Source organism: Hyperoodon ampullatus (genome assembly GCF_949752795.1).
Source record: "Hyperoodon ampullatus genome assembly, chromosome: 18".
NCBI lineage: Eukaryota > Metazoa > Chordata > Mammalia > Artiodactyla > Ziphiidae > Hyperoodon > Hyperoodon ampullatus.
In genome coordinates this window covers 59,208,942-59,280,572 of record NC_136931.1, presented here as the reverse complement: position 1 = coordinate 59,280,572, position 71,631 = coordinate 59,208,942, and the positions used below count along the sequence as shown (strand labels likewise).

Here is a 71,631-nt window from a genome sequence, read left to right as displayed (position 1 = left end):
CGTTGGGTCTTTGTTGCTGTGTGTGGGCTTTCTCTAGTTGTGGCGAGTGGGGGCTACTCTCTGTTGCAGTGCGCGGGCTTCTCGTTGCGGTGGCTTCTCTTGTTGTGGCGCACGGGCTTAGTTGCTCCGTGGCACGTGGGATCTTCCCAGACCAGGGCTTGAACCCATGTCCCTTGCATTGGCAGGTGGATTCTTAACCACTGCTCCACCAGGGAAGTCTGTTACTTGTCTTTTCGATGATAGTCATTCTTACAGGTGTGAGGTGGTATCTCACTGTGGTTTTGATTTGTGTTTCCATGGTGATTAGTGATGTTGAATATTTTTCATGTCCCTGTTGTCCATTTGTATGTCATCTTTGGAAAAATGTCTATTCAGGTCCTCGGCCCACTTGTTACAATAGTTTTTCTTTTCTGTTGAGTTGAGTTGTATGAGTTCTTTATATATTTGAGATACTAACCCCTTATCAGACATACAGTATGCAGACATTTTCTCCCATTTAGTAGGTTCATGTTTATTTTGCTGGTGCTTTCCTTTGCTGTGCAGCCTACCAATTCTTGTTGCTTTTCCTGTACGTGCTTTTCATAGGTGCTCTTGTCGATGCCTTCCTCCTAGGTCACAGCACGACCATCACTCTCTTCATCTCTGGGCAGATCTCTGCTCTGTGTTCAGTTCAAACAAGAACCTGAACTTTCTGGATGTGAGGGAAAGCTTTCTGAGTCACTCCTCAGTGAGGATTCTTTGTGAGCAGATAACCCATGTCACCTGTCATCTCCAGAAAGTCGTGTAAGTAGCAGCTGATCTTGCAGTGGTGATCCCCAGGTGTTTTAAATGTGGGAGCAGTATTGGAATGCCCAACCAGGCTCTGACCACCCAGGTGCTCAGAATGCAAAGAAATGAAATGGTTGCTATCCTTAAATGTGTCGAGTTGGAGAATCATATTATGTTGAGTCATTTTTATGAAATTTGGCCAGGAATTTGGATGTTCCCATACATCTGCTGTGGGGCATATTCAAAACTCAGCCTATAGAAAATTTAGCCACATGCATGTTAGGAGAACTGGGTAGGAATTGGGGAAATATTCCAGAGAGGAAAGTTTCAAATATGTGAGTAAGAATGTGTTGATGAAGCAATGGTGCACTTATGACTAATGTGTGGGATGGGATTGAGAAATTAGTCTGAGTACAGTAGGTTGTGGCAGAAGCAACTTTAAGACATGGGTCACCTGGGCAGGTGATTATTAGCACATCCTTTTAAACCAACACATGTTCTTTTTGATGGTAGCCATTCTGTCAGGTGAAGTGATAGCTCATTGTGGTTTTGATGGGCATTTCCCCAATTAGTGATGCTGAGCATAATTTTCATGTGATTATCTGTTGGCTATCTGTATGTTTCCTTCTGAACGATGCCTATTTAGATCCTCCACCCATTTTTAATTGGATTGTTTATTTTTTGATATTAATCTGTATGAGTTCTCTATTTGGGATATATCTCTCTTTGGGATATATTGTTTTGCAAATATCTTCTCCTACTCAGTAGATTGCCTTTTTGTTTTGTTGGTTTCCTTCACTTTGCAAAAGCTTTTCAGTTTGTAGTCCCATTTGTTTTCTGTTCTGGTTTCCTTGTCTGAATATACAGATACAAAGAAATATTTCTAAGAGCAACGTCAAAGAGTACTGCGCGTTTTCTTCTTGGAGTTTTATGGTTTCAGATCTTCAGTTTAAATCTTTAATCCATTTTGAGTTTATTTTTGTATATGGTGTGAGGAAATGGTCTGGTTTCATTCTTTTACATGTAGTAAAAGTCCCCAAAGGAAAAAAAAAAAACAAAAGGAAAACACAGCACATATTCAGGGGATAAACTTTATAAGTTATGTTTAAAATTACACAGATACATTGAAACTTCCCCCAAACCAACATACCTTAGAAGGCTTAATTAAGCCACTGAAAAGGGTGTGTTATTTACTTGGACAAATTGCTATGCCAAACGTCAGCTGACTGTACCTGCTGATGTCAGGTGATGTGTATCTGGTTCATCTCAGAATGCCATAGGACTTGTGTGTACAAGGCCACAAAAATCTAACATAGGTTGGTGCCAGCAAAGGTGGCAGTTTCTTCTGTATGACTGAAAAGTTTACATTGTTCTGGTTTTATAAGGTGTGCATGAAAGAATAAAAAAAACTAGGAGGTACATTTAATTTTTTCCACTAAGAGTTTAGGACCCTTTAGGCAGGAGCTTTGAACAGTAGCATCTCCCTTATTCTGGCTCTCTCTGTGCTGAAATTTAATTTTGAACTTCTTCTGAATGAGCCACAGGGAATGTTCATTATCTAAAAGTGAAGCATTGAGGGTTATAAGACCAAATGCCTGTTTATGGAGAGAAGTATTTCATAGTGTGTGTGTGGGGGTGAATTGCCAGGTTTGGAGGTACTAGATAAAAACAGATTAAGAGGACTTTTCTGGTGCCGCAGTGGTTAAGAATCTTCCTGCCAACGCAGGCGACATGGCTTCGATCCCTGGTCCAGGAAGATCCCACATGCCACAGAGCAACTAAGCCTGTGAGCCACAACTACTGAGCCCGCGGGCCTAGAGCCCATGCTCTGCAGCAAGAGAAGCCACCGCAGTGAGAAGCCCGCACACCTCAATGAAGAGGAGCCCCGCTTGCCGCAACTAGAGAAAACCTGTGCGCAGCAATGAAGACCCAACATAGCCATAAATAAATTAATTAATAATAAATAAATAATAAATAAATAAATAAGTAAATTTATATTAAAAACCAGGTTAAGAAGCTCTAAAAACAAAAGCAAAAATGAAGATCTGAAATAAGATTGTAGCGGAAGAGGCAGTAATCCAGGTGTTGATTTTTTTTCCCCTCAAATTAGGGTGGATTAAGCATGCTTTAAAAAGAGGCCCTGACAAAAGGCCTTTCCCCAGTTATTTCCTACTATCTACACAGGAAAACTTATGAGCTAGCTTCATTATTGTATAACATGAGGTTGACAGAGTCTTATTCTCAAGAAGGTGGCACAGTTAGGTGCTGGGAAAATCTTTTTTAAACCCTGAAATGTTTCTTGAAGCCCAGAGTTTGATTAGAGAAAATTATATTCCACTTAAGATTTATTCAAATCCCATTTAAAATCCTACAGTCATGCTAGATGACAGGAAAATAAAAAACAACGCTTTTAAAAAATTTTTTATTGTATAGTTGATTTACAATATTGTGTTAATTTCTTATGTACAACCAAGTGATTCAGTTATACATATATATTCTTTTTCATATTCTTGTCCATTATGGTTTATCACAGGATATTGAATATGGTTTCCTGTGCTGTACAGTAGGACCTTGTTGTTTATCTATCCTACATATAAATAGTTTGCATCTGCTCATCCCAAACTCCCAGTTCTTTCCTCTCCCACTGCCCCTCCTCCTTGACAACCACCAGTCTGTTCTCTATGTCTCTAAGTCTGTTTCTGTTTCGTAGATATGTTCATTTGTGTCATATTTTAGATTCCACATAGAAGTGTCATCATATGGTATTTGTCTTTCTCTGCTTGGCTTACTTCACTTAGTTTAATAATCTCTAGGTCCATCCATGCGGCTGCAAATGGCATTATTTCATTCTTTTTTATAGCTGAGTAGTATTCCATTGTATATATACCACAAGTTCTTTACCCATTCATCTGTCAATGGATATTTAGGTTGTTTCCATGTCTTGGCTATTGTAAATAGTGCTGCTATGAACATAAGGGTGCATGTATCTTTTTGAACTATAGTTTTGACTGGATATATGCCCAGGAGTGGGATTGCTGCATCATGTGGTAACTCCATTTTTAGTTTTTTAAGGACCTTCCATACTGTTTTCCATAGTGGCTGCACCAATTTACATTCCCACCAACAGTGTAGGAGTGTTCCCTTTTCTCCACACCTCCTCCAGCATTTGTTATTTGTAAACTTTTTAATGATGGCCATTCTGACCGGTGTGAAGTGGTACCTCATTATAGCTTTGATGTGCATTTCTCTAATAATTAGCGATGATGAGCATCTTTTCATGTGCCTATTGGCCATCTGTATGTCTTTGCACAAATGTCTATTTAGGTTTTCTGTCCATTTTTCAATTGGGTTGTTTTTGATGTTGTTGTTCATTGAGTTGTTTGAGTTGTTTGTGTACTTTGGAAATTAAGCCTTTGTTGGTCGCATTGTTTGCAAATATTTTCTCCCATTCTGTAGGTTGTCTTTTCATTTTGTTTACGGTTTCCTTTGCTGTGCAAAAGCTTGTAAGTTTGATTAGGTCTCATTTGCTTATTTTTGCTTTAATTTCTATTGCCTTGGGAGACTGACCTAAGAAAATGTTGGTATGATTTATGTCAGTATGTTTTGCCTATGTTTTCTTCTAGGAGTTTTATGGTGTCATGTCTTATGTTCATGTCTGTAACCCATTTTGAGTTTTTTTTTGTGTATGGTGTGTGGGTGTGTTCTAAGTTCATTGGTTTGCACTTAGCTGTCGAATTTTTCCAACACCATTTGCTGAAGAGACTTTTTCCCATTGTATAATTCTTGCCTCCTTTGTTGAAGATTGACCATAGGTATATGGGTTTATTTCTGGGCTCTCTATTCTGTTCCAATGATCTATATGTCTGGCTTTTTTTTAAAACATCTTTATTGGAGTCTAATTGCTTTACAATGGTGTGTTGGTTTCTGCTTTACAACAAAGTGAATCAGTTATACATATACATATGTCCCCATATCTCTTCCCTCTTGCATCTCCCTCCTTCCCACCCTCCCTATCCCACCCCCCTAAGGTGGTAACAAACCACCTAGCTGATCTCCCTGTGCCATGTGGCTGCTTCCCACTAGCTATCCACCCTACATTTGGTAGTGTATATATGTCCATGCCACTCTCTCACTTTTCACAGCTTACCCTTCCCCGTCCCCATATCCATGCTCTAGTAGATCTGTGTCTTTATTCCCGTCCTACCCCTAGGCTCTTCATGACTTTTTTTTTCTTAGATTCCATATATATGTGTTAGCATACGGTATTTGTTTTTCTCTTTCTGACTTACTTCACTCTGTATGACAGACTCCAGGTCCATCCACCTCACTACAAATAACTCAATTTCATTTCTTTTTATGGCTGAGTAATATTCCATTGTATATATGTGCCACATCTTCTTTATCCATTCGTCTGTCGATGGACACTTAAGTTGCTTCCATGTCCTGGCTATTGTAAACAGAGCTTCAGTGAACATTTTGGTACATGACTCTTTTTGAATTATGGTTTTCTCAGGGTATATGCCCAGTAGTGGGTTTGCTGGGGTCGTATGGTAGTTCTATTTGTAGTTTTTTAAGGAACCTCCAGGCGGTTCTCCATAGTGGCTGTATCAATTTACATTCCCACCAGCAGTGCAAGAGTGTTCCCTTTTCTCCACACCCTCTCCAGAATTTATTGTTTCTAGATTTTTTGATGATGGCCATTCTGACTGGTGTGAGATGATATCTCATTGTAGTTTTGATTTGCATTTCTCTAATGATTAATGATGTTGAGCATTCTTCCATGTGTTTGTTGGCAGTCTGTATATCTTCTTTGGAGGAATATCTATTTAGGTCTTCTGCCCATGTTTGGATTGGGTTGCTTGTTTTTTTGTTATTGAGCTGCATGAGCTGCTTGTAAATTTTTGAGATTAATCCTTTGTCAGTTGCTTCATTTGCAAATATTTTCTCCCATTCTGAGGTTTGTCTTTTGGTCTTGTTTATGGTTTCCTTTGCTATGCAAAAGCTTTTATGTTTCATTAGGTCCCATTTGTTTTTTTTTTGTTTTTATTTCCATTTCTCTAGGAGGTGGGTCAAAAAGGATCTTGCTGTGATTTATGTCATAGAGTTGTTCTGCCTATGTTTTCCTCTAAGAGTTTTATAGTGTCTGGCCTTACATTTAGGTGTTTAATCCATTTTGAGTTTATTTTTGTGTATGGTGTTAGGGAGTGTTCTAATTTCATACTTTTACATGTACCTGTCCAGTTTTCCCAGTACCCCTTATTGAAGAGGCTGTCTTTTCTCCACTGTATATTCTTGCCTCCTTTATCAAAGATAAGGTGACCATATGTGTGTGGGTTTATCTCTGGGCTTTCTATCCTGTTCCATTGATCTATCTTTCTGTTTTTGTGCCAGTAGCATACTGTCTTGATTACTGTAGCTTTGTAGTGTAGTCTGAAGTCAGGGAGCCTGATTCCTCCAGCTCCATTTTTCATTCTCAAGATTGCTTTGGCTATTCGGGGTCTTTTGTGTTTCCATACAAATTGTGAAATTTTTTGTTCTAGTTCTGTGAAAAATGCCAGTGGTAGTTTGATAGGGATTGCATTGAATCTGTAGATTGCTTTGGGTAGTAGAGTCATTTTCACAATGTTGATTCTTCCAATCCAAGAACATGGTATATCTCTCCATCTGTTTGTATCATCTTTAATTTCTTTCATCAGTGTCTTATAATTTTCTGCATACAGGTCTTTTGTCTCCTTAGGTAGGTTTATTCCTAGATATTTTATTCTTTTTGTTGCAGTGGTAAATGGGAGTGTTTTCTTAATTTCACTTTCAGATTTTTCATCATTAGTGTATAAGAATGCCAGAGATTTCTGTGCATTAATTTTGTATCCTGCTACTTTACCAAATTCATTGATTAGCTCTAGTAGTTTTCTGGTAGTATCTTTAGGATTCTGTATGTATAGTATCATGTCATCTGCAAACAGTGACAGCTTTACTTCTTCTTTTCCAATTTGGATTCCTTTTATTTCTTTTTCTTCTCTGATTGCTGTTGCTAGAACTTCCAAGACTATGTTGAATAAGAGTGGTGAGAGTGGGCAACCTTGTCTTGTTCCTGATCTTAGTGGAAATGGTTTCAGTTTTTCACCATTGAGGATGATGTTGGCTGTGGGTTTGTCATATATGGCCTTTATTATGTTGAGGAAAGTTCCCTCTCTGCCTACTTTCTGGAAGGTTTTTATCATAAATGGGTGTTGAATTTTGTTGAAAGCTTTCTCTGCATCTATTGAGATGATCATATGGTTTTTCTCCTTCAATTTGTTAATATGGTGTATCACGTTGATTGATTTGCATATATTGAAGAATCCTTGCATTCCTGGAATAAACCCCACTTGATCATGGTGTATGATCCTTTTAATGTGCTGTTGGATTCTGTTTGCTAGTATTTTGTTGAGGATTTTTGCATCTATGTTCATCAGTGATATTGGCCTGTAGTTTTCTTTCTTTGTGTGTATGTCTGTTTTTTGTGCCCCGTACCATGCTATTTTGATTACTGTAGCTTTGTAGTATTGTCTGAAGTCTGGGAGGGTTATGCCTCCTGATTTTTCTTTTTCCTCAGGATTGCTCTGGCAATTCTGGGTCTTTTGTGGTTCTGCATAAATTTTAGGATTATTTGTTCTAATTCTGTGAAAAATGTCATGGATAATTTGATAGTGATCACATTGAATCTGTAGATTGCTTTGGGTAGTATGGCCAATTTAGCTATATTAATTCTTCAAATCCAAGAGCATGGGGTATCTTTCCATTTCTTTGAATCATCTTCAGTTTCCTTTATTAATGTTTTGTAGATCTCAGCATATACGTCTTTCACCTCCTTGGTGAGGTTTATTTCTAAGTATTTTACTTTTTAAATGTGATTTAAAAAGGGATTGTTTGTTTACACTTGTTTACATTTCATTGTTAGTGTAAAAAAATGCAACCGATTTCTGTATGTTAATCTTGTATCATGTTACCTTGCTGAATTTGTTGATCAGTTCTAGTAGTTTTTGTGTGGAGTCTTTAGGGTTTTTTTTATATATAGTATGTCATCCCCATGTAATGACAATTTTACCTCTTCCCTTCCAATTTGGATTCCTTTTATTTCTTTTTCTTGTCTGATTTCTGTGGCTAGGACTCCCCATACTATGTTGAATAGAAATGAGAGTGGGCATCCTATTCTTGTTTCAGATTTTAGTGGAAAGGCTTTCAGCTTTTCACCGTTGAGTATTATATTGACTGTGGGTTTGTCATAAAGAGCTTTTATAATGTTGAGATGTTCCCTCTATACTCACTTCTGTAAGTTTTTATCATGAATGGGTGTTGAATTTTATCAAATGCTTTTTCTGCATCTATTGAGATGATCATGTGTTTTTTGTCTTTTCTTTTGTTGATGTGGTGTATCACATTGATTTTGCATATGTTGAATGATCCTTGTGACCCTGGGATGAATTTAACTTGGTTGTGGTGTATGACCTTTTTTATGTGTTGTTGGATTTGGTTTGCTAATATTTTGAGAATGTTTGTATCCATATTCATCAAAGATAATTGGCCTGTAATTTTCTTTTTTTTGGTGGTGTCTTTGTCTGGTTTCGGTATCAGGGTGTGGCTTCATAGAATGTCTTTGGGAGTGTTCCTTCCTCTTCATTCTTTTGGAAGAGTTTGAGAAGGATTGGTATAAGTTCTTCTTCATTAGTTTGGTAGAATTCACCTGTGGAGCCATCTGGTCATGGATGTGTGTTTGTAGGGAGTTTTAAAAATTACAGATTCTATTTCACTTCTAGTGATCAGTTTCTTCAAATTATCTATTTCTTTTTGATTCAATTTTGGTGGGCTGTATGTTTCTAGAAACTTGTCCATTTCTTCTAGGTTATGAAATTTGTTGGCATATAATTGTTCATAGCATTCTCTTATGTTTTTTTGTATTTCTGCAGTATCACTTGTGATTCCTCATCTTTCATTTCTTTTGTTTATTTGGGTCTTCTCTTTTCTTCTTGGTAAGCCTGGCCAGAGGTTTGTCAATGTTGTTTAGTCCTTCAGAGAACCAGCTCTTGGTTTTATTGATTTTTTTTTTTCTATTTTTTAATCTCTATTTTATTTATTTCCTTTCTGATCTTTATTTCCTTCCTTCTGCTGATTTTAGGTTAGGTTTTGTTCTTTTTTCTAATTCTTTTAGGTGGTGGGTTAGGTTCTTTATTTTAGATTTTGCTTGTTTCTTGAAGGCCTGTATCACTATGAACTTCCCTCTAAGAACTGCTTTTGCTGCATCCCATAGATTTTGCAGGGTTGTTTTCATTGTCATTTGTCTCAGGCATTTTAAAATTTCTTCTTTGATTTCATCATTGACCAGTTGGTTTTTTTAGTAGCAACTTGTTTATTCTCCATGTAATTGTTTTTTCTTGTTTCTCTTTCTGTTGTTGATTTCTACTTTCATGCCGTTGTGGTCAGAAAAGATGCTTGAAATAATTTCTATACTCTTAAATATGTTGGCTTCTTTTGTGCCCTAGTATGTGGTCAATCCTAGAGACTGTTCCATGTGCACCTGAAAAGAATGTGTATTCTGTTTTGTTGGGGAGGGGGATGTAATGTCCTGAAAATATCAATTAAGTCTAACTCTTCTATTGTATCATTTAGGATCTCTGTTGCTTTATTGATTCTCTGTCTAGAAAATCTGTCCATTGATGTCACTGTGGTGTTAAAGTCTCCTACTGTTATTGTATTCCCGTCAGTTTCTCCCTTTATGTCTGTTACTATTTGTTTTATGTATTTGGGCACTTCTATGTTGGGTACATATATGTTGATGAGTATAATATCTTTTTCTTGTAATGATCCTTTTATCATTATATAGTATCCTTTATCTTTCTTTATAGCCTTTGTTTTAAAGTCTATTTTGTCTAAGTATTGATACTCTTGCTTTCTTGTCATTTCTGTTTGCATGAAATATCTTTTTCCATCCCCTCACTTTGAATCAATGTATGTCCTTTGCCCTTACGTGGGTCTCTTATAGGCAGCATATTGTAGGCTCTTGTTTTCATCCAATCTGCCACTCTGTGTTTTTTTTTTTTAAAGGATAGTTATCTTTTTTTTTTTTTTTTTTTTTTTTTGCAGTACGCGGGCCTCTCACTGTTGTGGCCTCTCCCGTTGCGGAGCACAGGCTCTGGACGCGCAAGCTCAGCGGCCATGGCTCACGGGCCTAGCCGCTCCACAGCATGTGGGATCTTCCCGGACCGGGGCACGAACCCATGTCCCCTGCATCGGCAGGCAGACTCTCAACCACTGCGCCACCAGGGAAGCCCTAGTTATCTTTTTTTAAAAAATTTATTTTTGGCTGCGTTGGGTCTTTGTTGCTGCGTGCGGGCTTTGTCTGGTTGTGGCGAGTGTGGGCTGCTCTTCCTTGCAGTGCGCGGGCTTCTCATTGCGATGGCTTCTCTTGTTGCAGAGTGTGGGCTCTAGGCATGTGGGCTTCAGTAGTTGTGGCACGTGGGCTCAATAGTTGTGGCTCACGGGCTCTAGAGCACAGGCTCAGTAGTTGTGGTGCGTGGGCTTAGTTGCTCCACGGCATGTGGGATGCCCCCAAACCAGGGCTTGAACCCATGTCCCCTGTATTGGCAGGCGAATTCTTAACCGCTGAGCCACGAGGGAAGCCCCCACTCTGTGTTTTTGATTGGAACATTTAGTCTCTTGACAGTGAAGGTAATTATCGACAGATTTGTATTTATTGCCATTTTAAACCTTGTTTTCCCGTTGATTTTGTTTTTCTTCTTTGTCCCTTCCTTTTTCTTTTTGTCTTTCCTTTTGTGGTTTGATTTTCTTTTGTATTATACTTGTGTTCTCTGTTTGGTTTTTATGAAAAATATGGAATGCTTCACAAATTTGCTTGTCATCCTTGCACCAGGGTTATGCTAATCTTCTCTGTATCATTCTAATTTTAGTATATGTACTACTGAAGTGAACACCAAACAACTCTTTTTTTTTTTTTTTTTTTGGCGGTACACGGTCCTGTCACTGTTGTGGCCTCTCCCGTTGCAGAGCACAGGCTCTGGACGCGCAGGCCCAGCGGCCATGGCTCACGGGCCCAGTCGCTCCACAGCGTGTGGGATCTTCCCGGAGCGGGGCACGAACCCGTATCCCCACATCGGCAGGTGGACTCTCAACCACTGTGCCACCAGGGAAGCCCAACAACTCTTAATGGTACTTACTTTTATGGAGTCTGTAATTTATTTGCTAACTTATAAACCACAACTTACGGTAGCCTAAATGAAAACTGCTTTGTGGAAATGCAAATGACTACATGGGGATAAAGTAGGAAGTGATTTATTCTTACTGGAAAAAGTCAGGCATTGAGAGGAGGGAAAGTTGTATGTGAACTGAATGTTGAAAGAAATAAAGGTTAAAATACTGTCTGAGAGGAAGAAAATTTTCTCTATACTTCTAGGTCTGGCTGGTGTAAAAGTGAATTTGACATGAGACAGATTAACAGGAGAAAATCAAACATTTATTAGCATGTATACATGGGAGAGACCCAGAAAAATTGAGTAACTACCCCAATGGCTGAAATCTTCACATTAAATGCTACCTTCAACTAAAGATGATAGAGGATGTTGGGGGTAGTTGTTTGAGACTTCACAGGGGAGGAAGGCAATTCACACGGGGATGGAAAAGCAAATGTTTGCTAAACAAATGTTTTCTGGGTCTTGTAGAGACAATGGGACACAGAGTGCACTCTGATCTCTAAGAGTTGACCCTACCACACCTAGCCCATATTCTTTGCAGAGATCTATGGTGATAGCTCTATTCTTGTAACAGTCCCTCTATCTAAATTATTCATGAAGTTAGGGGAAAGGTCAAAGTCTCTTCCTGAGTATTTTCAGCCTTGATTGCTTTCAGTGTGAAATAATATTCACATCAAAGAGACATTTTGTAGGGGAGCAAAATGTGTCACCCCAATACAAAAAATAAAGATGGGGATATTTTCTCTGAAGATCAGCGTGAACAAAGACAAGGGTGTATCAAGCCCTTTGCCACCCGGTTCCATCTTCCTTCCCATCACCATATGCTACACCTGTTAGTAGTGTGTCCTCCTCCATCCAGCTATCGCTCGGTGGACTCGTCCTTCGATTCAGCTTACCAGACCAGCTCCCCATCCCTGTCTTGACTTGTGACTTCTCATCCCACTATGTGTTCTCAGCACCAACCATCTACAGCACTCAAGATGGAATGAATCCCTTCTTTTTATTTTCCCTAGGATTAAGAATGTCTCCCCTGCCGATGCTTATCGGGACTTCTGTCTGGCTTTCATTGGTAAGAAGACTCTGACACACCTGGTTCTGGAAGGCAGTGTACACAGTGATGAGATGCTGTTGCTGCTGTTGTGTGAGATCCTGAAACATCCAAGATGTAATCTGCAGTATCTGAGGTAGGTCTCCTGTCATTGCTGTTCTCAGCATGGAAAGGATGCTGTGAGCTCTGTAAACAAGAAAGAAGAGGGTGGCCACTCTGATTGGGTACTATGTTAAACAGGGGAACATATGCTCACATAGAATATGGATGGCATGTCAGCCTATAGTCTTTCCCCAGCCAGCTAGCCTTCTGCATTGAATAATGAGTCCTGAATGCAAGGAAACACTCAGAATTTTGTGTCATCTTCTAGCTTAGGGACATGGCATCTCAGGTTGCATGTTACCTACCTGTTGTAATTCAGAGTAGCCATCAGCCTTAATTGGTCACTCAGTGATGCTGTAGAAACATCGAGTGTTCTGGTTCCTGGTAGCTCACTGGTTTGACAGATTCCCTTATCCTCAATGAGATCTCGTAATGAGTGCTCTGATTATCATCACCCATTGTTAGGGTACCATTCCACCCTCCTCTACTTAGTTGATTGGCAACGTGAGGTACTGGCTAGTGACACAGGTTTTTGGATTTGGGAGCCTTGCTTTGACATTTATGACCTATATGATGTTGAGCTGTTCCCTCATCCATGAGATGGGGTTTTGAGGATTGAATGAAACATGGGATGAGAACTGCTTTGCATAGGCACCAGGCACCGATGGCAGCTCTTACCATGATGGATGATTTCCAATGGTGCTGTCTTTCATTAACTTAGAAAAAGCATCTATTACTCTGAAATGTGTTTTTGTTTGTTTGTTTCTTTAGATTTTTATTCAAACAAGTAGAGTTGATGCAAAAGAGTCTTGAGAAATGTGGGTAGTGAAATAACAATTGAAAGTACATGTTTTAAGCATATTAAAAAAATCAGATTACAGACTTAGATTTAGTGTTTGTGTGTTTTATAAAATCTCAAATTTGTAGAAAACATTCGTTTTGAAATTCTTGAGGAAATTATACTTCATAATTTATGGCAAAGATGTTTACTAGTTGACATAGTATAAAAGTAAATGTTTACTCTGAAGTTGTGATAAATGACATTTCTAAGTGGATATACCGAAGCTCCAGAATGACAAATGGCTGGTGCAGAATCTCCTGTTTTTTGCTTATTAATTTGAGACACTTTACATTCTACCTTGTATTCAAATTACATAAATTTATAATGTCCTTATTATAGGTTAAGCTTTGAGAGAAGAAAGGTACTGATTTTAAGAACTCCAGCTTTGCTTATGACATACATTCTAATAGGTAGAGTATATGGATTGATTATATCCTTTATTTGCATGGCAAAGTATCATCTGTCTCCAAAGAACAGATGAAGGGAAAAAAGAATATTAAAAAGTTTAACAGGGCTTCCCTGGTGGCGCAGTGGTTGAGAATCTGCCTGCCAATGCAGGGGACACGGGTTCGAGCCCTGGTCTGGGAAGACCCCACATGCCGCGGAGCAACTAGGCCCGTGAGCCACAATTACTGAGCCTACGCGTCTGGAGCCTGTGCTCCGCAACAAGAGAGGCTGCGATAGTGAGAGGCCTGCGCACTGCGATGAAGAGTGCCCCCCCACTTGCCGCAACTAGAGAAAGCCCTCACACAGAAACGAAGACCCAACACAGCCATAAATAAATAAAAATTAAATAAAAAATTTTTAAAAAGTTTAACTAACTTGTGAATATTTTGAACATTAGGGGCAGAGCCATTATTCAAACAAGGTTGTCCTGGAGTCCTGCACTCTGATTTGTGTCTACAAGAGCAGCTGAGTTTCCGACCCAGGATAATGGATTGCCTCAATGTTCTCTAAAATAGCTGCACCACATTCATATTTCCATCAACAGGAGTTTGTAGTTATTCTTGTTCTTGCAACACAAACTCAAACTTTGGACATGGCTGCCTAAGTGTCAAATTGTATCTCCTTGTTTTAATTAGCATATTCCCTAATAACTTATGAAATTGAACTTTTTGAGTTTCAGGCATCGATTTTTTTTTGATGTGGACTGTTTTAAAAGTCTTTATTGAATTTGTTACAGTATTGCTTCTGTTTTATGTTTTGGTTTTTTGGCCCTGAGGCATGTGGGATCTTAGCTCCCCGACCAGGAATCGAACCCGCACCATCTGCATTGGAAGGCAAAGTCTTAACCAGTGGACCACCAGGGAAGTCCCCAGGCATCAACATTTTTTTTCAATAGAATCACATTTAAATTTAAGTGGGATTGGGATTGACTCAGTCAGGGAAAGTGATATAAAAAGTGGGGTTTGAGAAATAGCAGGCCATGTTGGTGAAACTTTACACAGAATTGTATTACTGATTTTTTTTCTCCTCTTAGAGATGAGGCTGGATGATGATCAGATGGCCACAGAGATACTTGAAGAAGCAAAGGAGATCAGTTCTCTAGTAGTTCAGGCCAGGGTTTGACGCAGGTTGGAGTAGAATGACATGAGAATCCAGGATACGGTCTCCAAGCATAATTAGCTGACAGGGTCTCTTTGTCCTCCCAGAAGAATGACTTTCCCCCATTTATCCCGCAGGTTGGGTTCTTGTTCTGACACCCCTCAGCGGTGGGCTGATTTCTCCTCGGCCCTCAAAATCAACAAGTCCCTGAAGTGCCTGGATCTCACAGCCAGTGAGTTTCCAGATGAGAGTGTCAAGTTGCTGTGTTCGACTCTGAGACACCCACTGTGTTTCCTGCAGAAATTGTCGTAAGTCTCTCCTCTCTTCCCATGGGACATCTTCATTTTAGGTCTGGGGCCACATAGAGAAGAGCAATGGTAAGACCACACTTACAGGGCAAACCCTATGGGACCTCTTACAGATGGAGACCCTGGTACCCATTTTGGTCCCAGGTGGACGATGCATGCATTTTTGCTTGCCCTTCTCTCATTTCTGGTCCTTCAGGCTTTGATCACTAGCACAGGATAGAGAGGGTGGGGACTTGCATTAAGGGCTGTCAGCTGGGAAGTTTGGACTTTGGAAATGTCTTACCACTTACGTGGTGCTTTTGCAGGTTGGAAAACTGTCACCTTACAGAAGCCTGTTGCAAGGAGCTGTCTTCTGCTTTGATTGTCAACCAGAGGCTGACCCACCTGTGCTTGGCCAAAAACAGCCTTGGCGTTGGCGGGGTGAAAATTCTGTGTGAGGGCTTGAGTTACCCCGAATGTCAACTACAGACCTTGGTGTAAGTCCCTGCTGGCGTGTGTGTGTGTGTGGGTGTGTGTGTTGTGTGTGCATGTGTGTGTATTGTATGTACATTCACACACCTGGATTCAAGTAGGACAGAAACAAGAGTACTTAATAATTCCACTTGAATGAAACCAGCAAGATCCTGGTGGAAATTAGGGAAAGAACAGTTAGAAACAGATTTTCATGTTTGCATGTCTTTTAAGAGTAAGGTTGACCTTCCAGCCTCTTCCTATTCTGAGAATTTGAGGTAAGCAGCTGGTTCTCAGGTCCGATATTCTGTGTATATTCTGAAAATTCACATGACATCTTTCAGCAAATGGGAGTGGATTGAATTATATAGTAGGTTTCAAGACTGGAAAGGAAACCAGGTATTCAATTTATAGTGGCAGAGAGAGAAAAGGAGAAGGTCATATTTCTACTTCAACGGTATTCATTAGAAGAATATAAAATTTTCCATATGATGTCACTACATAGACGGCTCTGTTTTACAGAGTTGATTTAGGCATCTAAACAACAACAAACATCTGATGCTTATAAGCACTTATTGTGTATCAGGTACTCTACTAAATTTTGAGACTTTTTAGTCCTTACAACCACAAGCAATAGTTACCTTTGTTTCAATTTTGCCAATTAGCTAATTAGAAAACCAGAGTTTAGCCACTTAGTTTGCCTATGGTCACATCTGTGTAGTGGGTATGAATCCCCCTCTATAAACTGAGGTATCAGTGATCATTACCTTAAATACATAAAGGCAATGTTTGACCAAACCTCCAGTTTGTAGGCTGTCAAACCTTAATTTTAGATTTTGTTTTAGCTCCTCTCCCCAAGCGCCCTAGATTCAATTTTTTTTTTTTTTTTTTTTTTTTTTTTTTGCGGTACGCAGGCCTCTCACTGTTGCGGCCTCTCCTGTTGTGGAGCACAGGCTCCGGACACGCAGGCTCAGTGGCCATGGCTCACGGGCCCAGCTGCTCCACAGCATGTGGGATATTCCCGGACCGGGGCATGAACCCGTGTCCCCTGCATTGGCAGGCGGACTCTCAACCACTGCGCCACCAGGGACGCCCTCAAGTATGGTTTTAAGGTGTCACATCATACAAAGCATGGCATCTTTTGGTCCAGTTATCATCCACCCGCCCTTTGTCATGTCACTTCAGGCTCTACAGCCTCTGTCGCTGTTATGCCATACTTGGGGCACAAGGCTTTTTAGGGATGATTGCAGATCCACCTGCCTAACTGTACCATGGGAATATCCTTCTCTGTGGTCAGGAGGATTTGTAGGAGTCTAAGCTTGGAGGAGTCTTCAGTGGTTAAATTAGAGACATAGCCACTCATATCAGGAATGTTGTACTTTTGATGTATAACCACAGTTATGCTGGGACAATTAAATACAGGACTTGAAATAAAACATAAGACAGGGAGAATGGAATCCCAGTGACCTAACCGTGCAGAAAATAAGTGAGGCCTCAGATTCAGTCTCAGGTCTGTCTGAATCCAGAGCCCTTCACCTGTGTGATATGCTATCGTGCTAGGAAAACCTGTATCTTAGGAGATGCGTGTCTCTTTCTCCATAATAAAAGGTGGCAAACAGAGGCCAGTTTAACACTCTACCATCTAGGCAGGGTAGACATAATGTAATCATCATTCCATGTGTTTTATGTTTTTATGTAGCCTACCTGAAAGCATATGGCTCAAGGTAGCATATAAGTGATGCTGGAAGTAACAGCCATTTCACAGGATGTGTGTCACAGGGATAATAGACTTCTCTTCATATGACTATAATTGTAGGTTGTGTCATTGCAACATAAACAGACATGGCTGCAAATACATCTCAAAGCTTCTCCAAGGAGACTCCAGCCTAACAGACTTGGACCTGGGTTTCAACCCCATAGCCACTGGATTGTGCTTTCTCTCTGAAGCTTTGAAGAAACCAAATTGTAACCTGAAATGTCTAGGGTAAGTTGCTTTCTTCATTTTAAAGATGTTTTGGAAATATTTAATCTTTCAGAGATTTTGGAATACAAACTGCAATAGTATCACTCTTTGTCCAAACCCCGGCAGAAATTGAATACAGGTAACTGGGTGTTTACAAAGTTGGTCAGAGGGCCAGAGGGAGTGGTTTTAAGTGGGAATAGCCTCCAGTGAAGTAGACTTCAGGATCACACTGCTTCTGGTGGGATCCAGTGATCAGGACACAGTGGACCTACCCTAGTTCAATACCCAGGGAACTGTAGATGGATACTACCCTCAGGATATGCAATGTCCCCAACAGGATGGCGAGCTTTGAATCACTTCTCTCTTCCAAGTCTGTCAAAGGTATCTCATTGATGCAACCTACTTTGCAACCAGAAGCCTAGTGGAAAGAGAATCTGGGTTATATAAATGTAAAGACTTCCTCAGCCTTGAACAGAGAGCACACTAGGATATACTGTGGTTTTGTTTACTGTCCTGGCATCTTGGCTGTACCTGGGGAACTTAAAATTCTTGATGGTCATGCTTCCCCCAGATGAACTCAATCTTGGAGGAGGTGGAGCCAGGTATCAGAATTTTTAAGGATATTCTGGTTGATTCTAATACTCAGTCAAGTCTGAGCTCCTCTGAAGTAGAAGTTGGAGAGGAAAATCCACGGTATCCACAGATGGGAATTCATCTCTCTGGATCACTGAACACGAGCCCAGCACTGTAGCGAAGGCATTGAACAGGGGCTTTGACATCAGAAGTTGGTTCATATCCCATCTGATATTAATTAGCTGTGACTTAGGACACTTAACTCTTCCCTTACAGAATGGACAAGTCTTCTCTATGACCCATCCTGGTAACAGCACAATTAATGCATTTGGTGAATTACTTTGTAAACTCATCAGCCTCATTGTACACATTTTTTTTTTTTTTTGCGGTACACGGACCTCTCACCGTTGTGGCCTCTCCCGTTGCGGAGCACAGGCTCTGGACGCGCAGGCTCAGCGGACATGGCTCACGGGCCCAGCCGCTCTGCAGCATGTGGGATATTCCCGGACCGGGGCACGAACCCGTGTCCCCTGTATCGGCAGGCGGACTCTCAACCACTGCGCCACCAGGGAAGCCCTCATTGTACACATTTTTATATAACAAGCATGTGAATCCATATTTGCTACCAAGTCTCAGACCATTGTGCATGAGGGACCCCCTTCCTGTCTGTCGAACTTCATCTCATGCTCGTCTCTCCACCTTGGTGTACATCACTCAACTAGCTTCTCGGTTCCCAGAACCCACCCAGTTCTTTCTCCCACCGCAAGGTTTTTGTCCTTAGTGTTTTAAAAAAAATTTTATTGAATATAGTTGACTTACAATCTTGTGTTTCAGGTGTACAGCAAAGTGATTCAGTTTTTTATATATATTCTTTTTTGGATTCTTTTCCATTGTAGGTTATTATAAGATGCTGAGTATACTTCCCTGTGCTATACAGTAGATCCTTGTGTGTTATCTATATTATACATAGTACCATGTATATTTTCATCCTCAACTCGTAATTTATCCCTCCACCCACCTTTCCCCTTTGGTAACCATAAATTTGTTTTCTATGTGTGAGTCTATTTCTGTTTTGTAAATAAGTTCATTTGTATTTCGTGGGGTTTTCTTTTTCTTTTTCTTTTTTTTTTTGACTAGAGCGTACAGACCCTGGAGTTTGCAGGGCTGTCTGCCAATACTCCTCACCTTAGTTATTTTGGGGGAGAACAAACTAGTTTTGATAGTTCAGAGGTCTTCTGACTATCCTATTGCAGCATGATCTGTTCTCTATAACAAATAATAAATTGACTCTAGTATTGTCCTGCCCAATCACCAGAACTATACTTTTTTTTTTTTCTTTGTGGTACGCGGGCCTCTCACTGTTGTGGCCTCTCCCGTTGTGGAGCACAGGCTCTGGATGCACAGGCTCAGCAGCCATGGCTCATGGGCCCAGCCGCTCTGCGGCATGTGGGATCTTCCCAGACCGGGGCACGAACCCGTGTTCCCTGCATCAGCAGGCAGACTCTCAACCACTGCGCCATCAGGGAAGCCCTACATTTTTTAAACACTTATTTTTATGGAGGGGGAAATTCACACGATGTAAATGAACCACTGTACACTCAGTAAACAACTCAGTGGCACTGAATATACTTGTGTAACCATGCCACTGTCCAGTTCTAGAACTTTCTCATCATCCCCAGTGGAGAACTCTATTCCCACGAAGCAGTCACTCTCCATTCCCTTCCACTCCTGGCAACCACAAATGTGTTTTCTGTTCTAAAGATTGACTTATTCTGTATATTTCATATGTGGCTTTTTGTGTCGGGCTTCTTTCAGCTAGCATAATATTTTCAAGGTTTATCCACATTGTAGCAGGTGTAAGCATGTCATTCCTTATATGGCTAAATAATATCCCCTTGTATGGATATACCATATTTTGTTCATCCGTTTACTTGTTACTTTTATTTAGAGAGAAATTGAATCTATTTTCTGTATCTCCAGTGGCTACCATAGTGCCTGGGGCAGCACAAGGATGGTTAGAGACTCCGCATATAGATAGATATGCAGGTGGTGCAGTGGTCAAGGGCATGTGGCTGAGGGGTCATTCTGGCTTGAGTTGGCTAACTAGGGTATATATAAGCTGGCATGAGCTGTATCTCCCCCAAAGAGTGTCCCCCTCTGTCCTCCACTGGCAAAGACATATTTTAGTCTAGAAGGAGCTCTGGGAAAAGGAAATAAGGAATGGAGGCTGTGGTAACATAATGCATTACTAGCTTAAATAACTCAACTTGCTGTAACGTCTAAGAGAATACAATCCTATTCTGTTCACTGACTCTCAGGCTTCTGCTCTTTTGTTCCTTTCATCATTTCACACCTCACATTCAAACTATCTTGAGGCACCTCTTTCCAGATACCTACAAGATGACCATCTACCACCCCACCACCTATACCACTAATGCTTCATCTGGGTTACCAGCTGTCATAAGGATTTTTAAATTATTTATTGGAGTATAGTTGATTTACAATGTTGTGTTAGTGTCAGGTGTACAGCAAAGTGAGTCAGTTACACATATACCTGTATCGACTCCTTCTTAGATTCTCTTCCCATATAGGTCATTACAGAGTATTGAATAGAGTTCCCTGTGCTATTCAGTAGGTTCTTATTAGTTATCTGTTTTATATATAGTGGGGCGTATGTGTCAATCCCAATCTCCCAATTTATCCCTCCCCGACACCTTTCCCCTCTGGTAACCACAAGTTTATTTTCTACATCTGTGACTCAATTTCTGTTTTGTAAATAGGTTCATTTGTACCGTTTCTTTAGAGTCCACATATAAGCGATATCATATAAAGATATTTGTCTCTGTCTGACTGACTTCACTCAGTATGTCATCTGGATTTATTGCATTATCTCTGAATGTAGTCTGCACGTTTCAGTTCTTGATTTCCCAGCATTGGTTCTCAACGCATCACCCCCGAGGTGTCTTTCAACTTGCAAGGCAGGCCATAGCACTTGACTTTCAAAAGACTCAAAAGCTCCTCATATCACTGTGGATAAAATCTGAAGGTTTTATAATAGCCTACAAGGTTCTCCGGGATTCCATAAATAGTTAGGAGCCACTCTTTCTACTTTCCTGCTAGCTTGGCGTTTCAGCTACCCTGGCTTCCTTCCCCCAGATATCATAATGGTTCACTGTGTATTTTACTTTTTCCCCCTCACATCATCTTTGCAATGTGGAATTCACTGACCATCACAAATCTCCTTAATCCTTCTCTGTCCTATTCATCCTAATCCTGTTTATTTTGTTCTGATACTGTTATCCCGTCTTCAATACAGCATGTCCTGATGTCACTAAAATAAGCTCCATGAAGAAAATAATTTTCATTTCGTGGCTGCTAGGTCCTCAGCAAGTAAGCGTATGCCTGGCAACATGGTAGATTCTCCATAAGAACTCGCTTAAATGAGTGGGTTTCTGTACTTTCTCAACAGGCTCTGGGGCTGTTCCATCAGCCCTTTCAGTTGCCAGGATCTTGCCTCTGCTCTTATTAGCAACCAGAGCCTGGAAACTCTGGACCTGGGCCAGAACATCTTGGGGCAGAGTGGAATAATGGTGCTCCTTGAGGCTTTAAAACAGAAGAATGGCCCCCTAAAGACACTCAGGTTGAAGATAGAGAAATCTACCATGGAAATCCAGAAGCTGTTGAAGGATGTGAAAGAAAGCAATCCACAATTGACGATTGAATGCAATAATGCCAGAACAACCAGGTCCTTATGTTGTAACTTCCTTTCCTGAAGGAAGATAACTGTCTTGCATGTCCCCAAAGGGGGCCGTCTGATATCTCTAAGACATCTCATTAATGAAGATCAGAACGTCCAATGTTAATTACTGGATCAAAATGTAGAATTGAGCACTGGTTTTTCACTCTCTGGTTTCTGGTAAATTCCGCACAAGTCACATACCCACTTGATGTTAAAATGTTTTCTCTCACAAGGATAATAAAAAGCAAAGCACCTTGTTTGATGCTGTACTTATTAATATGCCCAACAGCTAACTTAGGGTAAGCTTTATACTTGGCTTACTGAGTCTAGGAAAAAATATTACAACGTTCATAGACGATTACGTGGGTTTCTTCTGTTTTTCTGCCCTCGTGCAGGTATTTCGTGGCCTAATATAATAGTTGCCCAGTGAGCCTACATGATCAGTGTGGCTTGTGGTTTTCTTAATCAGTTTTATGATATTCTAATCCAGGAGTTGGTAAGCTTTCTCTGTAAAGGGCCAGGTAGCTAATACTGGGTTGGCCAAAAAGTTCATGTGGGTCTTTCCATAAGATGTTATGGAAAAACCCAAACAAACTTTCTGGACTAACCCAATATTTTGGGTTTTGCAGGCTCTATGGTCTGTCGTAACTACTTATCTCTGCCATTATAGTGTGAAACAGCCAAAGACAACACGTAAGTGAGTGGACGGGGCTGCATTCCAATGAAACTACAAAAACAGGCAACAGGCCAAATTTGGCCCATGTGTTATGGTTTGCCAATTCCTGTTCTGAACTGTCCTGTTACTGAGAAGCATACATCTGACCACATCACTCTTCTCTTTAAATGTTCAGTGATTCTGTGTGTATGTAATCCATACCTGTTGCTGGTAACTCGTAGAAAAGGCTGGAAAGCCAGTTCAGAACTTTAAAAAATAAAGTCACCGTTTGGTGCTAATTTCTAGGCGCTGACAAAAGTGAGTAATTGCTCCTTCCTTAATTTTTCCACCAAACTTAAGAGGTAGGTGATAAGACTACCTTAAGTAGTCTTATACTGATACGGGAGTCTTTATCGATAGGGGACATTATCATAAAGTCCCAGTTACAGAAACAGTGGCCTATAGTTAGTGATTTAGGTTGAAAGCTTAAACACAATTTGTTTTGGATTTAGGATAACGTTTTCAGTGAACTTTTCTCCCCGACAGTTTTCACCTAATAACTATAACAACCCCAGATTTCACATTTTTAGGTGAGATGAAATGTATTTTTAAAACTGTATTCTTGGGACTTCCCTGGTGGCGCAGTGGTTAAGACCGCCTGCCAATGCAGGGGACACGGGTTCGAGCCTTGATGCCATGGAGCAGCTAAGCCATGTGCCACAACTACTGAGCCTTTGCTCTACAGCTGGTGAGCCACAACTACGGAGTCGGCATGCCACAACTACTGAAGCCCATGCACCTAGAGCCCGTGCTCCACAGTAAAAGAAGCTACTGCAGTGAGAAGCCCACACACTGCAACAAAGGGTAGCCCCTGCTCGCCGCAACTAGAGAAAGCCTGTGCGCAGCAACGAAGACCAAACGCAGCTGGGGGGAAAAAAAAACTTGAATAATTTAGCTGGTATACACTTGAAAGCTAACAGGTGTTATCCCTCAACATTTTGAAGATATTATTGCATAGGTTTTAGCCTTCGTTGTTGCTGTTGGAATATCTGCTCTTGGTCAAATTGGCATTTCTTTGTAGCATTTCTCTGTAGTCAGTCACCCCTTTATTCTGGCTGTGAGATGTTCTCTTCGATTTGTCTTTGAGTACTGACATGTTTAAGTATGGATATTCTTTTTATTTCCAATTTTTTATTTTCTTTTATGCTAGGGATTCAGAACTCTGGGAAAAATTTGGCTTTTATCCCTTTATATATTGTCTCCCATTTCCTATGTCTCATTTTACCTTTCATATCCCTTTCACATTATTCCTTCTGTGCCATATTTTTTGTGGGTTAAACATCACATTAGTTCTTTCAACCCATCAACTAGAAGATAAAGACCACGAGTTAACATAGATCTATGAACTCAAGTATGGAGGTAGTGTGGCTTACCTTAGTTGCTCGTTGATCCCAGGAAGGACCCAATTTCATTCTCTGTTTTACATTGCCATCCTTAGCAGGCCCTTATTAAGATAAATCTGCTCAAACACTCAAGGCTGCTGTGGTATTTGGGGTGACACTCAGCTGATACTAACTTAAATCAGGCTTTTGGATACCAGTGTTTAGTGGGACATGGTTAGGCAAGGATTTCAAAGGAATAGATGATGGAGGAATTGAGTATGGGTCAGAAGGAGTGATCACGGTGTTAGAGGTGAGGCTGAGGGAGTCAAAATTCAGCGTTCTCCTTGAGTACAAAGCTCTTGGGTAGGATTTCTGTTTTTTAAAAAAGATACAGGGACTTCCCTGGTGGTGAAGCAGTTAAGACTTTGCGCTCCCAATGCGGGGGGTCGGGGTTCAATCCCTGGTCAGGGAACTAGATCCTGCAACTAAGAAATCCGCATGCTGCAACTAAGGAACGGGCGAGCCGCAACTAAGGAACGGGCGAGCTGCAACTAAGGAGCCCGCCTGCTGCAATGAAGACCCAGCACAACCAAAATAAATAAATAAATATTAAACAAAAGATACAAATATAGTCGAGAGAGGTTGTGATCGACAGTGTCTGGGCCAGACCCTCCCAGAATTTTAAATACATTCTGATTGACACTCTGCAGCAGTTCATTCCCCCCTGCCCCCCAAAGATCATGTTATTTTATCTATTTATAAAGAAGGAAACAGGGAGAGGACTTGCTGCCCCTATGTGACATGGCCTCTAAGAAGCAGACTAAGACTTGAAAACAAAACTCTTCAGATTGTAAAGCCTGTGGCTTGTCTTATAGCTCACTTTGTGCAGAATTTCTTTTTCTTTTTTTTGCGGTACGCAGGCCTCTCACTGCTGTAGCCTCTCCCGTTGCGGAGCACAGGCTCCGGACGTGCAGGCTCAGTGGCCATGGCTCACGGGCCCAGCCGCTCCGCGGCATGTGGGATCTTCCCGGACCTGGGCACGAACCCGCGTCCCCTGCATCGGCAGGTGGACTCTCAACCACTGCGCCACCAGGGAAGCCCTGCAGGTATTTTTATTGATACCACTAGGGGGGGCGCTCCTGGCATTCAATGGGTAGAGACCAGGGATGCTGCTAAACATCCTGCAATGCACAGGACAGCCCCGGCCACAACAAAACATGACCCCACCCACAGTTTCAATAGTGCTGAAATCGAGAAGGTCTACAGTCTGCCCAGTCATTGCTATGGAATAAGACAGTGGTCTTCCACTGAGCATGATTTTGCCCCCAATCTGGCAATGTCTGGAGACTTTTAAAAAATCATGGCATGATACACATCACATCAATGTTACAGGATTTTCATCGTCTTCAAGTATACAATTCAGCAGCATTCAGTATATTCACAACATTGTGCCACCATCACCACCATCTAGTTCCAGCGCTTTTTCATCACCCCAAAAGAAAACCCTGTATCCGTTCATCTACTTTGTCTCTACGGATTTGACTATTCTGGATTTTTCTGGGTCACAACCGGCTGTGCTACTGGCTTCTAGTGGGCAGAGGCCAAGGGTGCTGCTAAACAGCCTGCAGTGCACACACAGCACTCATCACCCTGAGGATGAAAACCCACTGCAGATGGACAGCATGTGATGTCTTCAGGATATTGCACCCTGCCACGGGTCCCCAGCTGGGTAAAGTAAAGACCTAGGGGGGGTAGTGTCTCTTCCTTCGAGAGAGCAGGTGTTAGAAACCTCAGCCTTGTGGTGTCAGGAGGGCCTCCTTCAGCATCCCAGCCTCCGTCCCTTCATGGCTCAGCTCTGCTGGGGCCAGAGGGCTTGAATGGTTGCAGAATCATGGCTTGTGCGCTCACCATCCTGCTGAGCCTTGGTGAGTCCCAGAGAGAAGGTGGGGGACACCTATTACTAGATGTGGAGACGAACTCTTGGCTTTGGCGTTGGTCTCACCAGGGCTCTCTTCCGGGACGTGCGTATGAGCCAGGAGACCCAGGCATGGGAAGGCGAGTCCTTCCCCCAGGGGGATACTTATCTAACCTCTTGTGGATTTTTTTAGCAGTCAGAACACACACAACATTTATCATTTTCTCTCTTACATAGGTGTAGTTTTTGGTACCCCAAAATCATTACAATAGTAACATCAAGTATCACTGATCACGGATAATAATAATAAGACTAAAGCATAATAATTAAAAAGTTTGAATTAAGGCAAATATGACCAAAATGTGACACAGAGAAAGTGAGCAAATACTGTTGTAAAAATGGCACTGGTAGACCTGCTCGACCGAGTTGCCACAAACCTTTAATTTGTAAAAAAAAAAAAGAAAAAAGAAAACCTGCAAAGCATAATCAAACAAGGTATGCCTGTATTTCAGTAGTTCATTCTTTTTTATTGCTGAGTTCACTCTGTTTACTCTTTTTTTTTAAGATTTTTTTTTTTGTTTTGGTGTGGGCCATTTTTAAAGTCTTTATTGCATTTGGTATAATATTGCTTTTGTTTATGTTTTGGTTTTTTGGCTGCAAGGCATGTGGGATCTTAGCTCCCTTACCAGGGATCGAACCCACACCCCCTGCAATGGAAGGCAAAGTCTTAACCACTGGACCGCCAGAGACGTCCCACACTCTCTCTGTTTATTCTTTCACATTATGCCGTAGAGACAAGCAAAACTCATTCTCCTGCTGATGGACTTTGGGCCGTTTCCATTACCTGTTGATTTAGAGCTGTGTTGTGAGGCACCTCGGAGGTATGCAAGGTCCACTTGGGATTAGCTGCTAAAGTAGAGGTCAAAACCGCCGTGTTACACCTCACTGGGGAAAAGTTGCTTAGCTTTCCAGGGGCTGGGATTCCCTTGGCATTTTTGCCCTTGGTGCAGCATCAGCGTTAAAGGAGAGGCAACCAAGGTTAAGTCAGAAACCAGTAAACCAGAGGCAGTCACAGCTGCCTGATGACTGGCTAATGGGAACCTCAGCTTCCTCTGGAGTTCAGGTAACGCTAAACGCTAAACAAGTAATGCTCTTGTTTTGCACGAGGCGGTTGTGAAAGACAGATTTGGGGTTATAACGTCACTTCTATAAAAGACTCAGTAAGAAGGACGGCACGGAGAGCTGAATCCAGGGAGACTCGGGGCTTAATCCTTCTCTCCACGATTACTTGCCAGACCTTCTCTTTCAGCAGTTCCGACTCCTGGATTCCGAACAAGAGGTCTGCGATCGCCAAGTGTCTGGGTCCTCCAGAAGTGGAACATTCCATCATGGTCCGGGGGCGAGGGGTGGGGAAACCTTCACACTTAAGGTAGAGAGAAACCTCCAGTGTCCAGAGCACAGACCCAACGCACTTCTAAGAGATGGATCCAGATAGAGCAGGGAAATACCATTCTTTCTATGGAGGCAGAGGACCCTGATCAGAGCTCAGTGACCCAATGGAACAGTTGATGACGGGTGAGTGAAACTCACACGGACGTTTAGGTCAGGGCTGGGCTGGGATCTGTTGTCTCCAGCAGATCCACTGCCTGACATCCCATCCTAAATCTCAGTCCATTTGGGTTGCATTCAGACTTTTCACTCAGAGCACGCCCAGCTCCTGTTCTGGGACCCAGGCTAGACTCCGGGATCTCTCTCCAGCCCAGTAGTTCTCAAATGGGGGTGATTCTTCTCTCTCCTCACCCCCACGTCAAGAGACATTTGGGGCTGTTACAACTCGGGGAGGTGGTGCTACTGGTGGGTAGAGTCCAGAGATGCTACTAAACATTCTGCGGTGCACGCTACGGCACCCTCCCCCACTCCGTACAGCAAAGAATTATCTAGCCCCGAAAGTCAACAGTGCCAAGGTTGAGAAACCCTGGTTTACAAGATTCTTGCCCCCCAAATAACCACCATCTTTGACCACTCAATTTGGGAAAAAAGGCAGGGTTCCAAGTCTGGGGCAATTCTGCAAACTCCGCTTAGGGTAAGACACCCCTCTTTTTAGAGGACTGGCAGTAGGTCCCATGTCAGTGAGAAGAGAGGAAGCAAAGCTGGAGAAGATAAATAGACTGAGATATTTTACAAAGAAAAAAATTAACCAAAAAGTCCTTTATTTGGCCCTGCTGACCTCTTTGCTCACCTTTCAGTCGGGTTTCCCCTTGCTGGCTCTGTTGCAGTCGTGCTGGGTGTCTTGCTACTTCCCTGCCTTGGGCCCTCCACCTGCTGTTCTTTCTGTCTGCTGGGTGAGCGTTTTTGAGGCATTTCAGTATTTGATGTGCCCGCCCTTCTCAGCACGGTCAACACGTCCTCACCCAGCTGACCACCAGATGTCATGGATGTCCGTCCCCCATCACACCCACCTTTTTCCATCACCCTATTTATGTCCTTACAAGCCAGGGATTCTTATCTGGGTGGCTCTTAATTTTGTCCTCAAGGAGACATTTGGCACTGTCCAGAGAGACTTTTGGTTGTCACACATTGGGTGGGTGGGTGGTCCTGGCATCTAGTGGGCAGAGGCCAGGGATGCTGCTGACACCAAGCAATGCTTAGGACAGTCCCTGCTATGCACTGGATTGTGTCCAAATGCACATGCTGAAGCCCTAACCCACCAATGTGACTGTATTTAGAAGAGAAACAGGGCTTCCCTGATGGCACAGTGGTTAAGATCCTGCCTGCCAATGCAGGGGACACGGGTTCAAGCCCTGGTCTGGGAAGATCCCACATGCCGCGGAGCAACTAAGCCCGTGCGCCACAACTACTGAGCCTGCGCTCTAGAGCCCACAAGCCACAGCTCTTGAAGCCTGGGCGCCTAGAGCCCGTGCTCTGCAACAAGAGAAGCCACCACGATGAGTAGCCCGCCCATCGCGACGAAGAGTAGTCCCCGCTCACCGCAACTAGAGAAAACCCGTGCACAGCAACAAAGACCCAATGCAGCCAAAGACAAAGAAATAAATAAAAAATTAAAAAATATTTTTAAAAGAAACAGATTTGGGCATGTATCAGAGAGAAATTGAAACCATGGCATTAAATGAAGTCAGCCAGGCTTGCGTTCAGAGAAACGTGGGTCCACCATAGAACCTTAAAGCTCTGGCATTGGAGAGCCCGAAAACTCGGTGGTGGATGGCCAGTCAGAAGTGAGTAGGGAGAGGTGTCAGAAAAAGCCATTGAAGTGACTATTTCAAGGAGGAAGTGGTCGTGTACAAGTGTCAGAAGAAAAAAATAAGATGAGGGCTGAGGCGCGTCCACTGAGAGTTCCAGGAAGCTCATTAGTGTTTGTGACCAAAGCAGCTTCTGAGGAAGTGTGGGGCGAGAAGCCAGTGTCTGGTGGTTGAGGAACAAGTGTGAAGGGGCAAAGCAGAGACCGCCCACGTGGGGAGTATCTCAGGGCACCTGGTCGCCCCGTCCATGGGCCAGGAAGAGTAGAAGGGGATGGACATTCTTTGAATAATCGTATCCATGTTCTGAAGCTTTAGTTCCTGTTCCTAACTCAGAGTTAGGAAACTTTGGTGCCAGTGGTGGTGGTGGTGTAACAACTGTGGAGCACTGAGAAATGCCTAGGATGGGGGACTTCCCTGGCGGTCCAGTGGTTAAGCCTTCGCCTTCCAATGCAGGGGGTGCAGGTTCGATCCCTGGTCTGGGAGCTAAGATCCCACATGCCTCGCAGCCGAGAAACCAAACCATAAAACAGAAGCAGTAGTGTAACATATTCAATAAAGACTTAAAAAATGGTCCACATCCAAAAACCAAAATCTTAATAAACCCGTAGGATGACATCATGAGCTCATATATTACTAAGAAGAGCTATTGTTCCCTCCTTTCGGCAAATGTACGGTGAAAATAGAAAGGACGTGTCTTGCCTCAGGAACACAGGTGTTAACGGAGGTCGAATTTGACCCCTCCCCACCTGACTCTGCCGCGCACCTGGTGTGTGAAACGGGATGACGGAAGCAGGCAGGGAGGGCAGACTGGAGGTCCAGTCTTAATGTTGTAATGGGGAAGATGGAGGACCTTGGGGGTAAACAGAGGGAAGAGAGGCAGGGCTGGGGTAGGGGAAGGAGAAGCCATCTCAGCCTTCAAACCTCACCTTTTCTACTATCCATGAGACCAGGATACAGTAGCATCAACCTGCAGAAACAGATCACCAAACGTGAGGGCACCTTGAGAAAGAGAGGTTAGACCAGTGCTGTGATGGAGTGATGAGTGTGCCTGCTTAAAAAAAAAAAATATATATATATATATATATATATATATATATATATATATATATATATATATATATATATGATTCAGCCATGAGAAAGAAGGAAGGAAATTTTGCCATTTATGACAAAAAGAATGGGGGCTTCCCTGGTGGCGCAGTGGTTGGGAGTCCGCCTGCCGATGCAGGGGACACGGGTTCGTGCCCCAGTCCGGGAAGATCCCACATGCCGCGGAGCGGCTGGGCCCGTGAGCCATGGCCACTGAGCCTGCGCGTCTGGAGCCTGTGCCCCACAATGGGAGAGGCCACAGCAGTGAGAGGCCTGCGTACCGGAAAAAAAAAAAAAAAAAAAAAGAATGGACCTTGAGGGCATTATGCTAAGTGAAATAAGTCAGAGAAAGACAAATACTGTATGATATTACTTAAATGTGGAACCTAAAAAACCAAACTCGTAGAAACAGAGAGCAAAATGGTGGTGCGTAAAGGCTGGTGGGTGGAGGAAATGGGGAGCTGATGTTTAAGGGTACAAGCCTGCAACTAGTAGACAAATAAGTCCTGGAGACCTAATGCACAGCATAGTGATTACAGACAACAGTATCCTATGATCATCATCAAACTTGGTAAGAGAGCAGGTCTTAATTATTCCAATTATTCCAATCACAAAAAGGAAGTGGCAGTTATGTGACGTGATAGAGATGTTAGCTAATGCTACAGTGGCAATCCTTTTACAATAGGTAAACGTATCAAAGCAACACATTGTATACCTTAAACCTACACAGTGTTCTATGTCAATTATATTTCAATTAAAAGAAAAACACTTCAGTTTGCGACAACAGAGCCTCTGATGTCTCTTGATGTCACCCCAAATGTATCCTTTTCTTACCACACCTATCACGGTTCATCTACAATATCAACACCAGTGGGTGGGGTTGAGAGCAAAAAAGGTCCCCTTTGTCCACCCAGGTGCCCAATTTACAAACTTCAGAGTTTTTTTTTAATTGGAGTACAGTTGATTTACAATGTTGTGTTAGTTTCAGGTGTACAGCAAAGTGAATCTGTTATACATTTATCCACTCTTTTTAGATTCTTTTCCCGTATAGGTCATGAGAGAGTACTGAGTAGAGTTCCCTGTGCTGTACAGTAGGTCCTTATTAGTTATCTGTTTTATGTACAGTAGTGTGTGTGTGTCAGTCCCAGTCTCCCAATTCATCCGTCTCCCCCTTACCTTCTGGTAACCATAACAAACGCAGACTTCTTGTTGACCCTGCCACTTGCCTGCCCATCAAGTCTAAACAATACAATGAAGTATGGCTTCTGTGCCTGAAATACGTCAAAGGTGTCTACCTTCTCAGAGTGGTTATCGACTTTCACCTGGAATAATGTAGGAGCCTCCTAACTGATCTCACTGGATATGTTCCTTCTTATTTTTGAATGGAAACAAACTTAGCAAAAGAAGAATACAAAGGAATTTTCTAACTGGGACAATGAGTATCTACAAAAGATTATAGCAATTAGCTTACTCAATGGTAAGATATTAAAAATATTCCCCATAATATTGGTACTAAGAACAGGGCACCTGCTATCACCACTCCTACTGATTAATGTACTGGAGGTTCTAGCCAGGTAATAAGACAGTAAAAAAAAAAAAAAGAAGAAATTAATTTTGGAAAAAAATCCTAAAAATGTTTGAATCTAAAAATAGTCTAAAACTGTTAAGATTAAGTGAGCTTTGCAAGACACATTCCATATAAAAAATCAATTTTATTTTTATACTACCAGCAACCAACAGAAGCAATAAAATTATTTAAAGAATGATACCACTTACAAAATAAAAGCCATGTAAGTAGGGATCTCTCTGGAGGTGATGTAACTAGTGGGTATTTCTGGTGGGTATCTAACAAAAGATACGCACATTCTCTACATAGAATACTACAAGATATTATTTAGAGAAGTTACTGAACATGAAGTTAAATGGTGAAATATACCACATTTAAGGTTTGAAACTTCCAAGGATGGAAAGATTGAAGAGATGATGATTCTCTGTAAATTGATCCGTAGCTTGGATACAATCTCATGTGAAATCCAGGTGGGTATTTTGTGAAAACTGATACCCGAAAGTTAGTATTGAAATCCAAAGCATGCAGAATAATCAAGGCAATCTTGAAAAATAAGGACAGAGCTAGAGACTATGTTACCAAGTGTCAGGACCTACGTGTACCTGTCACTCACAGCTGGACCTCCATCTGGGTTACCAGTATTACTTATGGAACCTGTATCATCCTGGGTGTCAGCACTAGAAATAGGTGAGCCATTCTCAACTCTTCTGTCTCCCCCACCTACCATGCTTTTGTTTTCTTTGCATATGTCCTTCTTCTCACTGCAACCAGAAGGGTCTTCATACAGTGTAGAAATCATCATATTACATCCATGATCAAAATGCTTAGTGAGCTCCCTTTGCCTTAAGGATAAAATGTGCATTTATTTATGTGGCTTCCATGGCCATGCTTGATCTGTCTTCTGCATTTGCCCAGCATCATCCACAGCTACTCTTTTCTGTCACAATCAGAGCTCTAGTTATACTGAATGTTTTCACCCTCTGTCTTACATCTGAGCCTTTGGATACATTGGTACAGACAGCTGCCATCTTCCCCTTTCTTCACCCCTGCATCCCCCTCAGTGTCTCTATATAATGGAATCTTTCACAGGAAGGGGCTCCAAGGGCATCCTCTAGTTCCTCTCTCACAAGACATTTATTTTCTCACTTCTTTAAGATCTCTACTCCTGGACAATAAATCCTGTTATGGTGGGGACAGTGTTTGCCTTGGTGTGTTGTCCTCTCACCAGTGCCTGACACATAGTAGGCTCTTATAACAAGGACTGGAATTGCTTATTACAGCTCTATTACCTTTCACTTCATTGGTAATGGAAGTACCAATATTCAGCTTGCCACAGAGCTATTTGGAATAAAGGCCACATCCTCCACCTCCCTTGCATGTAGGTGCAGAGAGTTTCCAGTAATTCGTCATCACAAACAATCGGCCAGTACTTTACCCCCACCCTCCTCCCCTCCCCTCCTCTCTCCTTCCTTTCTTTCTCCCCATGCTTCATTTTGCGGTCTGAAATACAAGCCACGTTCAGTATTTCAGAAAGAGCATTGCAATACTTAACCATCTGGCATTGACCCAGTGACCAGTTTTGGAAGATTTTAACTTGGACTGCTAAGGACAACAGTAGGGCCATGGTGGTAAAGACCCCTCATCCCCTTTAGGAGGCTCCTTCGCCGAGGTCAAGCCCTGCCTTTATATCTTGACCCCTAAAATACTTCTGCCTGACCCATTTTTTTCCTTGAGACTCTAGGTTTCTTGCCATAAACTAGAATATGGAAAGTTTGGCATGTCCTGAACCCACCCCAAACAAGTCCATCTCATCTTGAGATGAAGAAGACTATAAATGGGTATTAACTAGAAAGTCTTGGACCTTAGAACACCTGGTAGATGAAGACCAGAAAGAAGAAAATTCTGTATTGGGGCCACTAGTAATGAGGTAATAATTGGTATGAGTTTTTTTTTTTTTTTTTAAAGTAGGTGTTTTTAAATTTATTTATTTATTTATTTAGGGCTGTGTTGGGTCTTCATTTCTGTGTGAGGGCTTTCTCTAGTTGTGGCAAGTGGGGGCCACTCTTTTTTTTTTTTTTTTTTTTGCGGTACGCGGGCCTCTCACTGTTGTGGCCTCTCCCATTGCGGAGCACAGGCTCCGGACGCGCAGGCTCAGCGGCCATGGCTCACGGGCCCAGCCGCTCCGCGGCATGTGGGATCCTCCCAGACCGGGGCACGAACCCGTGTCCCCTGCATTGGCAGGCGGACTCTCAACCACTGCGCCACCAGGGAAGCCCGGGGGGCACTCTTCATCGCAGTGCGCGGGCCTCTCACTATTGTGGCCTCTCTTGTTGCGGAGCACAGGCTCCAGACGCGCAGGCTCAGTAGTTGTGGCTCACAGGCTTAGTTGCTCCGCGGCATGTGGGATCCTCCCAGACCAGGGCTCGAACCCGTGTCCCCTGCATTAGCAGGCAGATTCTCAACCACTGCGCCACCAGGGAAGTTCTGGTATGAGTTTTAATTGCCCTTAGTATAAGGAATAATAATGGTTACCATGCATTGAGTAACTTATACATGTCAGAGCTTATGCTGGTTTCTGGATATTCTTTTTTTTTTTTTTTTTTTTGCGGTACGCCGGCCTCTCACTGCTGTGGCCTCTCCCGTTGCGGAGCACAGGCTCCGGACGCGCAGGCTCAGCGGCCATGGCTCACGGGCCCAGCCGCTCCGTGGCATGTGGGATCCTCCCGGACCGGGGCACGAATCCGTGTCCCCTGCATTGGCAGGTGGACTCTCAACCACTGCGCCACCAGGGAAGCCCTCTGGATATTCTTGATCTCCAAATCTTCATGTTATCCCTTTGAAGTTGGAATTAATATTCGCTGATATTTAACAGAAAATGCAGATTTAAGAATGAATTTGACCTGTGTAAGGTGTCACAATATTGAGAGGAGGCAGGGACCCACATAATGGGTATATTAATGGGTTGACCAAGTAGAAACTCTCAAAAGGAGAGCGTTTGTGATGCCCAGACAACATTTCAAGGACCATACTCAGGAGTCTCAAGTTCCAAGTGGCACTCTGACCCCATTTATGTAGCCATTTGCTCAACATATATTTCCTGAGAACTCTCTGAGTAGTGAACTACGAACACAGCCATTACACCTGACATCAATTTAATTCCCATGAGTTCACAGTCGATACAGGACAATGGATACGTAGGCAGTATTAGGATTCAAATGCTGTTGTAGAGAATTACAGGTGCTTTGGGACTATGAAAGTAGTATCTTAAGTCAAGCTGGAGGATTTGGGAAATCATCTTGGAGGAGATGATATCTACTAGAAGACCCAAAGTACAAGGCAAGGTATGGATAAAGAAGTGGAGAAGAAGAAATCCTGCAAGGGCATAAGATAGAGGGAATTGGGGCATGGCTGCCATCCAGCCAGGACACATTGTTATCGATGTGCTGTTTGTTTATAAGCCTGCATCTCCATTGACTGGTTGTTGCCTCTCCAGCTCTTGTTCCGTTTGATAAGTGCACCTATTCTGTACTGGTGGTTAAATATTTTGGATGACGTGCAGGAGACAGCAAAGAAGAAAGAGGGATAAAGACAAAAGTAGGGAGGAGATATTCCCACGGCCGTGCCGTTAAAGATGTTTTCAGGAAAGACCAGAGTGGTTAAAAATTTGGTTCGCAGGAAGCAAGTGCAACAGTACTTAGAACCTAGAAGAGACAATGGGTTTTGCCTACAGAAGAAATTTAGCGCTTTCATCCCCAACCCTCTGCCAAACTCCATGCCGTTCTCCCGTAGTTTTCCGCGATGACTCTCCTCCATGGGCTCAACTCGGAGCTCCCACAGCCCAAGGTCAGGGTCAGCTTGCAGCTTTACCTGTGGCCACTGCATCTCTTGGTCATTTCTCCAGGGCTCTTTGTGCTCTGAACCTTCTGCACTCCTGACTTGAAGCCCTGCTGGCTCTCTCTTGAGGCTTCTTCCTGTGAAGCCAGTCTTTAACCAGGAGCCACACGAGGGCCACCAGGACCAGGAAAACTAGGCCGATCCGAAGGAGATTCTGGGCATTGTGATCCCGGAGGACAGGATCTGGGGTCAGAAGAACAAGAGTGATCACTCACAGGAACCTACCAAGACCACTTCACCCCATCTCTCTTCCTCTCTCCTTTCCCGATCTTATGTCCTTTAGTGCCTACAGCCCCCGCTGCTGGCTTACCTTCCTGGAATTGGGTCTCTGTGGTTAACATGTAGGCGTCCCAGTGGTCTGCAGAGGATAAGGAAAGAGGAGACGTGAGGAAAAGAGATGATGTGGCCTCTTCCATCCCAGGCTCTCCTACCCTTGGATATACTCCCTGACGTTCTATAGCTTTTCTAGGTCCACCCCTCGCACTCCAGGTCCCAGTGGCTTCATCTGGCAGGTGGAGTGGAAGAGGGAAAAGACATACTGTATAGCACAGGGAGCTCTACTTAATGCACTGTAGTGTCCTCAGTGGAGGGGATATATGTATATGTACGGCTGATTCATTTTGCTGTGCAGTAGAAGCTAACGCAACATTGTAAGGCAACTATGGTCCGATAAAAATTAATTAAAAACCAAACAAAAGAAAACAAAAGACAGACAAACCAGAGGAAGAATTCAGCTCTAGGACTAATAAGCGTGTGTCTCCAGGCATATCTTCTGTGTGAGCCTCCGTTTCCTCATTAAGTCAATCGCCATCCTTTCTTCTTCGTTCCACTAGTCACGTCATTCAGTCTTTTTTTTTTTTATGATTCTATATATACGGCATTCTTTTTTTTCACACACACACACACACACACACACACTGTATTTTATTTTTACAAGAGATAAATAAACTGACACCAAGCATTGCAAATGGATGACCACAACAAAAGCAACAATGATTGCAATTTCCAAACACGAAACACACTCACACTATGTCATGATATTGACATTCAGTCCAGTAATCCTCCACTGTACATCATTCAGTCTTAACCAAACTTCTTCAAGGTCCTAAATGAGCTGCCCCAGCCCACCACACCCCTGCCATCCCCCCTCTGACATCATTTCCTGTCCACTGGGCTCCTGGCTGTTCTTTTATCACCCTGCCCATCTTTCTGCCTTAGGGCGTAGGCCTAAGGACTAATGCCCTCAACTCTTTCAGCTCTTCCCCCCCCGCCACCCCAGTACACAGGCCTCTCACTGCTGTGGCCTCTCCCATTGCGGAGCACAGGCTCCGGACGCGCAGGCTCAGCGGCCATGGCTCACGGGCCCAGCCGCTCCGCGGCATGTGGGATCTTCCCAGACCGGGGCACGAACCCATGTCCCCTGCATCGGCAGGCGGACTCTCAACCACTGCGCCACCAGGGAAGCCCTTTTTTTTTTTTTTAAAGTCATTATTGAATTTGTTACAATATTGCTTCTGTTTTATGTTTTGGTTTTTTGGCCACGAGGCAGGTGGGATCTTAGCTCCCCGGCCAGGGATCGCACCCGCATCCCTGCATTAGAAGGCGACGTTTTAACCACTGGACCACCAGGGAAGTCCCTCAGCTGTTTGCTTGGAGCCTCCTTCTCTGTGAGGCCAGTGTGGACGACTCTGCTAAGTGCCGCTACCTGCCCTCTTCCCCACGCCTTAATGCCGTGCGTTCTACGTTGTCTTTTTCCACACCGTCGTTTCCTCCTTGTGTGCTATGTCATTGGTTGATGTATCCTGACTTTGACTCATGGCCTGCCTTCTCCCGCTAGAATACGAGTGCCACACAAGCAAGGATCTTTGGTTGACTGATAGAACTGTAGTTCACGGCATACACTGTACACTCAAGGGATATTTTGAACGAATGCCAGGTTTTTAGTGTCACTGGGAGGCTCTGAGTCCTTCCCCAAGTTTAGAAGTACGTGTTACTCACCAGAAGAGGTGTGCTCTGTGGGCGCAAAGGTGGTGTCCCCGGCATCTCCTGGCAATGGAGACAAGGAGAAAAATCAAGGGATCTGGTCTTCCCACTTATTCTCTGCACTCCGCCCCCCGCCCGCCATCTCTCTGGCGATATTCCTCATGCGCTATCAACTGGGCCTCTGGGAAATCAACGTGGATGAGGGCATTGGTGAAAAGTACCCTCTGTGCGTCTTCCCACCTGCCTCTTTGCTGCCTCTCTCATCATTGTTTGGGGGTCAGTTAGGGATCCAGAAAGGACATGGGGTAAAATTGGGGGGGGTGTCCTCACCTTTGACCAGGAGCTTCACGGGCTCACTGGGGAAAGACCATGCATGTTTGTTATAGGAGCCAAAACATCTGTACGTGCCTCTGTGAGCTGTGCTCACAGGGCCCATGGGGAACTCCGCCTGCATATTCCCATATCTGTGCTGTGGGCGGCTGGATCTTCCCTCCTTGAGCAGAAAGAAGGTGCTTGTTGCTGTTTCTAGGCGGCAAAGGAAGGTCACTTTCTCTCCTGAGGTCACCTCAGGTCTGGGTTGAACTGAGAGGGTGGGTGTGTCATACAGTCCTGCGAGAGAAGGTGGCTGGTAGGTAAAGAACATAATTTTTTTTTTTGGCCAGGGGGCATATGGGATCTTAGTTCCCCAACCAGGGATTGAACTCACGCCCCCTGCATTGGAAGTGCGGAGTCTTAACCACTGGACCGCCAGGGAAGTCCCAGTAAAGAGCATCTGTATCCTGCTTCCTATATCCCCCATCCCTCTTCTCCTTAGGACCGGGATATCACTCCCCAGAATCTTGGCCTCTTCTTCTGTCTCCTAGATTTGTCTCGGTCATGGACCTACCCTCCCCGATCTCTCCCTTCACGAGTGAGACAGTTGCTCCCCTAGCTTCCAGGAGTGTTAAGATAAATCTCTTTCTAATGATACAGGTGAACTTATTTGCAAAGCAGAAATAGAGGCACAGATGTAGAGAACAAATGTATGGATACCAAGGTGGCTGGGATGAACTGGGAGATTGGGACTGACATATACACAGTACTATGTATAAAACAGAGAACTGATGAGAACCGACTGCAGAGCACAGGGGACTCTACTCAGTGCTCTGTGGTGACCTAAATGGGAAGGAAATCCAAAGAAGAGGGGATATGTGTATACGTATAGCTGATTCACTTTGCTGTACAGCAGAAACTAACACAACATTGTAAAGCAACTATACTCCAATAAAAATTAATTAAAAAAAGATGAATCTCTGGGAATTGCCCTACATCATTGGTCCTCAGCGTTTGGTCCTTGGGAACAGCTACATCAGCATCGTCGGGAACCTTGTTAGAAATGCAAATTGCCAGGCTCTACCCCAGACCTACTGCATCAGAAACTTAGGAGAAGAGCAGCCACCTGTGTTTTAAAACATTATTATCACTTTTAGTCGTAGTAAAATATACATAAATCTACCATCTTAAGTATTTTTAATTGTACAGTGCTGTGGTATTAAGTACATCCACGTCGTTGTACAACCATCATCACCATTAGTCTCTGGAATGCTTTTAACCTTGCATAACTGAAAGTCTGTGCACATTAAACACTAACTCTTCATTCCCCCTTCCCCCAGCCCCTGGCAACCACCATTCTACTTTCTGCCTCCGAATTTGAGTATTTTAAGTACCCCATGTAAAGGGAAATGTACACTTATTGATCCTTTGATGACTGGCTTATTTCACTCAATATAACGCCCTCAAGTTCATCCATGTTGTATCGTGTGTTAGAATTTCCTTCCTTTTTAAGGCTGAGTAATATTCAGTTGTATGGATGGACCACATTTTCTTCATCCATTCATTCACTGATAGGCAAAGGATGTTTCTACCTTTTGGCTATTATGAATAATGCTTCCATGAACATGGGCTTACTGAAGTCATCTGTGCTTCTACAAGCCCTACAGGTGATTCTGATATCTACTTAAGTTTGAGAACCATATCCCTCAACTGGAGGGAACCATCTGACCCAAGATTACCTGGCCTGCCAGTCACCTGAACCCCATTTACTTTGTCTTTTTTCCATACCACCATTTTGCCCTCACATGCTATATAATTGATTTGAATTTCCTGACTTTGACTCATGGTCTCTCTTCTGCTAGAATACAAGAACCACAAAAGCAAGGGTATTTGTCTGCAGTCTCCCTAAGAGTGGTTCTCAGCCAATTACTGTTTGATACAGTGGGGGGTACAGAGCTTCCAGCCTCATTTCAAGACTATTCTGAAAGGCCACCCAGGTCCAGAGTCCCACATTTGCTCGGCCGAGGTCTCAGCTGAAGCTGCATCACAGTCCAACTCCCCCTTCTGCCCAGCCTGTCCCCCTCACTCATCACAGGTGTGGTGTTTGAGGCCACTCCACAGTAACCCCCTCTGTGTACAAATATCCATCTCAGAGCCTCTTTTCTGAAGAACCTGAGACAAATCTGCTTCTAGGACATAGAGACAGTTCTCTAAAGATAATCCCTGTAGGAAATAATCCACCCTCTACATTACCCTCAAGACAAAAACTAGTATCTGAGTGAGGCTTGGAAGAGAGTAAAGGAGATGAATAAGTGATGACCCTGCCCAGGAGTCAGACTGAGGAGTTGACTCTACAGCTATGCAGTGGGACAGTTACCTGTTACCACCAGATCCAGAGGGTCACTGGGCTCTGACCAGAGCTCCCCACTTCGATAGAAGCACCTGTACTGCCCTGCAGTCTGTGAGGTCATGGACGGGATGGGGAACTTTACTCTGGTCACCGTCCCAGGTGACTTCAGTCTCTCGAAGGCAGAAAGGCCTCCCTCAAAGCGCAGTTGGTACTCAATGGCCTCGTGAGTTCCTTGGCACCAGATGATCGCCAGTTTTCCTTTTGGAATCATGAAACTGGGTTTGGCCCAGATGACAGGTTTCGAGAGAGTCTCTGGAAAGGAATCAGAGGCTGGAGTTCCAGATAAAGCCCCTGCCCACCCTACTTCCCACCCAGCTGCTGGTCTCAAGCCCTCCTAGCAAGCCAGAGCCCCTGCCCTCTCTTCCAGTTGTGCTCAGGTGGATACTTAGCCTCAACCCAGACTCTGGGGCTTTGAAGGAAGGACTCACGCTTCTGGGTGCTGGTCCTCTGGCTCAGAGACAGCCCTGGAAAACAGGAATTATGAGATACATTGCCCCATCCACACTAGAGCCCTGAATTCCGTCTCTCTTCCACGCAAGAACTCACCAAGAAAGAGAAGGGCCACAAGTGTAGAAGGCATAGCTCAGATCCTGCCTGGCTCATACGGAGAGCTGGGGGGAGACTTGAGTCCTGCAGCCCAGGGAGAGGCGCAGGATGTGGTGAGTGAAGCCCAGCGCCAATCACCACGGGACTTTCACACTGACTTTTTTATGAGAAAATTCAAAGATCTCCCCCCACCTCTGGCCATCGGGTATAAGGAAAGGAAATGGTCCCCATGACACATCTGATCATACCTGTGGTTTCTAACCAGAACCTCTGATAGTTGTCTGCCTGAACTGAAACTCATTTCTGGGTCAACTTCTAAATTTTGAAATATGGACAATTATGCCCAGGGAAGGCATAGGGTAGTGTGCAGAGCAAAAGCCTTAGGATCATTGAAAAAATAGATGTTTGGGCTTCCCTGGTGGTGCAGTGGGTGAGAGTCCGCCTGCCGATGCAGGGGACACGGGTTCGTGCCCCGGTCCGGGAAGATCCCACATGCCGCGGAGCGGCTGGGCTCGTGAGCCGTGGCCGCTGAGCCTGCGTGTCTGGAGCCTGTGCTCCGCAACGGGAGAGGCCACAACAGTGAGAGGCCCGCGTACCGCAAAAAAAAAACAAACATAGGTGTTTAACTTTGGCTCCCCTGTGTACATTCATATGCTTGGATGTTAACTGGCTTCATCAGAATGGAATGATAATACTGCCTTCTTCAAAGATTTGTTACAATGTTTCAATAAATAATATATATATATATATTTTTGTGTGTGTGTGTGTGGTACGCGGGCCTCTCACTGTTGTGGCCTCTCCCGTTGCGGAGCACAGGCTCCAGACGCGCAGGCTCAGCGGCCACGGCTCACGGGCCTAGCCACTCCGCGGCATGTGGGATCTTCCCGGACCGGGGCACGAACCCGTGTCCCCTGCATCGGCAGGCGGACTCTGAACCACTGCACCACCAGGGAAGCCCAATAAATAATATTTTTAAGCAAAAATATATTTTATTTGTTACATAATGACATTCCTTTAGTCTGTTATAAAGCAGAAATTAAATATTAAAATATTAGGTACTTTAAAATATTAAGTACTTAAATATTAAAATATTAAGTATTAATATTAAAATATTAAGTAATATAATATTAATATATTAAGTACTTAATATATTTAAAATGCAAAATGTGTCCATTGTTCTTTTTTTAAGGGTCTAAATAATTTTAAATTAATTAATTACTTAACTGAAGTATAGTTGATCAACAGTATTGGATTTGTTCCAGGTGAACAGCACAGTGATTCATTATTTTTGCAGATTATCCTCCATTATAAATTATTACAAGATAATGGCTGTAGTTCCCTGTGCTATATAGTATATTCTTGTTGCTTATCTATTTTATACATATTAGTTTGTAGCTCTTAATCCCATACCCTTTATTTGTCCGCACCCCCTTCCCTCTCCCGTTTGGTAACCACAAGTTTATTTTCTATATCTGTGAGTATGTTTCTGTTTTGCATATGCATTCATTTGTATTATTTTTTAGAGTCTACATATAAGTGATATCATATAGTACTTGTCTTTCTCTGTCTGACTTATTTCACTAAGCATAATATCCTCTAGGTTCATCTATGTTGCTGCCAATGGTAGAATTTCATTCTATTTTATGGCTGAGTAATATTCCACTGTGTGTGTGTGTGTGTGTGTGTGTGTGTGTGTGTGTGTGTATCACATATATCACATCTTAATCCAGTTGTCTGTTGATGGACACTTGGGTTGCTTCTGTGTCCTGACTATTGCTGCTGTGAACATTAGGATGCATGTATCTTTTTGAATTAGTGCTTTCATTGGTTCCGGATGTATACCCGGGTGTGGAATTGCTGGATCCTATGGTAGTTTTATTTTTAATTTTTTGAGGATCCTCCATGCTGTTCTCCATAGTGCCTACACCAATTTACATTCCCACCAATAGTGTAGGAGGGTTACCTTTTCTCCCCACCCTCTCCAGCATTTATTATTTGTAGACTTTTTGATGGTGGCCATTCTGACAGGTGTGAGGGGATATCTCAGTGTTGTTTTGATTTGCATCTCTCTGATAATTAGAGATGAGCATCTTTTCATGTGCCTGTTGGCCATCTGTGTGTCGTCTTCCCTGTATCTATGGTGCACTGGTAGGTAGTGTGGACCCTCGCCTGTTTGACTGTCAGGCCCTGCCTCGTGTGGTGGCTGTTTACCCACTGGTGGGCAGGCCCAGGTCCCAGGGTGGCTTCTTGTGGGACCCCAGGGATCCTGGGGCTGGTGGTGTCCCACTGTGGATGGTTTCCTTTGCTGTGCAGAATCTTTTTAGTTTTATGTAGTCCCACTTGTTTATTTTTGCTTTTGTTGCCTGTGCTTTTGGTGTCATATCCAAAAAAATTATTGACAAGATCAATGTTGAGGTACATTTTTTCTTATGTTTTCTACTGGGAGTGTTAGTGTTTGGGGTTTTATGTTTAAGTCTTTTTTTAAAAAATTAATTTGTTTATTTATATATATATATTTTGGCTGCGTTGGGTCTTCGTTACTGCATGCGGGGTTTCTCTAGTTGCGGCGAGCGGGGACTACTCTTCATTGTGGTGCGCAGGCTTCTCGTTGCAGTGGCTTCTCTTGTTGAGGAGCATGGGCTCTAGGTACACGGACTTCAGTAGTTGTGGCATGCAGGCTCAGTAGTTGTGGCCCACGGGCTTAGTTGCTCCGCGGCATGTGGGGTCTTCCCCGACCAGGGCTTGAATCTGTGTACCCTGCATTGGCAGGAGGATTCTTAACTACTGCGCAACCAGGGAAGTCCCTATGTTTAAGTCTTTAATCCATTTTAAGTTAACTTTTATGTGTGGTGTAAAAAAGGGTCGAATTTCATTCTTTCACAGATGTTTTCTTCCAGTCTGTGGCTTTTCATTTCTCGTGATACTGTCTATCACAGAGTAGAATTTTTAAATTTTAATCAATCCCAGCTTATCGATTTTCCCTCTCATGGATCATGTCTTTGGTGTTGTGTCTAAAAAGGCATCACAAAACCCAAGATCGTCTATGTTTTTTTCTAAGAGTTTTGTAGTTTTCGTTTTACATTTAGGTCTGTGATCCATTTTGAGTTCACTTGTGTGAAGGGTGTAAGGTCTGTGTCTAGATTCATTTTTTTGCATGTGGATGTCCGGTTGTTCCAGCCCCATTTGTTGAAGAGAGTATCTTTGCTCCACTGTATTGCTCTTGTTCCTTCGTGAAAAATCAGTTGACTATATTTATATGGGTCTATTTCTGAGCTATCTATTCCATTCTGTTGATCTATTTGTCTATTTTTTGGTCAATAACACACTCTCTTGGTTATTTATAGTAATTTTTGAAGTTGGTGTGGAAATGGGGGCGAGTGCTACCCCCGCATCACATAATAGTAATGATACTTTCCTCCTCTATTTTCTGCTACGGAGCTCACCAACTCAGAGTGGAACAGTTTATTCCAGCAGTATGCAAAGATCTGAAGATAAAATCATCTTGAGAGGCAAGGTTTCTGGTAACCAGACTTGAAAACCATTTCCTATGTGTAGGCACTGTTCTGAGTGGCTGGCATCATTCATTGATTGAATTCTCATGATAACCCGATGAAGTTGATAGCATTTACTCCACCATTTCCAGATAAGGAACTGAAGCACAAATAAGTTAAATAAATGCCATGTTTTATCCAGCTCATTAGAGGGGTTGGGTGATCATCTTAGGGGAATATGCTCTGAACCTGGAGTGTTTTCCCTGGACACCACATACTAAGGGCAATCATGCCATCCATTCTCCCTAAGTTTGTCTCTGGTTTCTCAGGTACTTCTCTGTATCTATTTAGTCCAGCCCCAGTTTTCACCTTAAGCTCACACCTGTGCTCCTAGGACTATCCCCATATGCACACTGTAAGCCCTGTTGGAGATGATGGATTTCAAGTCATGACTCAACCACTGAGGTTGAGTCATTTTTGATCATTTAATGATCACTTTTAATCATTTTTTATACTTGAAGAAACTCAACTTAATTGAGATATAATTTTACATACTATACAATTTACCATTTAAAGTGTAGAATTCAGTGGTTTTTATTATATTCACAGAGTTGCTCAACCATCACCATAATCTAATTTCAGAAGTTTTTAATCACCCCCCCCCAAAAAAAAACCCCTCCAATACCCACTAGCACTCACTGTCCAATACCCCCTCACTCTCCCAGCTTTGGGCAACCACCAATCTACTTTCAGTTTCTGTAGACCACAAAGAACTTTTTAAAAATTGTGGCAAAACATACATAACACAAAATTTACCATTTTAACCATTTTTAAAAGTTTTTTTTATTATGGTAAACAGCTCCACATACATGAAACTTACCTCCTTCACCATTTTTAAGTGTACAGTTCGGTGGCAGCTAGGACATGTACGTCATCATGCAATCATCACCACCATCATCTCTAGAATTGTTTCATCTTCCCAGACTGAAACTCTGTATCCACATATTCATATCATTATCCAAATCATACCATTTCTGAGCCTCTGTTTGCTCGTGTAACATGACTGTCACATGATTGATTGAATTAAAATTGATTAAATGAAAATTCACGGCGTTACAGCTATGCTCGTATAAATGAAACGACCAGCATAATGCCTGACATAGAACTGAAAGTCATGTATATGGGAAAATAACCTAAAAAAGAGTGGATATATGTATATGTATAACTGATTCACTTTGCTGTACAGCAGAAACTAGCACAATATTGTAACTCAACTATACGCCGATAAAAATTAAAAAAAAAAACAAAACTTAAAGTCATGGATTATAAGCCGCCATACACCTTGCCCTTAAGCAAAGGCCTTCTACTTAACTTAAATCAGTCTAATACATAAACTGCCAAAGGCTAATGCACTCACTACTCAATGTCTGAAATAAGAAGGCAAAGCCGAATTTATTATTACTGTAGTAGGGAGAGTTATGCTGGCCAGACACAGTGTCTCCGAGCAGAGCCCACTGCTGATCCTATACAGGGTTTTTGGGAAATGTGGATTTTCAGGGGCTCTTCTGGTTTGAACGTTATCCGTAAAAGCATGCTTGTTCGAGGGAGTCTTATTTTGATTGGCTGTCTCTCACCGGTGTGGTTACTGGAGTGAACCTGTTTCTGATTGGCTGTTAGAAGCAGGGAGCTGTCTGATTGGTTGAATGGTCAACGTGAGTGGTCATTGACGGGTTATAAACCCATTCTGGTGGCTACTTGTCATCGTGGCTACAGAAAAATCAATCCTTTTCCTAGGAGTGCAGGACCCTTTTATTCTCAGAGCCCCTTTTCCAAACGAGGCCCTACCATAGACAAAACCACGTATGTGAAGCTAATCTCTTCCCTCTCTGGGAAACAGGCTGCATTGCATTTCTCTGGTCGATTTGGATCTGATATAAAGACTCTCATCGGTCCTCCTCTGCAGCTGTGGCACTTCCTTGTCGTTTATTTGGCTCAGTCACTAACATTTCCTTGTTTATCTGGCTCAGTCACTAACTTATTTACTCATGATCTCAATAAATATATCCAGTACTTCATGTTTTCTAGACGTCATGATGCATACTACAAAAAGATGAATCGATAGACTAAGTAGCTTAAAGTACTGAGATGATCCAAAGGAGATGCTTGTTCCGCTGCTTTCACAAGTCTGTTTACTCTGCGTTGGAGGCATGAGATATTTTGAAGTGGGTTAGTTTCATAAGAACAGGAGAGCCTTCTTAAGAGTCGGAAAAGCCTGTGTTAACACACAAATGTTACTGTAGGGAAAGCTAGAAGCACAGTTGTGTTGTGGAATATATGGTATGTTGTGTGGGCAGTATTCATAATTAATTATTAGCATTCGTAATTAATGGAATTCTAGGTGTTAAGGTCTTCTATCAGGAGGATGTAATGGTATTTGGTGCTGATAAGTTCAAGACAAAATGAATGTATGAGCCAGAACTTCTGTGCAGGAGGGGTGAAAAACAGTCAGCAAGGAGAATTGAGAATGCTTTGCATTATTTTTTTTTATCACAGGAAGAGTTAAGCAAAGATTATATTGATAATTCTTTTTAAAAATATTTATTTATTTATTTGGTTGCACTGGGTCTTAGTTGCGGCAAGTGCGCTCCTTACTTGCAGCTTGCTGGCTCCTTAGTTGCACCACGTGGGGTCCTTAGTTGCAGCAGGCGAGCTCCTTAGTTGTGGCATGCAAACTCTTAGTTGCGCGATGCATGTGGTGTGTAGTTCCCTGACCAGGGATTGAACCCAGGCCCCCTGCATTGGGAGCGTGGAGTCTTATCCACTGTGCCACCAGGGAAGTCCCTGTACTGAGAATTTTATCACCAAAGTCTAGCAGGGTGGGCTGCAAATATATCAGATTCATATAAGAAAATACCATTTGATCGGTTTGCAAAGGGATCCAAGCTTGCTAGTACCTCGTTCCCCCTTGTGCTCTCCTTGTAGCTTTCCAGGACTCCACAAGTGCTGGCTGTTGTATTCAGTGCCTGGTGTCTACCTGGTGACCCTTTGGAGTTAGTCCAAAGGTCCATTCTGTCTGAGTTTTCTGTCTACTGCAGCTCAGTTCAGGCAGATCTTGCTGGGCTTCCTCGTGTGGAACCTGATGGCCAAGCCAGTTTTCAGCCAGAATGGCCAAGAGAACCACCAGGAGCAGCCCTGCCATGCCCATTCGAATCAAGTTCTCCGTCCTGTAATCTTGGTTTGTGGTATCTAGAGATATAATTAGAAGAGATGAATATCACTGGTCATGTTTCATTCCGTCCCATCCCAAGAACCCTGGAAAGGGAGCTCATTTCCCTATTTGTGGTTTCACTGGGACCCCCTCCTCCACACGTGCATGCATTCATGAGCACCCTACTTCATATTAAACATAGGTCCAAGGGTGTGGTTCCCCGGGGAGTCTTGTAAAAGGGGGAGGAGGTGGGTATGAGCATGTTGTGTTTGCTTTTCATTCCCTCCTCACGTGGCAGTGTCACTGACTGTCTAATCATATCCCTGCAACATCTTCATGGATCCAGAGTCTGAAAGTCTCTCCTCTATGTCATCTTCACCCCACATAACAATGTGTGTTCCTTTCTCACACATGACAAAGGGTACAGGATGGCTGGTATCTGGGAAGCAAGTAGGAGAAGCATTTCAGATAAGCTTAGAGAAAATTTGGGACTTCCCTGGCCATCCAGGAGGTAAGACTCTGTGCTTCCACCGTAGGGGACACGGGTTCAATCCCTGCTCAGGGAACCAGGATCCCACATGCCATGCTGCTGAAGAAACAAAAAACGAAAAACAAAAACAAAACAAAACAAAAAAACAGAACGGAAAAACTTAGGGAAAATTTATCTCCACTATTGTGTGACCTTTCACTAGACATTTCTATTCACTGAACCTTTAAAAAGATTTCTCCATTTGTTTTATGGACTTCATGGACCTCTATTCCTCTCAAGGATGTAGTAAAATAGTGTGAAATTACAATGCTCAGAAATCCTAGTAACTCTCTCCTGTTAAAATACAGAAATCAATTCCAAGTGGATTTGGAATTCCTAATTGCAAAGTGCAAAATGTTTCAAGTTTGAGAAGATAATACAGAAGAGGACCACCTTGATGTCAGATAGGAGGTGATTTCTAAAACAAGATACATTGATTATCTACTCTAAAGGAAAAGGCTAATAAATTCACCCCTCCTCCACTGTTGCCCAGTTGTCCCTGCAACATTCATTGAAAAGACCATTCTGTCTGTATGGTCTTACGGTGCCATGACTATCATATTTGCTTAACTTGTAGAATGACTGGACAAGGTACATAAGAGAGACATATGTGGTCATCCCACTCAGCAATCAGCAGCTGCTTTCCTCTGCTATAACTCTTTGTTTTCTCCCTCTGGGCAGAATGATGCGTGCAAACAATATAAAAATGAAAGTTTTTTTTTTTTTGACCACGCCACGTGGCTTGCAGGATCTTAGTTACCCAGCCAGGGATTGAACCCGGGCCCATGGCAGTGAAAGCCCCGAGTCTTAACCATTGGACCACTAGTGAATTCCCAAAAATGAAGCTCTTGATAGAGGGTTTTTTTTTTTTTTTGGCTGCACAACACGGCATCTGGAATCTGGTTTCCTGACTAGGGATCGAACCCGTGCTCTCTGTGGTGGAAGCACCGAGTCTTAACCACTGGACCACCAGGGAAGTCCCTTGATAGAGTTTTTTTAGAGTCTTCCTCAGTCACCCACTCTGAGTGGATTCTAGTATTATAGGTTAGTTTCAGGATTTTCAGCTGCAACTAAGCATGTGAAAAAGGAAGTGGATTCGTCAGAGGTTGTGTCTGGCAACTCCTATCTCAACAACACCCCTTAGTGTGACTCCAGATGTTGGCCTCTCCTTTCTCAACAGGCCATGTGTTTTCAAAGGACACTGGAGAACTCAAGGAGAGGATGTGGAAGTCAAATGTGATGTGGGTAAGAAGTGCTTCTTCTCTCTCACTTTTTAAAATATTTATTTTATATTGGAGTACAGTCAATTAATAATGTTGTATTAGTTTCAGGTGTACAGCAAAGTGATTCAGTTATACATATACATGTATCTATTCTTTCTCAAATTCTTTTCCCATTTAGGCTGTTCCATAGTATTGAGCAGAGTTCTCTGTGCTGTACAGTAGGTCCTTGTTGGTTATTCATTTTAAATATAGCAGTGTGTACCTGTCAATCCCAAACTCCCTAACTATCCGACCCCCCCACCCCCGGTAACCATAAGTTCATTCTCTAAGTCTGTGAGTCTGTTTCTGTTTCGTAAATAAGTTCATTTGTGTCATTTTTTTGAAGAAAAGATTCCGTATATAAGCGATATCACATGATATTTCTCTTTCTCTGCCTGACTTACTTCACTCAGTATGACCATCTCTAGGTCCATCCATGTTGCTGCAGATAGCATTATTTCATTCTTTTTTATGGCTGAGTAATATTCCATTGTATACATATACCACATCTTCTGCTGGAGAGGGTGTGGAGAGAAGGGAACCCTCCTGCACTGCTGGTGGGAATGTAAATTGGTGCAGCCACTGTGGAGAACAGTGTGGAGGTTCCTTAAAAAACTAAAAATAGAGCTACCACATGATCCTTCAATCCCACTCCTGGACATATATCTGGAGAAAGACATGGTCCGAAAGGATACCTGCACCCCAGTGTTCATTGCAGTGCTTTTACAATAGCCAAGACATGGAAGCAACCTAAATGTCCATCAGCAGAAGAATGGATAGAGAAGTGCTTCTTCTCTCTTCGTGGTCCTCTGAGTAATGACCTCTCCTGCCCCACTGTTCTTTCTCAGTGCATCTCTTTGTATTCCTGCCTGATGCCAAGGCCCTGGACAGTCAGCCAGAGCCCTGAGGAGGAGGACATACGTCTGGGTGGGGGTGCACTTACCTGTGACCACAAGCTCCAGGGCATCACTGGGGGCTGACCATACATAAGGGCTGCCACTGTACCAACTGTAGCATGTGTAGATCCCTGAGAAGCTGAGGTTCACAGGACCCAGAATGAAGTCACCCCAGCGTCCCCCGTTTTGGTGCTGTGACAGAACGGCCCTTCCCTCCTTGCTCAGTGAAAATCTATTGAATGAGATGTGTGCTGAACTGCACCGGAAGGAAACATTCTCCCCTGGCAGCACCACAAGGCAGCCATCAGTGGAGAGGGAGGGTTTGTCGTACAAGCCTAGAAGAGCAGAGAGTGAGCTGTTAGCAGGACTTGGTGTCATTGCCCTGTATCCCCGCCACTCACGCTGGATCCGTGCTAAGAGAAGCGAGGAAGCCAACATTTCCTGCTGCAGTGGAATGGGAGGTGGTAACATCCCCTTTCACTACTACAGGATCTATATACTCTGTCCCCAGTTACTGTAGATAGAGCTGAGCAAGCAAGCAGATGAGATGCCATCTTCGAGAGATAGCGATGTAGTCTCTAAAGCCAGAAGTGCCACACGATTCTGTTCCCAGTTGCAATGTGTGGGTTTCTCCCCACACCACTGAGCAATTCTGAGACCCCAGCTGGGCATCCCACAAGTCAACTCAGTTCTTTTTTTTTTTTTTTTTTTTTTTTTTTGCGGTACGCGGGCCTCTCACTGTTGTGGCCTCTCCCGCTGCAGAGCACAGGCTCTGGACGCGCAGGCTCAGCGGCCACGGCTCACGGGCCCAGCCGCTCCACGGCATGTGGGATCTTCCCAGACCGGGGCACGAACCCGTGTCCCCTGCATCGGCAGGCGGACTCTCAACCACTGCGCCACCAGGGAAGCCCAAGTCAACTCAATTCTGACACTCTCTCCCTGGCAATAACGTCAGATCCCCCAGGTTTAGTGCTCCAGGTTAAGAGCTCAGTCCTACAACACCTCCCCCACTTCAGACACCAATCAAAAGTCTGGGTTGTCACCTGTGCTTCTGACACAATGGCTACAAATCAAAAGTTCCCAGGACCCAGTTCTTGGGTTCAATTTATTTGCCAGGGTGGCTTACAGAACTCAGGAAACCAGTTTACTTACTAGTTTTCTGGTTTATTATGAAAGCATGTATCAGGAACAGCCAGATGGAAGAGATGCATAAGGCTTCATTACATAGGCAAGACTCTTGAAGTCATTGGCCATTGGTGATTGATTCAACCCCCAGCCTCTCTGCCCTCTCTGGAGGTCAGGTGAGGTGGGGCTGAAAGTTCCAACTCTCCCATGACCCCTGGCAACCAGCCCCCATCCTTAGGTGCTTTCCAGAAGTCACCTCATTAACATAAACTCAGATGTGGTTGAAAGGGATTTCTTATGAAAATGAAGACACCTTTATTGCTCATCGCTTAGGGAATCCCAGGGGTTTGGGGAGCTCTGTGCCAGGAACAGAGGATGAAGACCAAACATATGTTTCTTAGGATAAGTCACAATATCACAGGCCATGTGTTGGGGAGAGAGGGAATGGTATCCAGAGAGTTTGAGGAGTTACGGCAGGGGCGGAAGGATCTTCTTTTTATTCTTTGTATAAAAAGCATAGATAGAAGAACCTGGAAACTCAGGGTGCAATCTTCTAGAAACACAGGGTTAGGGCACCCTGAGGACAGAGCTTCAAACTGAGGGCTGGACGCATGCAGCAGGAACATAACTCCCCACTCCTTAGGTATGAGCTGCATATAGTGATTTCCTTCCATATGGAAAGGGAGGGTGGGAGGAGGAGTCATGTTGCAGTGGAGAAACCTGACAAACACTCTCTCAGCCGGGTATGCGAGCTCAGCATCAACAGCCATATTCATTGGTATAGTACGTACCCTTGCTATGATATGATTAAAAATGGCACTGGGCCTTGGTGGTCTTCTTCACCGTGATCCATAGCCCCTGTCTCATCATGAGTAAAACATCAGACAACTTCCAATAGTGGGGCATCCTGCAAAATACCAGAGCAGCACCCCTCAAAACTGTCGAGGTCATCAAAGACAAGGAAAGTCTGAGAAACTTCCACAGCCAAGAGGGAACTAAAGAGACATGACAACTAAATGCAGTGTGGGATGGGATCCCAGAATAGATGAAGGCTGTTGGGTAAACACTAAGGAAATCTCAATGAACTTTGGCTCATTATAGTGTATCAATATTGGTTCATTAATGGTAAGGGGTGTATCATACTAAAGGAAAATGTTCGCGCCTGGGTGCTGGGTATGTGGGAACTCTCTGTTGTACCTCCTCCATTTCCCTGGAAATCTGAAACTGTTTTAAAAATAGCATCTCTGAAAAAATAAGAAAGGAAAAAGACCTGAGGGTCAGAGACTGTGGATGTGGCCTCACCTGTCACCACCAGCTCCAGGGCTTCACTATGCACTGACCAGCTGTACTGTTTTCTGTATCGGCACTGATAACATCCTGCAGTATTTGTATCCATGTGTTTAATGACAAACTCAGCTGTCTTCTGAAATCCCAATTTCTTCTCCACCACTTTGTATGTGGAGTTTCCCAGGATCTCCAGTTGGTACAGGTAAGACTCAGGAGTTCCCCGGCACAGGATCTTCACAGACTCATTCCAGGGAATCACAGAACCGGGCGTGGCAGATATGGTAGGAATGGAAAGATTCCCTAGAAGAAAATAGAGCCCACACTCAGGTGGCCTGCCGTGGAGAAACCGTACTTCTTTCTTTCACTATGGGGGGGGACAAATAAATTAAGGTGTGGTGGACTCACATTTCCTGCCTGTAAAATATTTTTTTAGTAGTTTCTAATTGTGGTAAAATAAAATGTGTTACATAAACATAAAATTTACTATTTAAACCATTTTTTGGGCAAGGGAGGGGGTGGCTGGGGCCAAGTGAGAGTAGCATCGACACACACACACTACCAAATGTAAAGTAGATAGCTAGTGGGAGGCAGCAGTGAACCAATTTTTTTTTTTTTTTTTTTTTGCGGTACGCGGGCCTCTCACTGTTGTGGCCTCTCCCGTTGCGGAGCACAGGCTCTGGATGCGCAGGCTCAGCGGCCATGGCTCACGGGCCCAGCCGCTCCGCGGCATATGGGATCCTCCCAGACCGGGGCACGAACCCGTATCCCCTGCATCAGCAGGCGGACTCTCAACCACTGCGCCACCAGGGAGGCCCAGTGAACCAATTTTAAGTGCACAGCTCAGTGGCATTAATTACACTCACCATATTGTGCAACCATCACGACCATCTATTTTCAGGACTTTTTCATGATTTCAAACAAAAACCCTATAACCGTTCAGCAGTAACTCTCCACTCTTTCTTTCCTTGGGCCCTGGTCACTTCTAATTGACTTTCTGTCTCTATGAATTTCCCTATCCTACGTACCTTGTGTCAGTGGAATAACACAATATTTGTCTTTCTGTGTCTGGCATATTTTACTTCGTGTAATGTCATCAAGATCCATCCATGTTGTAGCCCATGTCAGAATATCTTTCCTTTTTATGGCTGAATAATATTCCACTCTGTATAGACCACATTTTATTTATACATTCATGTCAATGGCTATTTAGGTTGTTTCCACCTTCTGGCTTTTGTGAATAATGTTGCTATGAACATGGGTGTATAAATATCTTGTTAGAATCCCTGCTTTCAATTTCTTTTGTTATATATATATGCAAGTGGAATTGCTGGATTGGATATTTAGTTTTTAAGAACTGAAGGATTTTTTGAGGAACTGAATTCCTTCCTTTTTATATATATTTTTTATTCAGGTGAAATTTACACAACGTAAAATTAACCATTTTTAACGTATGCAATTCAGTGGCATTTAGTACATTCACAGCGTCGTGCAGTCATCATCTCCGTCTAGTTCCATTTTCATTGCCCCGCAGAGGAGACCCCATACACATGAATCCTACCCTCTCTGCAGCCCCTAGCAACCGCTAGTCGGCCAGGCAGTTTGTTGGTGTTTTGTCGCCATGGTAATCCTTATGAACATGCAGTTCTGCTCTTCACTCTAACGTAAGGGTGCTGAAGCTTGGGGAAACGGTACCCATTGCTCAAGACCACAAACTGAAGAGTGGTGCAGCCTGGTCTGCAAACTAGGACTGTCTCACTCCAGCTCCTCTGCTGTCTCCTCTGCAGCAGTTAGAGAATGCTGCGTGGGGGACAGCCAGCAAGTGTCTGACGGATATGATGATTAGTTCTGTGAGAGAGGGCGGGAAGGCTGGGACTTGGAAACTCCCGCTCTGGGAGTGCGATTTAAGATGGAACGGGACTTGGAAACGTTTTGGGGTACCCGAGGGTGCGGGTTAGCTTCTTGGCACCAATGCATTCATACGGAGTGGCTTTAAGCGAGTGATTTTGCATGTTGAAGACTTCTGTCCTTGGCTTTAACCCCTATACAGAAACTAGCAAACGGGGAGGGACACTCAGAATCTGCTGGTTCCCTTTGTCAAGGTGTGTCATCTATTTTAGACCTGATGGTGATGTGCTCAACTGCAGCTCTGTGAAGGGGGAAACAAGGGAGTTTGCCGTCCTCAGCAGGATTGTTGTGCAGCAAGACGAACCCTGCAGGACTTCCTTATGTTCACTCACCAGTACCTCCATGTATTTGTTATTCCGAGATACGCAGAGAGATGCCTCCATTAACTCAGCACATTGTTTATCTACTCTCATGGCTTAAACCAGTGGTGCTCAACAGGAGACAGACAGTTTTCCCTTCCAGGGGACAATCTGTCAATATCTGGAGACATCTTTGGCTGTCACAATTGTGGTGGAAGATACTATTGGCATGTAGCGGGTAGAGGACAAGGATGCTGCTTAGTATCCTATACTTCACAGGACTGCCCCTAAAACAAAGGGTTATCCAGTCTCAAATGTCAATAGTACCGAGGTTGAGAAACGCTGACCTAAACAGAGGCAAAGGCTAAATCCAGGTCTGAGCACGATGAGTTTGAGGGATCCCAAGATACCACAGTGAGGTAGAAGTTATGCACAGGAAGCACAGCAGAGACAGCTAGAACAAAGAATAAGATTGGAATTCATCCGGGCCTTAGACTATTTCTCCTGCTCTGCAATCCTGGAGCTGCCATGAGGATATAGGGGGACTGGAGGAGACTTAGGGGAACACTTACCATCCTGTGCCTGAATCTTCTGGCCAAGACAGAGCACTGGAAGAGAGACATTCATGAAAACTCAATCCGCAGATTTCCAGTCTTTATTATAAGTCACCCAACATAATGACCTACAGGTGTCATTTTAAAAAATGATTTTATTTTTTGGCCACACCGCGGGGCATGTGGGATCTCATTTCCCTGACCAGGGATCGAACCCACACCCCCTGCAGTGGAAGCGTGGATTCTTAACCACTGGACCACCAGGGAAGTCCCACAGGTGACCTTTCTTTCTTCTACAGCAAACATAGTAAACAAGACTCGTCTTTTAGTTTTGTCTTCCAGATTCCAGCCCTGAGGCTCTCATCTGTAGGAGCTCTGGAACCATCATGGGTCTCCAGGCAGCCTGGCATGGGTCGAATGAACCCCCCAAGGTCAACTTGACCACTTGATCGTGGAGCCTTACAGGCTAGTGTGGCGTTGGGACTCGGGCAGATGCAGTTACAGATACCTGGGCAAAGGCCATCTCTCCACTAAGGAGATAAGAATCTTCTCGCAGCTCCTGAAATCACTGAGTTCTTACGTTGAGAGAGACCTTGACTATTTTGGGATCCCCCCACCTTTCCCTCTGAGCCACTTGCATTTGAGGACTCACCGAGGCAGAAGTGGGTGGTGTCTCTGGGGGCCATGGTTCTGACACAGCCAGCCTCAGCCCTGTTAGCTTCTTGTTGGTGCACAGCAGCAGATGACAGATTCTCATGAGACAGGAGGATCCACAGGAAGTATGAGAGCAGAGTTCCTCATCAGAGAATTTCTACATCTATTGCTCCACAGGAAGGGTTCCTTCCCAGAGAACTTCATTCTGGGGAGCTCTTGGGTGGACTCTAAGAGGAGATCCGTCTTCCCGTTTATGTTTCAGATGAGAAGTGAGTGTTTTCCTTAACCAGTGTCTAATGGGGCTCAAATTCTTCTTTGGACAAGATCCCACATCTAAATGGAGGAGCTTGGCACAGAATATTAGATGGGTGCCATACAGACAGAGATATTTCTTCATTGATCCATCAGTCAAAAGCCAAGTGGCCTTGGCTGTTATGGATCCACATGTCCTCCCCAGAATTCATGGACCAAGTTTGGGCTCAATCAGGCAGGCAGTGTACTCTTATGCTTTGGATTATCTCAATGCCGGCATGCAGAGGAATTTTTTTTCAGGAGGTATTCACCATCTCTAAAGAAAGAACCTCCTATATCTAAATCTGTATTTAAACCTGTAATCTGTAGATAGATGATGGATTGATAGAGAATATAGATTAGATAGATAGATAGGTAGATAGGTAGGTAGGTAGGTAGATAGACAGATGGACAGACAGATAGATAAATTTGGTCACAGATACCTGACTATTACTAGTTCTTCAAGTATGAGAAGTCAAATATTTCACATCAGACTTTCTACTGGCTGTCTTATTTTCATTGCAAGGCATCACTCTTTTTTTCAACTTTATGGAGATATAATTGACATAACATTGTGTAAGTTTAGGTGCACAATATGTTGATTTGATACACTTCGGTGCTGCAAAATGAGGTCCATTGTGGCATTAGCTAATGCCTCTACCACCTCACATAATTGCCATTTCTTTTTTGTGTGTTTGTGGTTAGATCTACTCTCTCAGCAACTTTTAAGTATAGAATATAGTATCGTTAATTATACTCACCATGCTATACACTGGAGCCTTAGAAATTATTTAACTTTTTAAAAATAAATTTATTTTATTTATTGATTTTTGGCTGTATTGGGTCTCTGCTGCTGCGCACGGGCTTTCTCTGGTTGCGGCGAGCGGGGGCTACTCTTCGTTGCGGTGTGCGGGCTTCTTACTGCAGTGGCTTCTCTTGTTGCCGAGCACAGGCTCTAGGTGCGTGGGCTTCAGTAGTTGTGGCTCACGGGCGTAGTTGCTCCGCGGCGTGTGGGATCTTCCTGGACTAGGGCTCTAACCCACGTCCCCTGCATTGGCAGGTGGATTCCTAACCACTGTGCCACCAGGGAAGTCCCCAGGTTCATGTTCTTTTTGACACATCAGAACCCCTGGTAGGAGGTACAAATTAAGCAGTAAGGCAGGGACTACAGCACCTCTCAGTGTCCATCCAGCCTATGCCTGTGGATGGGGGGCAGGGCAGGGGCTCATCTCCTGCCATGTCCGTGCCTTCTCCATGGTCCCTGCTTCCATGGGGCACCCCTGAGACTGGCAGTATGAACACCGCCGCCTCCTTAGATCACTCCAGCCTACTGGTGGCACCAGCATCCTGCCCTTACCTATTGCTGGGTAGTCTCACTTCCCCTGTTTGGTTTCCTAACTTATCCTTCACCTGGATACCTGTATTGGTTACCTATTGCTGCTGTAAGAAATTGCCACAAACATGGTGGCTGAAAAGCACACAAATCTATTATTTTGTAGTTTTGGAGTCAGAAGTCTGACACAGGTTTCACTGGGTTAAAATCGAGGTGTCAGCAGGGCTGTGTTCCTTCTGGAGCTCTAGGGGAGAATCAGTTCCTGTGCCTTTTCCAACTTTGAGAGGCAGCTCGAATTCCTTGTTTCATGACCCTGTCCTCTATCTTCAAAGCCAGCGCTGGTTGGTGGAGTCTTTCTTATGCGCTATTACTCTGCTGCTCACTCTCCTGCTTCCTTCTTTCTCTCTCTCTTTTTTTTTTTTTTTTTTAAGTGGTACGTGGGCCTCTCACTGTTGTGGCCTCTCCCGCTGCGGAGCACAGGCTCACGCAGGCTCAGCGGCCATGGCTCACGGGCCCAGACGCTCCGCGGCATGTGGGATCTTCCCGGACCAGGGCACGAACCTGTGTCCCCTGCATCGGCAGGCGGACTCTCTACCACTGCGCCACCAGGGAAGCCCCCTTCTTTCTCTTATATGGACCCTTGTGATGACACCGAGCCCACCTGGATAATCCGGGATAATCTCCCCATCTCATGGTCAACTGCTTACCAACATTAGTTCCATACCAATTTCGTTTCCCTTGGAATGTAACATAACACATTCATAGATTTGGAGTATTATGATGTGGACATCATGGGGTACAATTATTCTGCCCACTATAGTACCCAATTTCCTGCATTAAATACTCTTTTATCTAAAGTACTTGGAGCATTTCCTGTTGTTCTGGCTGGACCCTGACCGACACTTCCACCAGAAAACTTTGGGATTAGGAAGATTGGCTCATTGGGTAGCCATTCTGGACAAGAGCTCTCTGACCTGTGGCCACAATCTCCAGGGGCTCGCTGGGTGCTGACCACACAGAGGGGAAGTGACTGTAATGACCATGACATCTGTAGGTCCCTGCATGTGTTGAGGTCACAGGGCCCATGAGGAAGCTGTTCTGAAATATGATGTCTGGGAGCCCAGGGACATGGGCTCCATCATCCTTGCACAGGCTGAACCTGTCAAAGCCGAGATGGGAGTCTACTGAAGAGTCACATGCTGTCCTTGAGGAACCATAGGGTTTGGCCAGGCTGACAGGGAGGGCTTGTCCTGACCACCTGGGGGAGAAGGAAGCACAGCTTAGAGAGGAAAATGGGGAGCCCCTTCCCCTCCCTGTGCTCAGAGGTTCCTCCTCCTTCCCACGTCTCTAAGGCTTCTTTCCAAACCAGGGGAACCCGTGCCCCATGGAGATTCCTACGCCACAGAGACATGGCATCTCCTACAAGAAAAACATCTGCTGAGAACTTTGAGCAAGTGCCGACTAGTGGACACTTACTAGATGTTGATAATGTAAAATTAGTTGCATAAAACAAGACAGAGTAGACAATGATTAGAAGAATAACCTGCGTTGAGTGAAATGATGTCAGCTCACACGAGAAACACATGACACAATGGAGCCTACAACAGAACATCCTGGAATCTCAGGGGCATGGTATACGGTTCTCCCCCTCTTCTGAAAGCAGGACAGCAGCAGTAGTACTCTGCAATGCCTACTCTCATGGAACTGCTGGAGAACTTGAGTTATTGCCTTGTCCTCTGAGGGTTTGTTGTTTTTGGCACTGCTTCCTTCCCTCACTCTAGAGATAACACCAATTCCTCCCAGACACGCTAGGTCTGAGCATCACAGTCTTCTGTTGGTGCCCTAGAGCCTGGCTCAGCAGAGGGAAGAGTGTCTAGGAAGGGTTTCTGGACCAGAATTGGGGGCTAGATTTTCCTGGGCCCCGACTTTCTACTTCCCAAGAGACTCACCCTCATATTGTTATGACTTCCCACCAGCAACCCATCACCCTACCTTCTGTGCTATATCCCCTGCTATTACAGGAAGGTCTTATTTGAGGTGGATGGCAACCCAAGGTTTGGGGAAAAGACTCACCCCCTTGTGCCCAGATCCTCTGGATCAAGAAGAACCCTGGAAAGAAAGACTTATGATGGACAGTCCATCTCATGTAAGACCTGGCCCCCCACTCCTGCTTCCACCTGGCCTGTGAGCCTCGTTGGCTAGGACTGTGCTCGGCTGAAGATGAACTCAGCCATCAAGGTCCACCTTGCCTCCATGGAAGCAGGGCTCTCTGCTGTGGAGGACTCACTGTTCCAGCCCATTGTGTCCACCAGAGTGTTCCCTGCCTTCCTTCCCTTCCAGGACCCACCAAGACATGCCAGGCTGATGATGGTGGGCAGCACAGTGCTGCTTCTGCTGAACAGAAGGCAGTGACCCAGCAAACCTGAAAAGCACACAGGATGTTATGATGGCGGCCCAACTCATGTTGTGTACAAGTTGACCACAGGACGGAGAGGTGACTCACACAGGCTCTTCTTACCTTAAAAAAGTCAGTGTGGGGGGCCCAGCTGAGGGAGGAATTGGGCTTCCTGGAAAATTTGCGGACTAGAGCTGTCTCTTCAGATCATTTAACAATGGCCAGGCTTGAAACGTAACCTCTGACCCAACCCACCTATGACTACATTGTTAAGTTTACCAAAAATTTATTCTGCAATATCTAATCTGCTATTACCTCGATATATTGAATTATTGTCTTTTTTCATATTGGATATGATTTTCATAGAATTTCTTATTTCTTTCTTTCCTACGTTTAAAAAAATTCCCAAACATTATATTTTATCTTTACTGCTCAACCATCTTTATGATACCTGTAGTAAAATTTCTTTATTGAAAATGCTAATATTATGATTTTTAAAAATTTATGGATTTCCTTATACTTTCCCTGTATGTATGTATTTCCAAGTTCCTTGAACACCTAACAATTTTTAAAAAATCGATGTGTAGTTGACTTACCATATTATATTAGTTACAGGTGTATTACACAGTGATTCAATATTTTTATAGATTACACACCATAACAAAGTATTATCAAATATTGACTATATTCCCTGTGCTGTACATTATATCCCGGTGACTTATTTATTTTATAACTGGTCATTGGTATTTCTTAATCCCCTTCACCTATTTTGCTCCCCGCCAACCCTCTTCCCTCAGGTAACCACTAGTTTGTTCTCTGTATCTGTGAGTCTGATTCTGTTTTGTTATATTTGTTCATTTGTTTTGATTTTTAGATTCCACACATAGGTGAAAACATAGTATTCCTCTTTCTCTGTCTGACTTACTTCACTAAACATGATACCCTCCGGGTCCATCCATGTTCTCTAATAGCAGGATTTTGTTCTCTTTTAAAAATTGAGGTAGAGTTGATTGACAATATTATATAAATTTCAGGTGTACAACATAGTGATTCACAATTTTTTAAAGATTAACTCCATTTAGTTTATTGTATGTAGTAGTTTGTGGGCTGTTTGTGAAGGCACTGATTAAATTAGAAAGTAAAAAATTAAGGGTAAGATTGGAGAGTTCCGCAAAAGCCACCTTCCTGAGTGTATTGTGTACTAAGATGTGTGGTTTCTCTCCAGAAAACAATGGGTGCTAAGAAAACGTGTAAGCACGAGGTGATATTCTTAGAGTCTGGGTGAAAATATATCTGGCAGAAATTTTCACGGAGTTAAGAGGTGATAAGTCCTTCCAGGAGGAGATTCTGCTTGTGATTTACATTCCACTAGGTATGGTCAACTCGTAATATTATGTTAAGTATCATCACTACCTGTAGGTCTCTTCCATCAGACTGAGCTCTGTGAGAATACGGATTCTGTCTTCAAATTGGCGTCATCAATCTAGAACAGCTATTGTGTTCTACAACGACGAAAGTGTCATATATTTGCTGTGTACTGTGTGGCAGTAAGCAGATATGTGTGGTTTCTGAGCACTTGAATTTTGGCTAGTGTAGCTGAGGAACTGAATTTTAAAATTTATTTAATTTAATCTAATTTTAATTTAAGTACCCTTGTATGGCTAGTGGCCACCATACTGGATACCTCAAACAGGATATACTTCATCATTTTTTTAAAACCTACTTGCATTGCTTTTATTTTTATTTTTTCATGCAAAGGCATTTTATTTATTTATTTATTTATTTATTTATTTATTTATTTATTTATTTATTTATTTGAACATCTTTATTGGAGTATAATTGCTTTACATTGTTGTGTTAGTTTCTGCTGTATAACAAAGTGAATCAGCTATATGTATACATATATCCCCATATATCCTCCCTCTTGCGTCTCCCTCCCACCTTCCCTAACCCATCCCTCTAGGTGGTCACAAAGCACTGAGCTGATCTCCCTGTGTTATGCGGCTGCTTCCCACTAGCCATCTATTTTACGTTTGGTAGTGTATATATGTCCATGCCACTCTCTCACTTCATCCCAGCTTCCCCTTCCCCTTCCCCGTGTCAAGTCCATTCTCTACGTCCACATCTTTATTCCTGTCCTGCCCCTGTATGCTAACACATATGTATGGAATCTTAAAAAAAAAAAAAAAAAGGTTCTGAGGCATTTTATTTTAAATACAGCAGTGTGTACATGTCAATCCCAAACTCCCAATCTATCCCTCCCCCCACGCTGCCCCCCCGGTAACCATAAGTTTCTTCTCTAATTCTGTGAGTCTGTTTCTGTTTTGTAAATAAGTTCATTTTATACTTCATCTTTGTAAAATTTTACAGAATAGTTGTTGTTGCTGTCATTTTTTTAACTGAATAGTTTGAAGTATGAACTGGCAGATTTTCTAGATTTGCTTCAGTGGAATTTCAGAAAAGGATGATAATGATTTGCTATCCAGTATGTGCGGGTGAGTACAATAAAATCTCCGGAAATGGCTGGATAGTTATAATAGTGTCCTAGAATAGCTGGGAGATTACTAAGGGGTTGTGGGATTTTGAAGACCATCCTACAAGTCTTGAGACTCCACTGTTAGCCTCAGAGCTGGGGGGCTGGGTTTGAGGAGAAGGAAGAGTGTCCATGGAGGAACCCCTTTAAAAAGAGGTCCAGGTCCTTGCTTTGTAACACTCTGTGCTCAGAGCCTGAGGCCAGGTCAGGTCTCAGCATGGTCTTGGTTTACATTGAGTTCCATGTAGATACTGGACTCAGCGGAGGAGGACGTAGGGCTCACGGGAATGGGAGTGAATATTCTCTCTGAGAGGGTGCAGCAGTTCATGTGGGCATAGATCACATCCTGTGTGTCTTCTGCTGTAGGGTCCTGAGAGGAGAAGGCAAAATCCCTGTGCTTGGGATTTTGATAGGGATTACACTGAATCTGTAGATTGCTTTAGGTAATATGAACATTTTAACAATGTTATATTCTTCAACACATAAGCACAGAATAGCTTGCCATTTATTTGTGTCTTCAGTTTCTTTCAACAACGTCTCATAATTTTCAATGTACAGGTCTTTCACCTCTTTAGTTAAATTTACTCCTAGGTATTTTATTATTTTTATTGCAATTGTAAATGGGATTGTTTTCTTAATTTCTCTTTCTGCTAGCTCATTTTTAGTGGATAAAAATGCAACAGGTTTTTGTATATTGATTTTGTATCCTGCAACTTTACTGTATTTGTTTATAATTTCTAATAGTTTTTTGTTGGGGTTTTTAGGGTTTCCTATATATAAAATCAAGTCAACCAGAAATAGTGACAGTTTTACTTCTTTCTGTCACATTTGGATGGCTTTTATTTCATTGTCTTGCCTAATTGTTTTGTCTAGGACTTCCAATACTATGTTGAAGAAGAGCAGTGAGAGTGGGCATCCTTGTCTTATTCCTGAAATTACAGGGTTCGCTTTCAGTTTTTCACCATTGAGTATGATGTTACCTGTGGGTTTGTCATTATGGCCTATGTTGTGTTGCGGTAAGTTCCTTCTATACCCACTTGAGTGAGAGTTTCTGTCATAAATGGGTGTTGAATCTTGTCAAATGTTTTTTTCTACATCTATTGAGATGATCATATAGATAGTTTTTGTCCTTCATTTTGTGAATGTGGTGTATCACATTGGTTGGATTATGGATGTTAAACCATCCTTGCATCCTTGGAATGAATTGCACTGGATCATGATGTAAAGTCCTTTAGTGTAACATTATACTGAATGGTGAAGAGCTGAATTCCTTTCCTCTAAGATATGGACCAAGAGAAGATGCTCCCTTTCCCCAATTTTATTCAACATAGTAGTAGAAGTCCTAGCCACAGCAATTAGTCAAGGAAAAGAAATAAAACGCATCCAAACTGGACATGAAGAAGTAACTATTTGCAGATGGCATGATACTATACATAGAAAACTCTAATTACTCCACCAAAACCTATTAAAACTAATAAATGAATTCAGTAAAGTTGCAGTAAAGTATACAAAATTAATATACAGAAATCTTCCACTTTTCTATACATTAAAAATGAACTATCAGAAAGAATATCAAGAAAACAATTCTGTTTAAAATTACTTCAAAAAGAATAAAATATCTAGGAATAAATTTAACCAAGGAGGTGAAAAAGCTGTGTTCTTAAATCTATAAGGCGTTGAAGAAAGCAGTATTTTTTTGGATATGTCTCCTTAGGCAAGGGCAACAAAAGCAAAAATAAACAATGCAAAAGAACAAACAAAACAAAGCAGAAACAGAGAACAAACTGGTGGTTGCCATAGGGGAGTGTGGGATGGGGGGAAGGATGAAATATGTAAGGGGGATTGAGAGGTACAAACTTCCAGCTGTAAAAGAAATAAGTCATGGGGATGTAATGTACACATAAGGAATGTAGTCAATAATACTGTAACAACTTTGTGTGGTGACAGATTGTAACTGGTTTTATTGTGGTGATCATTTCATAATGTTAAAAATATCAAATCACTATGTTGTACACCTGAAACTAGTATAATATTGTATGTTAATTATAAAGCAATAAGAAAGAAATTCAGTGAGAAATTACCAGTTTTCCAGAAGACCCTGTGGCTTCCATCTTGAACTAGAGCTTCCAGCATCACCATACAGATTACCACCCTAATGAATTACATGGAAATCGTTTCCTTCTTTTACTGTAGGGTCAAGATTAGTTATGCCTCCCTAAATAGTAAATCTTGTCTCCTCTTGAACGTTATGTATGTAATGGAGTAATATTACAGTCATGTTTCTTAAAATTTTCTTTTATTTATTTAATGCCATGTTTCAAAATTGATCTGTATTCTGTCTGTAGTTTCAGTTTGTGAATTTTTACTGCCATATAATATTCTATTGCATATATATAAACCACAAATTTTAAAAAATTAACAAAAAATTTTATTGAAGTATAGTTGATTTACAATATATCAATTTCTGCTCTACAGCAAAGTGATTCAGTTACACCTATATATATTCTTTTCCATTATGGTTTATCACAGGATATTGAATATAGTTCCCTGTGCTATACAGTAGGACCTTGTCATTTATCCATCTTATATATAAATAGTTTGTATCTGCTAATCCCAAACTCCCAATACCTCCCTCCCCATTGGCAACCGCAGGTCTGTTCTCTATGTCTGTGAGTCTGTTACTGTTTCATAGATATGTTCATTTGTGTTGTATTTATTTATTTATTTGGCTGCACCTGGCCTTAGTTGTGGCACATGGGACCTTCACTGCCACATGTGGGATCTTCTTTGAGGCATGCAGGATCTTTAGTTGCAGCATGTGAACTCTTAGTTGCAGCATGTGGGATCTAGTTCCCTGATCAGGGTTCAGACCTGGGCGCCCTGCATTGGGTGCATGGAGTCTTAGCCACTGGACCACTAGGGAAGTCCCTTGTGTCATTTTTTAGATTCCACATGTAAGTGATAATATCATATGGTATTTGTCTTTCTCTTTCTGTCTTACTTCACTTAGTGTGATAATCTCTAGGTCCATCCACGTTGCTGCAAGTGGCATTATTTCATTTTTTTCTTTCAATTTTTTAAATAGATCTTTATGGGAATATAATTGCTTCACTAATTACTGTGTTAGTTTCTGCTGCACAACAGAACGAATCAGCCATATACAGACACACGTCCCCATGTCCCCTCCTTATTGAGCCTCCCTCCCATCCTCCCTTTCCCACCCTTTTTCATTTTTTTATGTCTGAGTAGTATTCCATTTGTGTGTGTGTGTGTGTGTGCGTGTGTGTGTATATGTATACACACACATACGACATCTTCTTTATCCATTCATCTGTCAGTGGACATTTAGGTTGTTTCCATGTCTTGACTATTGTATATAGTGCTGCTATGAATATAGGTGTACATGTATCTTTTCGAATTACAGCTTTGTCTGGATATATGCCCAGGAGTGGGATTGCTGGATTATATGGCAACTCTATTTTTAGTTTTTTGAGGAACCTCCATACTGTCTTCCATAGTGGCTGCACCAATTTACATTCCCACCAACAGTGCAGGAGGGTTCCCTTTTCTCCACACCATCTTCAGCATCTATTGTTTGTAGACTTTTTAGTGATGGCCATTCTGACCGGTGTGAGGTGGTACCTCATTGTAGTTTTGATTTGCATTTCTCTACTAGTTAGCGGTGTTGATTATCTTTTCATGTGCCATCTGTATGTCTTCTTTTAAACCACAAATATTAATTGTGGCATTGATGTCTATGGTTTTTGTCTAAAATGAATGATACCTCTGCCAATATTCTCATGAATGTGCTCTGAGTCCAAGCTCATATTGCTCGCCATGGGACAGAGAGATGAGATGTTGGGGCAACGAATAGTGACTTTATTCAGAAAGCCAGCAGACCTAGAAGATGGTGGACTCGTGCCCCAAAGAACCTTGTTACCCGAGTTAGATGGGGTTTTTTTTGGGGGGGGTGTGTGTCAAACAGTGTTTATTAAATGTAAAGTAGCCCTTGCCCCATGGGGAAGAAAATTCCAGGGAGAACAGAGAATAATACAGATTAAACACTCACCTGTGCATTCACACTTTCTCACACATATACACACACACACACGCAAAGCAGAGGAGGTGTGGCTGGTTGTTGCACACTTTTTGATGCTGGAATCCTTTGTTCTTGCAGCTGTCCATGTAGCTCTGATCATAATGTTCCTTTAAACCTCCAACGAGAAAAGGTTACTCTCTGTTCTGCAGCTTTTTATCTCTGTATGTATGAAGTGTTATACCTTTAAAGGCCAGAGCCTTGAGAATGGGCTATTCTGTATATTTCAAGCTATAGGCAATGTTCTTTTGCAAAGGTGCATGACTGAGCACAGGCAACAGAGCACAAGGGTTGGAGCTAAAGGAATAGGTCCAATATGGAGTCAGGTTTGTTCTTCTCTGTTACACACATATTATATGCATATGCACACACTTTCCTCTAGGGTACACAGTTATGGGCTAGAGACGTGTGTCTCTTCCTTTTAATGGATAATTGTTATCTACTTTCCTCATTGACTGTTAACAATTTGAACTCTCACCAGTTACATATTGGGATTCTAGGCACGCAATATTTTTTCCCACAATTAACATTGCCATTGTTTTCTATTTACCTTTAATGTGGATGTAATAGGATTTTGGCATCATGCTTTCACTATCACTGTGGCATGACATTGAGGTGGAAATTACCATAAATTTTAAACTTTCTTTTTTTAATTAATTAATTAATTTTTTTGGGCTGTGTTGGGTCTTTGTTGCTGCGCCCGGGCTTTCTCTAGTTGCAGCGAGCGGGGGCTACTCTTTGTTTGCAGTGGCTTCTCTTGTTGCGGAGCACGGGCTCTAGGCACACGGGCTTCAGTAGTTGTGGCACGTGGGCTCAGTAGTTGTGGCTTGCAGGCTCAGTAGTTGTGGCTCACGGGCTTAGTTGCTCTGCGGCATGTGGGATCTTTCCAGACCAGGGCTCAAACCCGTGTCCCCTGCATTGGCAGGTGGATTCTTAACCACTGCGCCACCAGGGAAACCCTAAATTTTAAAATAGAAGACGACCTATGTGTACACTGAGATCATCAGTGAGTGTGCTGCAGCTGGTTTATACTCACTTGCACATTCCAGCTCTGCATACAGTGCATTCCCACTGGCACCTTGAAGTTGACCAAAAAGAGAGTATTTGCACCAAAGACGATTGCCACAGTTAGGGCTTTTGAAAAAGTGATACATTTTTAGAGCCATTTTAGCAGCACACCCACTGGCTGTCACTTCAAACACCATTGTGCTCATTCAAACACCTCGTGTTTCTGGAGAAACTGTACTAGGTGTTGTCTCATGAGGAGAGAATAGATTGCTGGGTCCAGGAAAGGTTTTAGATTCACCTGTTCCAAACTGGAGACTGTTTTCACCCATTTATTCAGTTATTAAAACTGAGTCTGCGTTCTGGGATGAACGAATAAGGGTCAATGACACACATTAGTGAATGTGGAAATTAAAAATAAAGAAACGTGTTTCATGATAAGTGAAACAGAACATGAATATGTATAAAGGTAAGGACCCAAACCTGCCGTGTGGGATGTGCCTCACGTCACAGGGGTGAGAGGAGACGGGGCAGTCAGGGAGAGTCATCACTGGTGGGGAGGGAAGGCAGCATGGTTAACTGAGGCCCAGTCCTCCACAGGGACTCCCAGACCTTCTCCTGCACCCACACCATGTCTCTCCCTCCCTGGTCAGACAGTTCACACAACACGTGCTGCAGATTCTCTTCCCAGAACCTCCTGGGCACGTAAGGTCATGCCTAGGGCTCCACCACTCGGGACAGTGCATGGTTTCCTCTTGTGTTCAGCTCCTGGCTGCATCTTGGGTTCCTCCGTGGCCGTGTCGAGCCTGAAAGAGCAGAATCCCGAGGCCCAGCAGGATCAAGCCAGCCATGCCCATCCGGATGAGATTCTCCACTGTGTAGTCTTGGGGGTGTGAGGGTAGGAATTCTGGACAAAGAGGTCACAAGGTCAGAGCAGATCTGAATCACCCCAGACTCCAGGATGTCCACCCAGGGAACCTGCCTCTCCTTGACAGGACATGACCCTCGGAGCCCAACCCCATATCTGAGTGATTTCACCGTTCTTGGGATCTGACTTGTTTTGTGGTGGGTGGATGGTGTCACGTGCTCATGAGAATCATAAAGTGAGGGTGTGCGTGAGGAGCTGGGGAGACACGAGCCCTTCTCCCGGGTTCTGGGTCCTCAATGCGTCCACTTCTCACATTACAGCTTCTATGCAGCTCCTTAATGAACCAACCCTTCCTCTAACACGCCAGGTCCCCTCCGCTCTCCTCATTGGATTCTCTCAGCCTCCCTGTGTTCTTTGAATTCAGAAGCTGCTTTTGAATCACTTTGGAACACAGTTGGCTGTGCCCCCGGTGCTCAGGCTTAGTGAGAAAAGTGGTCTCTTAATACAGAAATAATTGAGCACTGTGTGTTCTGTGTTCAGTCTGAGATTGAACCCTATCATCTTATTCTCCTACTTCTGGGAGTTGCCACTGATTCAACAGCTGAGGACCCAGGATCCAGTGATGAGACTTTGGAGTCAAGGGCCATTGAATGTCCTCCTCTCTGGAGCCCCACTGTGTCCCCTCATTCATTACTACCTCAGACATTCCTGGGGACACAGCCCTGAGCTCACTGAGTCAGAAAGGACAGGGTCAGGGCCCCTCACCTGAGACCGCGAGCTCCAGGGGGGCACTGGCGTGTGACAGCAGGTAGGGGTTACTGCTGAGTGAGCTGTAGCACCTGTAGGTCCCACTGTGGGCTGAGGTCACAGGACTCAGGGAGAATTCGGCCTGGAAATGCTGACCTCGGTACGTTGATCTAAGACGCCGTGGGGGCTGGGCTGCCCCCTCCTTGGACAGAAGGAAAGTTTCCCTTGTGCTCCCTGACTGACACAGCAGGGTCACGTTCTCTCCTGAGGCCACCACGGGGCCCGGCTGCACCGAGACGGAGGGCGTGTCAGGGAACCGTCCTAGAGAGAGGAAGGGGGGTCAGGGGCTGCCCGCCCCCTGGTTCTGAACTGCGACTCAGCAGGGCCTCCCTGAGGCCCCTCATCTCTGTCTGTCTCTGTTTTCTGTGAGTCTCTCCCTCTCCCTGCCCACCCTCGTCTCTCTCTGTCTCTCTCCCTCCCTCCCTGCGGACCCCTCACGCCTGGTCCCAGCATCACCACCTGGGGCTCCCCCGGCAGGGCCTGTGCAGAGTCTGGGTCCCTGACTGACCCGCTGGCTCCTCACCTGCCACCAGGATGTCCAGGGGGTCACTGGGGGCCGACCACTCGGAGGAGAGGTTGTGTCCACCGTAGCATCTGTACCGGCCCCCATGGGTGCTGGTCACCGGGCCCAGGGGGAAGTCGGCCTGAGAGAGCCCAGCGTGGGGCTGCCGGCCAGGGCGCTGGGGGAGGGCCTGTGCCCCCTCCTGGGACAGAGCGAATCTGTCATAGCCGACGTCAGAGCGACACTGGAGGGCCAGGCTCTGTCCAGAGGCCACGACAGGGCCCTGCGGGGTCAGGAGGGAGGGCTTCCCAGACACACCTGGGGGACGAGCAGCCTGGGCTGTAGGGGCTGCTTCCTCCCATGAAGCCCCTTCTCCCGTCCTGGTCCCCAGGCCTCACTGTCGCTCACGCTCTGCGTCTCTGTCCTGTGCGCCCCACTCACCCCTCACCCCACCCTCTCATCTAGAATGATCTTGGGAGAAAAGAATCTAATGATCTGTCTCGTGCCTCAAAAAGTGCGTGAGGCCAGGGTGGGATCTCCTCACCTGGGACCAGGAGCTCCAGGGGGTCACTGGGGGCCGACCACACCTGGGGGGTGTCCCTGTTAAAGCCGTGGCATCTGAACGTCCACCTGTGGCTGGGGGTCACGGAACCCACGGGGAACAGGGCCTGGGTCTGCCCATCGGGGCGTCGCTGCGTATCCAGGGTCCAGGAGGACTTGGGTTCTCCTTCCTTAGTCAGAATGAACCCTTCCAATCCCTGCCATGAGCCACACTGGAGGGTCACATTCCCTCCCGAGGTCACCACAGGGCTCGGCAGGGCTGAGAGGGTGGGTTTGCTGTGGACCCCTAGGAGAGAAGGAGGGAGCTCGTGAAATGGGGCTCACACACCCCTCCCCTCCCCCAGGGCTGGGCTGTGAGAGGGACACACCCCTGAGAGCAGACCCCCTTCCTGAGGGCAGAGCCTGAGACCGGGACCCCCGAGTGTCCTCTCACCTGTCACCACCAGCTCCAGGGGGTCACTGCGCTCTGACCAGCCAGTGGGGCTGAGGTAGTAACAGTGATACCTCCCTGCGTAGGAGTGTGTCATGTGTGGGATGGAGAACTTGCCCTTGTCCCCGGGCTCCAGTGAGGGCTGTCTGTCCCAGGAAGCTGCGCTTCCCTCTTTATTCAGACGGAACTCCCAGACCCCCAGGGTCCCCTGACACCAGATGGTCACGGGGCTCCCCCTGGGGATCACAGAGCCTGGCTCAGCCCAGATGGTGGGTTTGGGGAGGGTCCCTGGAAGGACATCAGAGGCTGCGTCACAAGACATCCTCACCCCCAGGTCCCCAGCTCTCAGCCCCCAACCTCCCAGACTCCCCCCGCTTCAGCCGAGAACTGCTGCTCCCCATCCCCATTGCCTGGGGGTGGCCCCTTGTCCCCATGAGCAGGAGGGAGCTGGGACACCTGGGGACAGACTCACCTGCCTGCACCAGGGTCCTCAGGCCCACACTCAGCCCTGGAAGAGAGGCCCCTGTGAGAGGTTTGCCCTGAACCCTGAGCAGCGCCTCTCCTGCCCGGGAGCCTCCTGAGTCCTGGGGTCTCCTGACAGAGCAGCCTGGCTGTGGGGAGGGGTCCCTCCCCGGCTAGGGCTTCCCCTCCCCCTCCTCCATCTCACCGAGGCAGAGCAGGGCCGTGAGGCCGGGGGTCATGGCGTCTCGTCCCTGTGGTCCAGGCGGTGCAGATGGAGGAGACCACGGTGCTCACAGGACAGACAGACACACAGGGTGTGTCCACTGGGAGGCTGGTCCTCCCCGTCACGGGGCGTCACGTCAGCAGCCCCACAGGAAGGGGAACTGCCCCTCCCCAGGAGCCTGGCTCTCATTCCCATGACAGAACCGGTGTCTTCCTGAGACGCCCCTTCCAGGTGAGGGTGACCCGGGCACGTCCTTCCCTCTCAGAGCCTCCCCGTTGGGTGTTCTTCGTCCTCAACCCGTCCATCAGCGGGTCCCTGTGGGGT

At 44.0% G+C, this 71,631-nt stretch overlaps 4 protein-coding genes across 4 annotated transcripts in view; 1 reads left to right on the top strand and 3 right to left on the bottom strand.

The window, feature by feature from the left end:
* LOC307066931 (NACHT, LRR and PYD domains-containing protein 2-like) overlaps positions 1 to 21,802 on the top strand; it is a gene marked incomplete at its 5' end in the record, with an annotated part of 23,797 nt that extends 1,995 nt beyond the window's left edge. Inside the window, 6 exons of the mRNA XM_079724146.1 lie at positions 613 to 783; positions 12,026 to 12,196; positions 14,686 to 14,856; positions 15,162 to 15,332; positions 17,147 to 17,290; positions 21,312 to 21,802. Of these exons, the coding sequence (XP_079580272.1) occupies positions 613 to 783; positions 12,026 to 12,196; positions 14,686 to 14,856; positions 15,162 to 15,332; positions 17,147 to 17,290; positions 21,312 to 21,615 (1,132 nt within the window). The 3' untranslated portion in view covers positions 21,616 to 21,802. The remainder of the gene's footprint in view (positions 1 to 612; positions 784 to 12,025; positions 12,197 to 14,685; positions 14,857 to 15,161; positions 15,333 to 17,146; positions 17,291 to 21,311) is intronic.
* A 13,533-nt stretch (positions 21,803 to 35,335) lies between these two features.
* NCR1 (natural cytotoxicity triggering receptor 1) lies at positions 35,336 to 40,625 on the bottom strand (the record flags this gene model as incomplete). Its single annotated transcript, XM_079724361.1, has 7 exons — positions 35,336 to 35,523; positions 35,651 to 35,698; positions 37,339 to 37,386; positions 37,654 to 37,932; positions 40,013 to 40,297; positions 40,474 to 40,509; positions 40,592 to 40,625. The coding sequence occupies 7 exons, from the start codon at positions 40,623 to 40,625 to the stop codon at positions 35,336 to 35,338; spliced, it is 918 nt and encodes a 305-aa protein (XP_079580487.1).
* Positions 40,626 to 47,098: 6,473 nt separating this feature from the next.
* On the bottom strand, positions 47,099 to 55,833 carry FCAR (Fc alpha receptor; the record flags this gene model as incomplete). The annotated part of the gene is made up of 5 exons (XM_079724362.1): positions 47,099 to 47,328; positions 50,025 to 50,312; positions 52,405 to 52,689; positions 55,166 to 55,201; positions 55,800 to 55,833. 5 exons carry the CDS (start codon positions 55,831 to 55,833, stop codon positions 47,099 to 47,101), a joined length of 873 nt encoding a protein of 290 aa, XP_079580488.1.
* A 12,382-nt stretch (positions 55,834 to 68,215) lies between these two features.
* LOC307066930 (leukocyte immunoglobulin-like receptor subfamily A member 6) lies at positions 68,216 to 71,323 on the bottom strand (the record flags this gene model as incomplete). Its single annotated transcript, XM_079724145.1, has 7 exons — positions 68,216 to 68,361; positions 69,088 to 69,390; positions 69,638 to 69,949; positions 70,176 to 70,478; positions 70,626 to 70,910; positions 71,095 to 71,130; positions 71,290 to 71,323. The coding sequence occupies 7 exons, from the start codon at positions 71,321 to 71,323 to the stop codon at positions 68,216 to 68,218; spliced, it is 1,419 nt and encodes a 472-aa protein (XP_079580271.1).
* Positions 71,324 to 71,631: the final 308 nt, after the last annotated feature.